The 72,089-nt window shown below is 39.6% G+C and overlaps 1 protein-coding gene across 2 annotated transcripts; it reads left to right on the top strand.

Annotated features, from left to right (window-relative positions):
* Positions 1 to 37,364: 37,364 nt before the first annotated feature.
* On the top strand, positions 37,365 to 46,163 carry AMIGO2 (adhesion molecule with Ig like domain 2). Of its 2 annotated transcripts, none has more exons than XM_030480562.1 (2): positions 37,365 to 37,982; positions 44,415 to 46,163. In XM_030480562.1, exon 2 carries the CDS (start codon positions 44,488 to 44,490, stop codon positions 46,051 to 46,053), a length of 1,566 nt encoding a protein of 521 aa, XP_030336422.1. In that variant the 5' UTR covers positions 37,365 to 37,982; positions 44,415 to 44,487; the 3' UTR covers positions 46,054 to 46,163. The 2 variants fall into 2 exon arrangements, with proteins under 2 accessions (XP_030336422.1, XP_030336423.1); XM_030480563.1 differs by lacking the exon at positions 37,365 to 37,982 and adding an exon at positions 38,748 to 38,792.
* The last annotated feature ends 25,926 nt before the right edge of the window (positions 46,164 to 72,089 follow it).

Below are 72,089 nucleotides of genomic sequence, written 5' to 3'. Positions count from 1 at the left end.
GATACCATGCACAAGATTTTGAATTCCCAGTATTTAAAATACTTACTAGTGTTTTACCTTTAATCACCAAACACCACAAAAAGAAAAGGTTAGCAGGCTAAAACACTGAGAGTATGAATGCCCAGTGCACCAGCCTGACTTTTCACAACTGTGTACAAAAGTTCTGGGCTGAGTTTAGATCAGCATTGGCAGAACTTCAGCACCAGATGCCTCTTGCCCTCAGTGTAGTCCTGCAGCCTCAGACTAAGTAGGAACAGGTTTTGAAGCGGGAGTAAGGGAGGAGGCAAGGGAGCAGAGGTGCAGGGTCTACTACCGTGCATCATAATGAGAATGCCAGTACCATCCGAAGTGCTGTACCAAAGCTCTTCAAAATCAGATCAGCCCACTCAGGCTCCACAAGAAGAAAATCACTGAAGCTATGGCATGTCAGTCCATACAGTCCTGATCTGTTAAATCCCATTTAGCTGGTTTGCTTCATGCTGTAGCCCAGGCCATCATGAAAGCATCTTTGCAGTCCTGAGGCTTCCCACTTCCCCTAGCTCATGAAAAAAAAGCTCTTTATTTTCCTTCTTGAAAATATGCATTTGATTCATTCTAAGCATAGGATGATCTGAAGTCTGGCAAGCAGTTTTTTTGGAGTTAACTACTGGAGTAAGACAGTGACTTCTAATAGGTTTAATCTCAAAAATTTTCTTTGGAAATAATAGAGGTTCAGCTTTTTCAAGGAAGCATATAAGGGGGTATAAAGCTCTTTGGCAAGGGATATTCTCCCACACACCTATTCCAGGCATTTGAAGCTGGAGTAATCAGCCATATTTTATTCCCAAAGCATCATATGCAATTTAGTGTCTTTATTTGTCAATTCTTTCTGCAGTTTAGTGCAGAATGAAGCACATGAAAACTCTGCTGAAAGCCTGTATTAAGTGACCATCTCATTATATTTGTTAAATTCAATTCAATGGGTTCAAAAGTTCATATGACTGAAGACTTGCTGCATATTTTCCTGCAGGCTGCAGATTGCACTAATTTTAAGAATAATTAGCAGATTACTGGAAGGTCAGCATGTGTACAAGAGGAGACTGGAGTTTATTTGCCAGAATCTTTAGAAGTGACTTATTCATTCTTGAATCAGATCCAAACAGATTCTGTAAGAAACATTTTATTGTAGATGTGTGTAATTTGCAATGTGGCAGTACCTAGAAATCCCAGTCAAGGACCAAGCTTTCTATAGATCATCAGAGGACAGTCCCTGCCTAAAGATCTAGATGTTTTATTTAAAAGGCAAAGAAATAAAATTATGCCCATACGCTTTCTAACAATTTTAAGAAATAAATCCATTCTTTAAGCAGTGAAAGATTGGCCACACTTATTATTATTCTTTTAGTGGAAAACACAATTTCTTCTGCATGTTAGAAATCATTCATGGCACTTTATAATTTTAACAAAGTCTTACCTTTTCCCCATTAAATTCAATAATAGTTTTTCCAGAAAACAGCAAAAGCAGGAAGGGCTTTTCTGAGTTTTCATTAGCTTAAATTGTCCAATTGCTATCTAAAACAGACACTAAATCATCTGGATACCTACAGTGCCATTTAATAACATTTGTGTTTAAGGGAGCATTAGAAGAGTAGATATTTTCTGCTAGTCATTGCATTTCTTACAGTTGTACCTTTAGTAACATATTAGACTGCATTTTGTGAAGTACTATAGTTTGCTGATGGCTGCCAGTTGTTTTCAGCCCACCGGCAGAATAATTTGGAAGATGAATTCTCAAGCTTATGTGACACATTTGTGTGGGGATACAGGCCTTGTCAACTTACATCTATTTTTCATCATACACGAATTTGAAGAAATTCTACAGGTGCTCTGTTTAAAGACAGTAGTATTAGAAATGTATGTCTTCAAGTGCATGCCTACTCAGATATTACCAAGATATTTGGAAAATAAAAGAATGGCCTGAATTATCAATTATGAAAAAATTCTATGAAAGAGTAGCTCTTAGGATCAGCTTAACCACATACCACAGTATAAATGCAGTTTCCTCATTGTACTGTCTCTAAGTTCAGATACATATCAGTTAACAGTAAAAATTGCAAAAAAATACACTTTTCCTAATGTTCTGCTTTATGAACTATCACGAAAGGGAAGGACTGATTGAAAATAGGATTTCTTCTATTTTAAATCTTCTTTATCTTTCTGGGTTTAGTACAAAGAAGCAGCCTACACAATGAACAGTAGTTATCGCCCAACACTTCATACAAATGTGCAAAATAATGAAAGCAATTTAGGATGGATATAGTGAGTCTCTCACAGACTAGTCTGGAAAAAAATCTGATGTAGGATGGATTTGAAAGTATAGGAAGGGGTGAAATTTAAAAATGGAAAAAGAGAGATGGGGATATATTGAGAGAGGTAAAATGGGGATTACATCTACAGTAATAAGGAAAGAGAAGTGGGACTGTGCGTCCTTTATAGGCAATAGTAGAAGAGTTAAAAGAAATGAGAAAACGAGTGCCTCATTGCCTTAAAGATCATGTTTCAAAATAGTATAATAGAGGCCTCCTTCCAGCAAAACACTTATTCACATATTTGGCTTGAAGGACACAAAGAGTTTCACCAAAGCCAATGAGCTAATGTCTCCAGCAGGCAGTTTTCCACGGTGCAGCTATGCATAGCCACATAGTAGCAACAGCATAGACCTCTATCCAGACTCAGCTGTATTTACGTTTCAGTTTTACTTGGGTGCCGGTTACCTCAGTTTAAAGCTTAAAAAGGGAAGTCACACACAGCACTGTCCACACAGCTCAGGGGTTTTGCTTGAAACAGGGACTAGTCCCTTTAGGCAGAAAGGGCAAGGCAAAAGAAAGTTTATAGTACAGACATGGGTTATGCGATGACACTTGTCTGCATGGCCAGAGAGCACACCTTCTCCTTTCTTATTCATAGATGTAAGCGTGACCAAAGCAGTACAGTGAGAAATACCCAAATTCATTCTAATTTGCCATCTCGGCTACTGGCCTGCTTCTGTGCTACCGTCTGAGAGAATAAATTCCAGTACTGCACTAAAAAGCTCGATATAGATATACACCATGCACTAAGTTTATACCATGAACTTTCACCATTTTGAGAAAGCAATTCCTCTTTTCCTGCATAAAGCACAGCCCCAGTGTATCTGAACCAGCCCTTTGGCCTTCTAGAATATAGAGACGTTTATAATTCTGCAGGTTTTGATCCCTGTTTGCTTTTGCTTTTGCTTTCCAACTAACCCAGTATTTATAGGGCCTCTTACATTTCTTTCACTTAGAAACTAGTTGCAGCAATTCTAAAATAGAAAGCTCTATGGCAGCATTAGTGACACTGTCTCTCACAGAGTTTATAAAAGCCTGTTTTGCTGTTTCACCATCTTCTTCAGACCTGCTGAAACAATGATTACGATCCAAACATAACCCTGACAGTTTCTTTTTAAGTTGCAATCCAGTTCTTGCACACAAAGAGCACAATTTGAGCATTTGCAGTGGTAGCAACAGCTATGCAGAAGAAAGGCTATTATCCTTGTTTTACCTAAGTCTTGGACAATATTCTGTAATTAGTTTGCAAGGAGTTTTGCCAGGTTACTAAGAGGATAAAAAACTAAATTTGACTTTGTTGTTGAAGAAAATAACCCCAATGGACTCCCAACCTACTCAAGGACTGTGTTTGATCTGTTTTATCCTGAGTTTAATATATATCCATTCTGCAAAAGCTTGTTCCACGATAGGTGGATGCATATAAGGCAAGCAGGTGTGACCATCTTCCAAGTAGATAAAAAGGTGCATGGTCATACTTGTAGGATGACAATCACACAATAGCACACCTTGCCTGTTGAGATCAGCTTCTTTGGATTTGATAGCACTTTAACAGAATCGTGAGGTTTTTCATTAGCTACTAACTCATGGGAAGAGGTCATCATGCATGTAGACACACCTTATATCACTAGCAAGTCATGTTGCCTCTTCACAAGGGTTACAGGATTGGCTCTATTGGTTTTGTGGACTGATATGTCTTAGGAAACCCTGTAAGTATGTGACCAGTAAGAATTCTTTTCACAAGTTGCTGAGGTTTTAACTGCTTTGTGGCTCTTAAACTCACTTTTGCAGCAGTCGGGGCTTGTTTTGTTATTAAACTCAGCTCAAAGAAAACGATTTTGTTTTGATTTAACATTGATATGTTTTGAGAATATCTCTTTCCTTGCATTTCTATTTAATGAGTACATTATTTTAGTTAGAAGGAAGAGATTTACTTGGACTGGCAGAAAGAAATAAATACTAAAAGTAGATAGGGACCCTTTAGACAATACGAATAAAAAAGCTCATACAGCAATTCTTCATGAATTTTTACAGGTTATCTAGTACAAATGCAAAAACAAAACCAGTAAAACAAACAAAAAAAGAATTTAAAACCTTCCCCAAAATTATTTTTTCCTCTAACATCACAAAAGATGCTGACTTTCAGTTCTTTTAAAAAAATCAAAATATATTGCCTTTTTTTGGTTTGTTTTAAAAACTCTACTTTGAATGGACTAAGAGGTTAAGGGGGAAGAAGAAATCCATTGCAGATTTCACAAAATTATGACATTTTTCATTACTTCCTTTTCCTCACGTTTCAAAACATAAACACAGGTTTTCAGCCATGTCACTGTGTTCCTTGGAGTCCAATAGCCTGATATTCCTCTTTCAGTCATCTGATCACATTTGTGTGGCAACAAGCCTAAGGGGCACTATTCCAACTCTTATCAGATCTTAAATTAACCCGAGCTCAGTGTTAATCTTCCCAAGTTAGACGGTCTTTTACTTGAAGAGGCCATTAACCTTCTGATGAGTATTAAGTGTTAGACTGTAAGTATCAAGGGCAGCAGCCCTTCTAATCATGTGTGACCTTGGTAATTGCCATGTTTGTGATAACCAATAAGAGTGATACCTTTCTGATCTTTGCTTATACAGCAGTTGCTGGGTCTTGCTCTGCAGACCCTTCCCCTTGTGAAAAATCCTCTTACCATTCCCTGGCTTCTTGGTGCAGCTTCATCTCTGCCCGATCATCAAATTAGCCTCCTTTCTTCTGCCACATGAGTCTCTTAAGAAATTGCTCAAGGAGAAGAAAAGAGACAACACAATACAATGATCAGCAAGTTAGTCACAATATTACGTACCATCATTTTTTCATTCTTATTGCCATCAATGACAGGTTAGCCATAGCCTTGTTGATCTTCAATTTGTTGAGATCTGATTGTGCCAGATCAGAAAGCCTAAGCAAGAGAGTACATTTTCACAGATCACTGAATTTTACTTCTCTCTTTTATGTCATTCAGGTTGCATAATTGTCTTCTGCCTAGTCTCTCTGCTACTTAACAGTTCACAGCTTTGCCCTGCTGCTACCAAGCAAATCCATTCATATGCAAGTCTTATTGTGTTTACACAATAGCAAAACAGCTTTCAGAATTACATAAATTTTGACAATTTATAACATAAAGCTTTCCAGTTAGATTTTAATTCTTCATTTCTGGTAAACCCTGAACTCCTGCAAAGGCCTGAATAGCATTTAAGTCCTTAGTTGCTTGCTTTACCAAGCATCTTTTCACTTCACTGCCATCAGGCACAAAATCAGTTGAGACACTTTGATGCTGTTATATTTCCAGTTATTCCTACTCATCAGTCTTCTTATGATTATTTTTCAAAGAAGTATAGAGTGATTTAGGAGACCATTTGATAAGCTGGAAGGTGATTGACTGTCTTTAAAAAGCCAAAGGGACTTACCTGGCTCTCTTTTTTTGGGCTAAATCTCCAGGCAGCCCCAACTGAGCAACCTGCATTCACTTTCCTCTAGCCTTTTCTTCTCACCCCTGCTGAAGCCACCTCCACGGTAGGTTATTCCACCATAACACATTCACAGTGTTCCTGGCGTTCATGCAGTCAGTGACCTGAACTCAGCTGGTGCACAGCTTTCCTCTCAGCCAAGGTGACCCAAGTGCCTGTAATTCTCTTAATGCTAGTAACAAATTGTGCTTGAAGTTCCCATAAAGCAGTAGTCTTCTCAGAAACATCTGGCAGAAGCTACCACACAGTAAGAGCTGGTGCACTCAGCCTAGTTGCTACAGAACAGGTTTTCACCTTAAAAGAAATATTCCAAAGCCACAGTGAAAGACCTAACTGTTTACGATGTATGACCCCCTCAACAACTAAGAAAAGACCTTTATGGCAAGATTGTGATGACATTATTTTCCTCCTAGGTACCCCATTAAAAGACTGGTTTCTCAGAAGATAAGCAGCTCCAACAGTCCTTACCCTAAACTTATGTTTGGAAGAGAGAAAGATTCATGAGACAAGATTGTTAACAATTTTTGGGTTTTGTTTCTGGCTGTTGTAGTTCCCGTATATGATCAGAGACCAACCAGCTGACAGCATAGTTCTGACTTTAGAGGGACATCAGTTATTTCTTCCTTCTAAGTTTATTGTATGTCTAAGTCATTTTGAGAATGATTATCCTGTTTAAATATCCTCCTATCTGTTATAAACTCACATGAAAATTTAGTTTAAATAAACATCTTCAAAGTGTCTCCTTACAGTCCATAAGAGACCCTTCCCAGACAAATACAGCTGGATGTTTTGAAATCCAGAATGATGAACTGTGAAAATGCAAACCAAGAATTGTTAACTGCACATTCTTACAAAGCTGCATTTTTGAGGCTTTAGTTCCATCCTCTGAAATATGAGCTGTTTATACAGCAATCACTCTGGCAAAATGTGCAGTCCTTGGTGGATGGCCAAATGCTGACCGATGATGATTGCAAGAAGAGGTTTTAGTTTTCAGCCTGCTAGAACAGAAGACCTCTGAAGGGGGAGGGGGTGAAGGATGAAAGGTAAGGCTAAGCATGCTTTATTTTAGCTGTCTACAACTTATGTCTTTATCAGAGCCAGTTCTCACCTGTTGTGTTTGTGGAGAGTTCAGTCAGCAGAGCCTGGGGAATGATTTGTCCTGCCCATAAGCAGGTGCCTACATTTGATCAGGTGGATTTCATCTTGAACGCTGGCTGACTATATGTCACCAGTAAACATGTAACATGAGTGTCCTCTTCAAATTATCGGCATTTTTACAACTGATTTAAGAAGAAGCAGGATCAATGATTTTCAAGATGTAGAAAAAATAATTATTACTATGAAATGTATTCAATTTCTTCTTAGAAAGCAGAATGTTTGAGGGCACATTAAAACCTAAAATCTGATTGTTATCTAAGTAAGGTTATTCTAGATTCACTGCATCAATAGTAGAAATCATTACTTTTAAGCATTAAGTGGGATACGCTGAACATGAACTTTTCTTTTTCCATGTTAAATAGCCAACAAATATTATCATTTATCATTCTTTGGCTTCTTTACAGTTCACAGAAGAAATTTATGGAGAAGGAATTGTTGGATTTATTTTTTTTACCTCAGCAAAGTGTATAGAATTTCTCTGAAAATTGTGGAGTAAAATGATGCATAAAAAAAAGTCATAATTAAGCAGACTGACCTAGGGAAAAGTTACATAACAGATGTTTTAACTAGAATAGCATATGTGTTATACATCTGACAAGCTTCTGTCTCTACAAATCAGTACTTGCTTGCAAAGCCAGAGAAATGATGTCTTAGTATGCAAACTGATGTACAAAGCAAAAAAAGAATAAAATAAGATCTTTAGGAAAAAATGTTAGCTACGTCATTTCAGCTTTTAGAGAACAGCTACAATTTAAAAATATATCAGATATAGATTGAAAGTAGTTTTACTTTTTGTATGCTGTTAGTATCATCAGTGAGTAAGTAAAAGAAGCACATTGCAAGCCATTGCATTGAAATTTGTATTTGCAAACAATGAGGCACTGTTTTGTGACTGTTACAGAGCATTCCTCCCAAGCAGGACGTGCTGGGCAAGTGCCTGACCTCTCACTGCATGGCAGCTAAGGCAATGTTGAAACATGTCTGTCAGTTACCAATCGATTTTTAAAAGTTACATGATCATACCTGCACGATTGCAAGGTCTGTTATGAGAGCCAAGACAAGAAATCATCACAAACACCAGCAGAACTACCAAAACAAATGAGAATGCTAGAAAGTTGTGAGCATTGTGTCTATGTCAGTTGTTGCTGACTACCTCAATTTAATTCTGTGGGGCATACTGTCTTTACCACCACACATGATTACCTTTAGATTTATCACATGGTATTTCATGAGACCTAAAGCTTCTGCATCCTCTGCAATCTTTCTAGAAATGTTAATCCCAAACATTGGAGCCATACATATCTTCAGAGTACATCTCAGCGTTAAGCAAGTTCTACGGATTGCTTTCCCCAAAGAAAGAGGAATGACCAGTGACAAGAAGTCTCCATCAAATATTGAAATAGAAAATTGTTTTTATTTTCTCTGTCTTTCAAGCTGCTACTAAGCTCCCTACCAAAGAATTCAATGGATCATGGCTGGAGTGCTGAACAAACTGTAAAATCTGGACCTAGCAAATGGAAATTGTAAACATTTACAGTTGTTATTCTATGAAGGAGTAAAAGTTATGCTGCCCAACTAGAATATGCTGGATAATAGAACCATGGCATGCCTACTTAAGTAACAGTTATTTTGATAATAAATGTTGATATTAAAAAGACATCAAAAATAATGAATTTATATAAAGTTGCTAATGCCGACTATTAGATGTTGTTAAAGTGATTGGAGCAAATGGAAGCAGATGCCTGTATGTATGTATCCAATATTCATACCCAGGATTTAATACCCGCATCTAGTTTATTAAAAAATATATCTTTGTTTCAGCAATTACAAGCTCTTTTATTGTCTGGTTTTAGCTTTCCTGAATTGCAATCAGAACAAGATCTGAGTGTGTATCTGTTTTTTCAGGGTTTTTTTGCTTTTAATGTTATTATTTAGTAATTCAGCTGAGATGGCTTGAAATTAAATTTAACTAAAATTACATTAAAGTGGAGCAACAATCACTACACATTATTTAAAAAAAAAAAAAAGTTATGCTTGTTGGTTTTGCCTGAATAAATCAATCAGAGAAGCCTGTTGAGATTAAGAGCAACTAAACAGATATCTGGCATAAATGTCGTCTCTGCTGACTTTAAATGGGGGCCATGAATTCACCTTGTTAGCATGTACTATGTGATGGTGTAATGGCGAGTAAACCAAGGAATCATAAGCCTTATAACATAGGTGACATCAGAAGAAAAACATTGTGGACCCCCTTCTCTACATATTATGGCAACCACAGTGATCAGTCCCTTTAACAAAAAATGAATTCCACCCTGTTCACTGTTAAGTTATATGTTTACAAGGAAAGCAAACTTTGACTACCTTCATTTAAAGCAAGTCACACCATCCCCCCTATTTTTAATAATTTCAACAGCAGGAAGGCACGCTCTTCTTGGTCATCAGCCACACTGGAATGTATGCTTACAGAAGATGATCCTGATAGAAGCCCTATTTTCATTGTCTTTATTACAGCATGCCAGATTTAGCCTCCATAAGCACCTTTTTTCCTTTTTAATTTCCTCATCATTTTCTTTTTAAAGAAGTGTCTTTTAAATATTGAGCAGTGTGAAGTAATTGCCATAAAACTGCAACTTATTACTGGGTAGTTGAAATTGGATGTTTCTTCATTATTTCAGTGCAGCAAATTGCCAGACTAAATCCCTGTTAGGGTGAACAACTCTCCATGACTCCCTCAGGTTTGTTAGAGTGAAGCTAGACTGCACTGGGAAAGCATTGACAGATTTTTAACTTCTTTTTGTGCAATTAAAAGAATGGAAACGAAGTGAGTGAACACCACACTATCCCCTGTGCTCTCCAGAGAGCATTGCACAGAACGTTCTGCAGATGGCTGGTGGCCCACAGAGCACAACTGCTCAAGCTTCTGCAGCTTTAAAAGTGAATTGACTGCAGCAACACTGAGAAATCTGATGCCTTATGTGAGCTTTTTCTTGCTTTCAGATATACAACATGCACATTTGGTATGCATGCTCCCTTAATGGTACCGTTCCTTGGATGCAAGACTTCTTTAATTTATCTGCACTCTCAGATAACACCAAGAAATAACAGGCAGAAGAATTACTGGAAGGTGAGGCTCTGTAATAAAATTTTCTATAAGTAACACACATACACAAAGGTCATGGGATGATTTTTAAAAGACTAAATAATAATCCAATGAATAAGCATAAGAAAAAGTAATAGTTGGCTATCAGATGCAGGTGAAAATATTTTCTCTTATAAAGTTTTCTTGATAAATTTAAACAACAGAATATGTTGGTTGCTTTTGTTCTTACACGGGTACAGTATAACTAGCATGGACATTTTTGTTTAATTTTATTGCTTGAAGTTCTTCTTCAATACTTATTATCACAGGCACTTACATTCATATGGATAAAGCCTTAATGTGAGATCAAGTTGTGAAAATTAAATGGATTTCACACGAGTGCACAATCCAAATAAAATATATATATAGCTAAATTTGTATAGCCTTATCATGATTATTTTTAGCAACATATGTTGCTAAATATGGCATGAAATCAAATTAGTCAGGCTAGTCAAGCAAATGTAATGAAACTGTTTACCTTTAGGAAGAACTGTTTTCTAATTATAAAAAAAGAAAAATCATTAAAACCAGCAACACTGAAATATTTCTTTTAGCCACAGAAAAATTAGAACTATTTACCTTCTTTCATTCAAAGTTTTTTTCCCAGCTGTATACTTAACTGTGTTTATGCCATATTTATTTTAGTAGAAGAAAGATTAATTCTTTAGTCATTAGTACAACAAACAGTTTAGATTTAAAAGACATTCCCAGGGCTTCTGTTTAAAAGAGACAGAAAGGTTCAACTATGGGACCTATGGGCATACCAAAATGGCCTGAGGGTGGTGCCCATGATGTAGGGGTTGTAAAGTTTAAACTGAATAAGCTTATAAGACATCAGATACGTATGTCTGATGTTTTATAAACTGTTTATCTGATGAATTAAAGAGCCTTTTGGCTCTTTAAATGGACAAGATCTAACCACATCTGAAAGCTGAGGTAAACTCTGTTCAGCTTTAAAATAAAGGCATTCTTAAAAGTGAGATTAATCTATTACTGAAACAAAACATTCATAATATGTTTGAAGGTTTTGCATTATTTTACTTCAGAGTGATGAGATTAAATAAGGTACTATTCTAAAAGAAAAACACAGGGACCATGACTTAATTTTCACTATTTTTTATTTTTTTATTTTTAGGACGTCTAAAAAATAGATCACCTCATTTAATTTCAGCTACCTGCAAGCTAGAAGTCTAGTCTAGCCTCCTTTCTTAGACTCCCTTTATTGTTAGCATCACCTTCAGCAGATTCATCTTCCCTTTTCTGAAGAAATCATTGTAACTTCCAACCAAAGCCACTGTGCAATCCTGGGCTATAACATAATAACTGAGGTTCTGAAACCTGTGACCCCCTGCATAAAAAGTTAAGTAAGTAGTTAACATCTTTCAAAGCCAAGTTATAATTTTCCTAGATGTTTGTCCATTTCCTCCTCACTCATCCACTTAGACTGTGGTTTCATCTCATGTCTTAAGCACCAACTGCCTCCCAGAAGTTCAACATGCAAATGACTGCAAGGAGGAGTGGCAGCATGGGGGCATTAGCCATTGCGTAGGCTTAGTTACATCAGTGAACTTCATGCTGTGAGTAGTGTTTTGGGGATGTGCTTTATACAGTATGAACTATTCCATATTCTTAAAACACAAGCCTCCTGATCTATTCTCTCAGTTCAGAAGAATACAACTGAACAAGGTAGCAAGATTTGATGCAGTGTTATAAACAATAACACACATTTAATAAGACTGTAATTGTCCTTTTTTTCTTTTAATTTACTTCTTTGAGCTTAGACCCAGTTGTCATATTTTGAGTACTAATAAGAGTGCCAATAATCTTCATCTCATCCAGTCAAAGACAATTAACGAACTCCTCTGGAAAAATAACATGATAAAATGCCAAAGTACATAAAATATCTGGCACTTTCCAACATAGTTTTCACAGTAACTTTATTTGTTCAATTCAGCTTTTTATTCATGAAGTCTTTAGGATCAAATATTGCTTCAGGAAGGCTTGTGATTGGCTGTAGAGAGGCTGAAAGATGAAGATGTTTGTAGTATCACAGACAATGAACCCACTGATCAGCATGAGCAAGAACATTTATAAAAGAGAAAAGCAATGAGCTGCAGAATATAGCATGAGGCAGCTTTTCATATACTTTTATGATCTCTAAAGGAACAGTTTAGCATGGTAGATGTTTACTGAATGACAGAGATACAATACCTTCAAAGTAATAAGGCATAAAAATTATTTCTTTGCTGTCATTTAACACAGAAAAATGAAACTAAGTGGATAAAAATTGTGTCAATGACTGTATCAAAATAATTCAGCCAGCAAGTTTTTCCTCAGGAGTGCTGAAGAGAAGAAATGATTGTCACTTAATCTATGTTAAGTGTGTATAGTGCTATACAGAAGTGGAAAAAAAGATGACTCTTGCAGCTAGTTTTCTAATTAATGACTTACAGATTACGGTATGCCACTACATAAGATAAACTAAGTATCTTCCTTGGACATGTTTATTCTTTAGAAATTTCCTGTTTCTAAATGGAAATAATCTGTAGCTCTTCCATTTTGGGAAGTCAAGGCAGAGTAGTAGCTAGATATAAACCCACACTTTGCCAGATATGCTCCAAAGCTTTGAAAACCTATAAATATCCAATTCCATCCTATTTCCAGCCTAAGGACAATGTAGATTTGCTTTCTTCAAGTGCTGGGAAGTCCAAATTTTAGGTGAAAGCTACCTTTTATAAAAACACTTCTACAAAGGGAGCTGATGTGGAGTCAGCTGATACCCTTACCACACAGTCATGTGCTGTTTTCCCTTAAGCTGACAAGCTCTCACAATAAACATTGTCTTCCTCAATGGGATCCACACAGTAAAACCATACAAAGGTACTGTGGTCTCTTAAAAAAAACATAAGGATCATATATAAATTCACTGAGGATGGATAGGTTCTTGGTATTTCATGAGGAAAGTTATTTATTTAGAGATTTCTTAATAATATTAAGATATTTTTTAAAAGAATATTAGTCAAGCTTGTTTGTTTCTTTGTTTGTTCAATTATAGATCAGACCATAAGTATTTATAGGCAGAGGCACTGAAAACAACCAGCTTCTGGCAGACAAGATGTGACTGAACATACTGCATGAAGAGTGGTAATATTAATCTTCACTGTTTAATACAGCAACCCAAAGAGGCCATCTGCCTGTCACTTGCAAGTGTTTCATAAAACCTACTGAAGCATAGATGTGGATGGCTTGTTGGAACTGTGATCAGAGCCAGGAAAAAAATTCACATGTATTAATTATACTCATTCCTAATTGCTCATCCTTTAGGAAATAAATAATACTGTTTTTACTGAACATGAAATAAATTGTTTAAAAATGCAGATGGGTGTGGGGGTACAATCAGTCGCTTACAGAATGCTTGAAAAAATTCAAGCCTGACATGTGAATCCCTTATCCAATTATTTGTTCTTCCTGCTCTTGGCTTATGGTAATTAAAAAAAAAAAAAAAAGAAAAAAATGTTACTTTATATGAATACTTCATTATTGATGAAAGACAAAACAGACAGAAAGATTTACAAAAAATTATGTTTTATTAGCAAGGCCAGCCTGATTCTTGCAGCCTGACTCATCGTTTGAGCATGATGAGGCGCAGCAGAGCTAAGCACACAATACGGGTTCACTGGGATCATTAATGAAAAAGGAAGTACTCAGAGAGAAAAACAAAATCAAGCCAACAGGAGGGCCAGTGTTCATGAGTCACATTAGCTCTTTGCTCCTCACAATTGTCTGCTGAACCAATTTTAGGCCCGTATAAACACGAGGAGAAACTATATAAAGATGCTTGCGCTCCTAATCCCAAATGTATTATTTTTCTCTTGAACTCTGAGTCTTTGTCATTTCTATTATATTACACTTATTCTGCTTTACAGGCAACTAGCTCCCTTTCAGTGAACAAGGTTGGGTAATTAGCAGTACTGTCAAATTTATATCTACCAAGGGCTTTAATTACCGTGGAGGAGGCCTACTTTCTCTAGCAGGCAACCAGGTCTGGGATACACTGTTGTGATCCAAGTCTTCTAATACTTCATTATCAGGTTCATATTATAGAAAGGAAAATGCTCCTAAATTTGTTATCTCAACGGATTTCTACTGCATTGATTTCTTTTTTTTTTTTTTTTTCCGGTACCACAGTCCCTCTTGAGCTGAATAAATGTGGTCAAAACATTGCATAACCTGTCTTTTTACTTGTTCCAGGGCCAGACAGATCTTTAGGCAACTAGTTGTGATCAGTCCACTAGAAGACATACCAGATACTAGGATGATTATAGCTTCTCCTTTGTCTCCTACTAGCATTATTCAGCACCACTTGTGCCTGACAACCCCATTCATAGCACGTCTGGCTCAATCCCCAAATCAGACATTTTTTCTCAGCTAATTGATCACTGCTCACAGTATGTTTTCTACTATTCTAGTCTCGTCTCTCATTAGCAGAAGAGGTTTTGATTAGCTTTTGATCCAGAGAAGCAGGATTTTCTTTAGTCTGTTACATTTGCAAACCCATTGTTGGAAACAGTCTTGCAGAATATTATCTGTGTGGATGATTGTATTTCACGGCAATGGCTAAAGGCTCAGACACTACAGGCAATTACAGTTCTGCAGCATTCTCAGATGGAGAAAAGCTATTTTGAAGATTATTAAGAATATCTATACATGATTACATTAAGGCACTTAGCCTGTTCCTGCTGATCAGCTGATCATTGATCCATAAATGAATATGTGTATGTTTTTAGTTGATCCAATGGCAAGGTAAAGCACATTCTTCCAACATATACTAATTCTATTATGACAAATACTTTTTAAAAATGTATGAAGTACCAAAAAGTACATTGTCTTTCCCAAGTACAAATATTCCCAAAACAAAGCAATAACCCACTTCTTCTAAGTTACTACCCACAGCATGTTGGCTAGATCCTTTCCAGTTTAATTTAAAGGTTTCCAAACACTAAGCTCATCACAGACTCATCACACTGCATAAGTCTTTTGGACAATTCCCAGAAACAGATTAAAAGAGATAGCCCAATCTAGGATTGAGCTACACTGTTGAAGTACAGGATACAATGGGTTTCAGACTGCAAGCCTTCAGGACTGGACTACGTTTTCGTGACAATGCTGGAGAACAAGAATGCAAAGGCTCCTATAACCATACAGACTTTAATGGCTACTGCTCTCCTGTTAATGGAGGTCCGTCTCTCTGACAACTCTAAAGCTTTCTAATGAGATAAATATTTCTGGAAAATCTTCTGTGAGATGAAATTATAATCTATCATTCCACCTGATTCACCTCCTGTGGCATTTTCCTAAGCAAACAGAAATGTAAGGTGTTTTAAGAGACCTTTAGGACATAGGATGATCAACTACATGAAACTTCAAGGGAAAAAAAAAGGTCCTTTTGATCACAAATGACACTCACAGAACCTGCATTAGAAGTTGAGACACTGTGCATGCAATACAGGTAGTCTAAAGCATTGGAAGATGAACAGTGTTGAAATGTGTGCTATTTTTACTTCTGGCTCATTGAAAACTTCCATTGTTGTTAATAGAATTGAGCAAAGTATTTCTAATTTATTGCCATCACCATTTGACAATGCAGCCTAAATATTTATTACATTTATTACAATGTATGTAATACATGACAGACATTGCCTAACAACTTTCCAAATTCTAAAACAAATAAATGAGAGTGTACACTAGCAGGTATGCAGAGTCTACATCAATGCAAAATTTGCATTAGTGTACAATTAAGACAAGATCTTGATTCTAAAGATTAAACTTCACCATTCCTACTCCTAACTGTGGCTCTGTTAAGTAGTAAAAATAGAAAGGTATCAGGTGACAAGCCTTGACTAATTCTCCCAGGAAAGATTATAAAACTAAGCAACCTGTTTTTCTTGTGGGAGAGGATTTGTGGTTTAGCAAAGTACCTCATTCAATTTGAACAGCTCTTCTGAAACTTCTAATTTACCTGTCTTTCCACCCTTACTAGCATTTTCTGCTGCATATGTGATAGAATTCTGTCATTAATCTCCTCCTGTTTTCCTAAAGCCTAGGCCACTGAACTCCCCCCTGAAAACAGGGGGAAGCAGCCTTTCAGCTTGCAGATGGATAAGAGTTTTCAGCTCCTACTTTTCCATATTAGGACTCTATCTGGAACAACTTTTATTTTCTCCTCAGCTCTGTATTTTCCCTCAAAATTGGCTTTACAACCCTACCTTTAATAACTACAGAGCAACAGCTACCAGCTTGCTTATATTGCATCTCATTTCCCATGCCACCCCTTCTTCCTCATTTCCTCTCTCATTCCTCATTCCCAGGCTCACAGCTTGGACTCCAGCCCAAATCATTTCACTCCAGTTCAGAGTTATCCTTCCACAGTGTACCCCTTACAGTCAGGGCAGAAGAAATCCTGCCACATTTACTGTATGCTGCAAAGTCTTGCTCAGCTTGTCACACAGCATGTGCATACGGAAAAGCCTGACTGGTGGAGGGGCTGCTTTCAGCTTCTTGTGGAAGGAACCCCTGTAGATAGCTCTGCCCAAGTTCCTTCTCCACACTTCTGCCACATGTAGATTGTTTCCAGGAGGAAAAAACAGAAGTTTTGAGAAACTCATAGGAAAAGATGCAAATATTTCAAAATCTAGTGTAATAGAGAGTTCAATTCCCAGCAGATTAATTCTCTGTTGGCATGAACATTACAGATGTTCAGACATATTGGTTTTGGCTTAATGGGCAATCTGAAATACTTTTTTGTGGATCAAAATGTTTTATTTGAAAGTTCAAATGTTTACAATTGGAAGCAAATGTAAACATTTCTTCAGAAAGGGCTAACAGACTCTTTTTAATACTTTCATTATTTTCATATAGAGCTACTGCAATTCATGCTGCAGTCAGCATATCACTTTAGCCAAGCAAAATCTGCTTACTTTTTTGGTATGTTATCTATTATTGCCCAGTTGCAAATAGCACTTTAACCACAAGTTCAGTTGAATTGTGAATGTAGTGCTGATATTTATCCATGACAAACATGCTGAACTATACAGTCTTCCCACTTTATGTTCAGTCAAGTCCCTCTGGTGCATCAACAAACTCATTCTCCCCGGTGGTTCATGAACTGCATACTGAATAACAAAAAAGAATGCCAAGGTCTTTATTCAGGAAATTATTTACAGAGATACTGCATATGCAGAGGTGGCAAGAAGTCAAGCTGTATACATATACAGTAGGATTTCCTTGTACTGCCTTTGAAGTACTCTTTTGTGCAATCTCACTTTCAAGTTCCCTGACAATTACATTCTAGCCTTGCCAGTATTTTTAACATAGAGCTGAATATGTGCTTACTCAAAAAGAAGGCTGCAATGCAGTGTTTCTCCTGATTCAGCCAAGTCCAGTCTTAGTCAACAAAACCTCTCTGTCCTGGAGCTTTAGAACTGTAGCTATCATGGTCTGAATATCTTTTCCAAATATCCCCATGTCCAAAGAGACATCTGGCCAGAACACCCCGCAGACTGGTTCCTGTCTTCTAACATATTTTAGCTTTACTTCTGGGCTTGGCTGCATAAATTAGAAGGGAAAGAAGGACTGAGAAAAAGGATCAAATATTCTCTTTCGTAGAAACACAGGTTCACCTCTGTAACTAATTCCATCAGCAAGTACTGATGAGGCACTTGCCCACAGTAGACCACATATCCCTTGCTGCAGGCTCTACTTCATGGCTCAGAGAATGAAGTTTTGTGCTATTCAAGCCAGACTCACAACCTGCTTTTACTCTGTACCTCTCCATCTTATTTTTTCTGGGGCAGTGGTGTTTGTCCAGCTCCCTAGAAATTCATTGCAGCTCACCGAAACAGCAACCTTGGAAGCAGCAGACTTTTTTTCCCTGCGTTAGTTTGCTCATGGTTTGGGAAGCTAACTCAGCTTTTAGTGGCTGGACAAGCAATAGACCCAACTAGAGGGAAGCAGTGGGGATGTACAGCCAGATAGGTGAGGAAGGAGGGATGTGACTGTCTCCATAGAAGTAGCTAGCGGAGAAGTTGTTGGTAAGAAGCCATACCTTAAGGGACTTCTTATTGTCCTCTTGCAACTTCCACCTCTCTTGGAAGTAAGGGAGAGGTTATAATAAAGGCGCCTTCCCCAGAACATTCTATATTTATATAAAAGCAATGTATGAACAAAGATTTTTCCCAGAAGAGATTGATGACCTTGCTAACTGGATGTATTACAATATTTTGTGCATAACAAGATACAAATGATCTTCTACTGGCCTTTGGGGAAAAAATCACCTTTATATGTCTTCTGTGTACTAGAATTTAATCAGGAACAGGCGTTTCTAGTCAAATGAATATATGTAGTATTTTACCAGCAACTGAATTCATTTCATAATTAAGTTTACAAAATCCATAAACCCATTTTTGGATTAATATTTGAATTTAATAATGGCCCCTCACAGAGCACATGCCAAGAGGCAAACTTTCCAAAGACTCCATGCATCCTGCAGAATGCATCAATCTTGCATTACTTGGAATAAAAACTATGCTGCCCAGCCCAAATTGCTTGACCATTATTTTGTTAGTTTTTTTAGTTTAATTACAGTTTATATTCTGTGAATATGTTTCAAATGAATTTAAAATCATTATAAGCTTTATTAAGATGCAATAAAACCTGAAATATATTAATTAATAAATAACCATATTTATAGCATCAATGAGCCATTCCCCATTTCCTGGATGGAGGATGAGTTTTAAACATGGTACAGAACCAGTGGCAAAATACCTTTAATCCTTTATGTCAACTCCAGCTTCGTAAAATGATACACTTCCATGTAACTGATTAAGGAGTTGGATAATTATGGATAAAATAATGGATAGCACACTAATATTTCTCATTTTTCCAACTGGCATCAATTTCCTGTTCTCTGCTGAGCAACCTCACATGCGCTTTCATTTCTGTTTTTTGTTTTTCAGAAGCTTTTGGCATTCCTCAGAGGAGGTTTCTATAGCACATGCAAATGTCCAAAAAGATCCCATATGGAGAATTCAGAAAGAGTTCCAGTGTAAATAGATTAAAAAAAATACAAATAACTCATGTACACTACATTCTATGGCACATGCTAATGTTCAGAAAACATTCAAGAAAATTAAATTTCATTAGAAGAATTATTCTTTTGAAAGCAATGATTAGGAAACGGTGTTGGCATAGGTGACTGAATAGAATCACCTGCTTAGTCCTTGTTCTGAAACACATTCATAGCTTTCACCTCAGCTCTTATCATAAAATATAGCACTAACCAAAATTTAATAATTGTCATGAATCTATCTTTGTGTTATTTATAAATACATTGGAAAGATTATTAATTGCATGTTCTAGTTGGAAGATATTCTCTATCAATGCTCTTATATTTTCTTTACTATAAAAAAAAATTAGATGATGTCTGCATTCAATTCTTCAATTCAATCATATGTCAGCAGCGAGAACACTGCTGAGAACACAGAAGGAACTGCTAAAGTTTGAAGTTATACAGCAGTTCCCTAAGAGGTAGATCAAGAAAGTGCTTGCCACTATTCCAAGTAAAAAGTACTGAATTAAATGCCTAAAAACAGAAGAGGAAAACATTGCTATGCCCCTAGTTACTATTCATAAGTCATACCAACCGTAACAAATTTTAGTCATTGAAGTAGTACCAGTTTGAAGGAAGTTTAAAGAAAGATGAAATATATTGGCTAATTGTCTAAAAGTGACTAAAAATTTCTTGGGTTTTTTTTTCAGGACATTGTCTTTTGCCTTGAATCACATTATTTGGTTGAAAATTAAAATTCAAGAAAGTGATAAATCTTGTATTCCTCTTCCAGTTCAGAAATAAAAATGATATAAAGAGGATCTATTAATTCAAAATCTTTGAAAGACTTGGTTATCTCCTGATTCAGTTAAACCATTAAGTACAGACAGTATTTCTTCCATGTGATAGAGCAATATAAGCATCTGATATTTTTGTTGCTTTTGTTAAAGAAATGAAGAAGGGTTTCTAATTCAATAGAAAGGAAATCTTGTTTACATGTAAGTGGATCCTAATTTCCAATCAAATGCAGCTTGCCACAACTTCTAAAAGACACATATTAGGTACTATGTAATGAAGCAGCATATTGTTTACATTTTTCTATGTTGAAAACACTTAAAAAACAATTTAAATACATATAATACTGTAAAAGTTGTTCAGCTTAAAGAGAGTTAATCTTTTGTATGTCAAGGTGAATCTTCAAATGTAAAGGTTAAATTTAACTGAAAGTCAAGATTCAAATGAGTTATAATGGGAATGCCATTATACAGAACCTTAATTGAAATGTAAATATGCAAAAAAAGGTTAAAACCAAATACATCATTTAAGATTTCCTGATCACTGATTTAAATAATGATTTACGATCAGTGAATTAAATCTGTTAGATTAAATTTCATTAACAGGCATGGGGCAGACAGACGCTGAGGTATGTATGTGAGAACTTATTGCTAGACCAGACCTGAAAGTGAAACAAGCAGACTTTTCTCTAAGAATCCAAATATTGTACTGCTGTTGTGTAAATATTAGATATGATCCTCATATTATCTTTGAATAAAAATGCTGACTTTCATAGAATCATACAATGGTTTTGTTTGGAAGGGACACTTTCCACTAGACCAGGTTGCTCAAAGCCCCATCCAACCTGGCCTTGAACACTGTCAGGGATGGAGCATCCACAATTTATCTGGGCAACCTGTTCCAGTGTCTCACCACCCTCACAGTAAAGAATTTCTTCCTAATATCTCATTATCTCATCTAAATCTACAGAAGTAATCAAGTTGAATAATTTAGAAACTGGGGTGGAGTGGGGTGGGGGGTGTGTGTTATTTCCAGTTGCAATGTTATGATAACACTATAAAAAGACAAGTCATTCTTTTAGTTGTGGATTAGCTAAAATGTCCCTTACAATCTTCTGGACTTCACTGTCAGTAGGTTATTAAATGCTCTGGTTTGTTGGAGATTAAACCAGTGACATCAGCCATAGCCTTTTTCTAATTACACAAATAAGGTAAGCAATAAAGCCCTGGATTACTCTTCTTCCTAAAAGTAAGCAATCTGCTTGCACTAAGACATAATCAAATTATACGCATGTTAGACATATCCAGGACAAATGCACAATTTCAGAATCAAAATAATTTTTCACAATTGCATGTTCCACTCTTTTTCAGAAAGACTCTATCTCAGGAATGTTTATTACTCTTAAGCAAAGATAGATCAATTTTTAATTAATTATACACCAGAAACAGCTCTTTTATTACATGCAGTAGGGCTTTTTGTTCATACTCAAATGTACTCAATCTTGAAGCTAAATTCCTAGCCAGAGATGGCTTACTGAGTCTTCTGTTGGCATGATATAGCAGAAAAGCATAATAATGGATTTTGACATGGGTTTTCATCAGGGTCACGCTGAATTCTTAGCATCTTAGAAGGCCCTCGTCTTCCATGTCTATCTGTAAAATGCATATGTCAAAGGCATAACCAGAGCCAATGACTCAAATAGAAACCATACCAAATTAAGGTAAAAAAAAAGCAGCAGTTACTATGGGTAGGATGAGTAAATATTGAAACAAAGTATCATGAGAAGTAGTGGATGCTCCATCTGTTACTACTGGTAAATCATAGCTGAATACATTGCTGGAATATACATCTTACAAGTAATTGTTGTTGTAGAGGTACCCATGTGAATCTTTCTGCCTGCCGACACAAGAAGGCATGGCAGTCCCTTCTTTACATGAAATGTCCGTAGTAAAGAAATAGTTAAGTATTGAGTGTCACAGAAATTATCCTGCTGCTGGTTCTGACTTTTTTAAGTCAAATGGGTTTAATTTCTGCCACTGTATTTCATCAGGCATTATGTGCATGTCTGTGTTCCTGGAAATTTACTACTGATTGATGATAATTTTGACAATGGTAAATATTAGTTTTAAATTTAGTAAATTAACATTTGGTTAGTAGATATTTAAAAGGACATCAAGTCTTTCTAAAAAAAAAATTTACTCTGCATTAAAGAGGAAGCCTGTTCTTTTCATTTCTGTGTAAAGCTTATTTAAAATATTTAGATAAATATTCATTTCACTCCAGAACAGAGATACCAAAGCAAAACCTACTCAGGAAGGAGATGGTACCAGGGTTTTTTCTGTAGTCAGGCTTCATTTGCTGGAATCTTTACCTCTTACTGTATTTAAAATTACTTAGCTCTCTTATTAATCTTCAAGGAAGGAACTGGCATTGTAACATAGCACTCATTGTTCAAAAGTCCTTTAGAAGTTACATTTCTTACCTCAAAGTAGAAGCAGCTACTACACAGATCTGGTGGGAAAAGGGTGAGGAAAAAGGCAATAAATATGTATACTTCCAGTTTTCCCATTTACCTGAGGTCATTTAGAAGGTCTGTCATTATCTGTGTCTGTTCCTTAAATTTTAAATCTGTGAAATTACAATAGTCATAAGACCCATCTTCGTAAAGCTCTTGCAAATCCATGCATAGATATTGATACATAAGAGCTGAGCAATATCACTATTATACTGCTTTTCAACAAACTCTTGAAAGGGACAAATGCTGAGCTACGCAAAATCAAACAGCATTTAAGAAAAATTAAATTATCAATTCTTTTCTCATCCTTTCATGCCAGAATCTTGGAAGAGTTCCAAAACTGCACTGAATGGTCCCAAGGTGTCTGGCACAAAACAGCACTTGCAAAGCATTTTGTTCTCTCTGACTGCCCATGAGAAAGTAACCCAGGTTTGTCACAAAAACAATTCCTTTGCAGTACTTTATGACTTGACTGTGAGAAGTTGAGGGCACTTCCCCAGTCAAGGGTTATCAAGTTTATTCACTTCAGCTTTCTCTGTGTTGTTTTCCTTTCCCAGGGGTAGTTGGCCCTAAAAGTCTCATTACCTGAAGGAGGATTTTTTGCCTGAGGAAAAGGTAGATCCTCCTGCCATACTTCAGACTTGCAGGACTCCAAAGGGACTTTCCTGGCTTCACATAATCCTTCTGAAGGCTGGTTGGAGAACTCTCAAAGCTAGGAGAAAAGGACTTCAAAGATGAAACAGTCTAATGTCACAACAACTATTTCACCACCAGAAATGATCCATCAGCCAATCTGCAGGTTTTTTGTGACTGTAGAAGAAAAGCCTTTTTTAGGTTATAAATGCTCATAAAGCATAAAAATGTCCTTGTGAATTAAGTGTTTCAGAACAACAATTTACTACCACACAGGATACTAAACAGTTTGGAATGAGTGTACTAATCCCAGGCCAAACACAAACTCCTTAAAAGCAGAACTGTGCATCCACAAAAAGTCCAGTGGAGCTTCAGATCAGAGTTCAGAGTTCAGAACTGCAAGAAGGCTGCTATAATTCAATTTAACCATAGGGGGTAGCTTACTATAAAACATCACCATGGCTTAAATTTGATATATGACTTTTAAATTATGAAGTATCAGTTCTTTCAACAGAGGAATTCATGAGCCTTTTTTTCTTACAGAACACCTTGCAATGCTGTATTTCCCCCTGTTGTAGTAACTCCAGCTTCTCTCCCTGTGGTGAGGCCCCTTCGCCTCAGTGTGACCCATTTTCCCCCACAATCCCTCACTATCTGTGTTCTCCAAGCCCAGTGTTGGGGCTGGTTTCCAGCTTTGCTGTGCTGAATTGCTGAGCAGCATTCATCTGGCGACGGGCTAGCAGCAGGCTAAACGAGCAGGAAACTTGCAGGTTTTCACCCAGCAAGGGTTTCTCTTACCCAGGTGCAATATGCACTAAATTTTACTAACCTAATAACAAAAAGTCTGTTCATCTGAGAAACAAGGTTAAGATTGGACAGGAGAATAAAACTTTGTTCTCATGGAATGGAGATACACAGACACATGGGCGGAATGATTGTGTAGCCCTTATTGCTTAAAGATTCTGTGTTAAGGAAACCCACACTAGGAAATCTGTATTCATCACCTTACACTTTCAAAGAGAAGCTTAGCCAAGGGGCAGGGTTGGTTTTTTTCCTAATTTGTTTTTGCCCATTTAGACTCTTAGTTGATGCATGGGAAAATAGGCAAAAATGACAAATACGAAAGACGGCTGCTATTTTGTTCAGTATCTGAAAAATGACTTTGTGCTGCTGATCCCACACACCAGATGGTATACTGCCATAACCAAAACTGGTGCCGACATAAATATTGTCCGTGCTTGCAAATTTTAATTATTTTTGGACACAAGACATGAACACATTCTTTTTTATCTTGGAGGGTTTGCCATACAACTTTGAATCAAGCAAATACTGCTAATCAAAACATTGCTCAAACATTCTTAATTAGTTTGTATAACTGGGATAGGGACAAAACTAACTTTTCCTTTTTTTTTTTTTAATGTGAGGTGATTCTGACTTTTAAAAAACCTGTGATAACTTGCTGTGTTTTGTGATATGCTTTGGGTGGATGTGAGGATAAATTGTAAAGCCGATTTCCCTGAGAACCTTGACTCCTCCTGAGTTAAATCCTCAGGCTGGGTGGGGTGACTATTAGGAGTAGGTGGTGGCTCTTTTACCTGGTGATGACATGTAGGGCCAGACTTAGCTAAATGAAAGCTTATTTTCCAGTAAGATCTTCTTCCCATTAGATTAGAAACACATTAACTGGGAGAAAGGAGGGAAGACAGAGGAAAAAGCACACTTCTGGCTGTGGCAAAAATGAGCGGAATACAGAAGAGACCTCTGTAAATCCAGAGAGATGCTGTAGTCTGCCTCTACACTTCATTTTATATAGTGACGATCTCATGGAAAATAGCTGTCAGAAAGCTCACAAAAAACCTGCCATCCACTGCCAATATCTACACTGAAATTAACAATTTTACCCAATGTTACCTAGCAGCATCGAGTGATTCAAAGGTTTTCTGCTCAGGTAAAACTTGACAATCATATCTGCCTGAGAGAGGGGATCTAAGTTTTCTCAACTTGGACAAGCTGAAGTGGGACATAGGAACAGGTTACTCAGAGAGTCTGGAACTAGGCAAAACCCTGAGAAACCTGATCTGACTTCAAAGTTGGTTCTGCTCTGAGCACAGAGGTTGGACCAGATGACCTCCAGCATTCCTTCCTACCTAAAGTATACCACGATTACCCGATTATTTTATAAATCTTGTGTTTCAAGAGTTTCTGATTCACACTGGTTGATACATAATGTCAAGAAATAAGCTTATAACCTTTCCCTGTGCATGGTTATGATAGTTATCAGTTACACTATTGTCTACTATTTTTTCCATTATCAGTTTGCTCTCACACCCACATCTAAGCACTCCTCTACTGTCATGGTAAGATCTCTCTTCTTCCAGCTGTTTGGGCCACAGGAGTGGTCACTATAAAAACAGAAGAGATCGACTCCCAGTTCAGATGTCAGGACCAAGGCCAAGTACAACCTCCGGCAACAGTTTTTTCCCCTTGCTCCATCCTAGAAGAGGGCATTCCCAATGCAGAATATTTAGGCTATTTTGTTGATAAAAAGCAAGTGATCTGTTTATCATTACGCAAAACATAATCATTCAAAGATTTATAAATTGGTTACTTCCTCACAAAACAAGGAGATGCTAGATCATTTCCAATAAAAACTCAACAGAAATGTTAACACAGGCAATACTGGTTGTTCGCTTTTCTTTTTTTTCTAGACGTGTTTCAGAACGTTTCAAAAATGTTTGACACTTCTTAATCAAACACCAGCTGAGGCAGATAGACAATGTGGGATATTTTCATTCCAGCTGTGAAATTGTCACAAGGTTTCAAGCAACCAAAACCAGGGACTTAAAATGGAAAGTATTCAGTGACCTCAACCAATTATGGTGTAACAGCCCTTCTAAAATTAATCCCTTGGTTGCTGCTTAAAAATTGATACCACAAACTAACAATCTGGAGCAGAAGTTTACATGAGAACATACTTGCTCTCTACCAGCCACCAGCCATGTACTGTCAGCCCAAACCAAACTGAAAATCAAGTCTAGCTAAAATCAGATTTTTATGCCTTCATCTAAATAAAAGCTCTGATTGGGAAGAACAGGCTTGGCTCAGGTGATGTTAGCCATTACAGAAGCTTTGCCAAACATACCTTACACTTTTATCTAACATACCAAATCATATTTCCTTCAAAAACAACTGAACTATTCCTCCACAGTTATGATAAGGTTCAGAAGAATGTGGGAGAAGTAGATGACTGCTGGAAACTCACCACCAGAGGTTAATAGGCAAAATTTGAAAATAGGGTGAGTACTGACTTTATCCTCCCAGTTTGCTACCCAAAAGATATGTAGAGATAAAAAAATTAAATTATCCTGCAGCTACCGATGGCACTAACCAAACTAATGAATAAAGAGCATAGATGACCTGATAGATTCAGTAAAACAATTCATACATACTGGGGACATGCTTTGATGTTTGGCTTGGTGCAAGCCATGGGTCACATCACAAAACTTGTAAGCAGCAAAAGCAGAAAAGAAAATGTGCTGGTACTGACTATTCAAGATGAAAAAGGTAGCAATTGCCAAAGATGAAAAAAACAAAGTTGTTCCAATACTAAAAAAAAAACAAAAAAACAACAAACAAAACCTGTGTCTTAAAATTTAGTTCTATGGGTTAGGAAAATTCTCCTCTGCATTTCAATTGCAAAAAGAAAAAAATTGAACTACTACTAAAAACAGACTCAGATTCTTTCTTTGCTTTTAATCTTACCATAATCTCCACTCACACCAGCCTTCATGACATCCTACTGAATACAAACATGAATACAGAAATCAGCACCAGCTAATCCAGAAAGAGAGGCATTAATGGATTTATGTGAGGCCAAGAATAACCAGAGAAGATGCCCAAACTGTCATCTCCTCGCAGCTTCTCACAATGTATATGATCATAATTACTGTAGCAATGCCAGAAAAACAGGAAGCTATATTTAAACTCCAAAGAAGGTATTTGGAGTTCAAAATGCTAATCATATTTATGTAGAAAGGGAAGGAAACCTCATAATAACATACGTATGAATTTCATTGGCTTTTTGTGTTCGTTAAAAGCAGATGCTCTCTGTAGCCAAAGGAACAGGAGCTTACAAGAGAAAAGCAGACTTGGCTGGTTAAAACACAGCAGTTATTTTACCTCACCATGTGTTGTTTTCCAAGCTTCTAGCAGTCAGATGGCTGCCGGAAAAACACGGTCATCTGTGAGGGCACAGGGAGTTGATCAAATAGTAAAGGCTTCGTCTGATAAAAACTGATCTAGTTCTAAGAGCAAGAGAGCAAAACTCCTTCCACAGGTTAAAATGGCATTTCATTTCAACTGCTTGGAATGCAGGCTTCCTATTTAATGCATTTTACTTACTAATACAAAAAAAACTTTGCACTGATTTTTTTTTCTGTTTACTTGAATGCAGTAGTTCACACAATAATAAACTTACCAAAAGTCAGCTGAAGGCAGATCTGACAGTCTTCTCATATCAAAATTTGCGGCGTTATAAATATGTTCACTTGGGTTACTTACTGACATGAATGATAGAGATCTGTGTGTCCTGGGGTAAAAAAAAAAAAGGTAACTTTGATACCATCATGATCTTAGGCAGCCTCAGATTTTGCATTTTTAATTTGGGGTAGATCTGAAGTCTTCTAGCCAAAAATATAGTCCAAGAAAGGAAAAAATAAGATCAGTTCAGGGAACAGTGATAATGATGGGATAAGTTTACCTGAATGAATAATGAATGGACGGACATCCATTCTGCCCTTCATTTTAAGGCTTTTTGAATTGAGGAGGTCAGAAGACTCTAAAGAGACTCTATAAGACTCTAATAAGACTCTCATTTACCAGAATTATCCAATACCTTTTGAACTTCAGTAATACCTACCAATGTAACTCTGTTTAGTCTCTTATCAACTGGATCAGCCATAAATGAGGCTATACCAGCTCTTAATTGACAGTACCTGCTGAAATTAATTATACCATATGTACATAACCATTAATGCAGCTGACTGTAGTCCTCCACACTTAAAGGCACAAATGGCAGAGACAATGCACAGGATCTCCCATTCTTCCTTCTTCAGGGAGCAGGCACTGTAATCCTATGCTCAGCTGTTCCGTTTCTAACATGGTGCCTCGAGTAAATGAGGCTTAGGCAGACAGGCTGGCTGTCTCTGTAGCTGTTTGTCTCCACAGCGACTTTGAGTTTCAGCCAAACTTACAGAGGAGGGGAAGTCTCAGACATAACGGTAGACTGACAAGCTTCATAAAAATAATCACCTGGGTAAAGGATAAGCAACAAGCAAATGCTCAGACTGTGGGAAGAACAAGAAGTGAATGTGAGCTTTCAAGCAAGGGATTCCATCTGGACAGGACACCTAGCAGATGCTTCAGTTATATTAAAATCTTCAATTAGAGCTTGTAATCAAGCACAAAACACAAAGATTAAAAAAAAGTTTTCTTGTTTGAGGATTTGAAAGAATTAATCGCTTTTTCAGGACATTGAAATGAGAATAGAAATGAACTGGGAGGCAGAAAGGATCAGTCTCTAATATACGCTTTTCCATGCTCCCAAACATTTCTGCTTTACTTAAGGTTACTGCAGGCAATGACTAAAGCAATGGCTTGTGGAAGCTTCCAATTGCAGTAGGGTTTTTTTGCATAAGATCAAAAGATGTTTCTCTATTTGCTAGGTAATAATTTTACAAAATACTCTTTTCATATACTTTAAAATTGCTCTCATGTACTAGACTTGTCAAGTTTTGTCCAGCTAAATTTGAAGTTCAAGGCACAAGCTGTTTTGAAATATTTTGAGATTATTCTGAACATGTTAATTTTTCTCAGTCCTCCATTTATCAAAACCCGAGCACTCAGATGCCATCAACCATCCAGATACCATAGGAGTATTGGCAACGAATCTTCATTAACAGAGACCATAACCTCAATTAAGTACATTGATAAGAATATATAATATATTCTTGAAATTTACCCTTAATAAAAACGTATTGATTTATGTACAGGCATTAATCACTGTATTGAAACAGAGATACCAGCATGTTCACAGTCTGATCTCATAACTCTTGCCAGATCATACGCCTCAAAACACAGTCAAACAAAAAAACCAAACATAGTTGTTTCAATGAGTCTTGCCCTTTGTACCAATAACAGGGTTTAAAGGAGACTTTCAGGCATCCCTTACTATGAAACAGCCCAGAACAGATGCTGATGCTGACTTTTACCTCAGGACAAGACACAAGACAGACCAAGAGAGCAGGACAGGGAATTCCAGTTTCCGCAAACACAAACTTCAGAGCAAACTGCGATGAACAACACTGTGATCACTTCAGTCCTGGAATCTAAGCATCAAGAGGAAGAGGAGAAAGGTTCTCTGCAAAATCTGAAATGGGTCAGAGGTATGCTTAGTGTGAGAAGCCAACCCAGCACTCCCACAAGCACCACAAACGAGAAGGCAATACATAGCCATCATGGAGACTTGCTGCTTGGGTCTGTGCTTGTTTATGGCTGTAACAGAAAGAATAAGCAGCATACTGAACACGATTATGCATGTAAACAAAATTCTACCCTTAGGGTAACCCCTGCTGATTTCAAGATGCATGGTTATAAATAATGGGCAATGTGACCTTTTATTTCCAACTCAAATATTGCCAAAAGAAATAATCATGGAAGATGCATTCATGTCCAGGATCACAGTGCCAATTCCCAACAGACTTCTTCATTATATCCTTTTTCCTTTTTTTTTTTTTTTTCAAAAGTTACTAACGATAATGGATGGTTGTGCTCATCCCTGTTATTAGTTGAAGCAAAGTCAGAGCAGTTTCAGCCTGGATTAATATGGATCATAAAAGCCTTTGCAAAGTAAATGTTGTTCACCAAAGTAATATACAATTTTCTTTCTTTCCTACATAGTTTTCCTATGTTATTCAGCAACTGCTTGTTAAATGCTACTAAAAAATCTGCTTTAAAAAGGACACCAGCTGGAAGGAAGGCATCACAGTGATTGTTAGGAGCTTCAGTTTGTTGTTTTATAAAAGGTAAAAATATAAAATTGTTTCACATCTTCTGAAGAGTGTTTCTGGTGCCAAGCAGCCGTAGGACATTATGATGAAGAGCTATATATGTGTAACCACCTTTGGCAGGAATCCATGTGCAGAAAATTGTCTGTCCTTTGCAGCCAAGTAACTACACACACACAGACACCCTGCCTGCAGAGTAAACTCAGACCAAGTATCTTCATACCAGCCTGGAGGATCCTGCAGCACCATGCTCTGGGGTTCCACACACTGGTCACAGAATGGGGGCCCACATCTGGCACCTTGAATCATATGAAGAGAAAGAGATGCAGAAGAAGACTGCAGGTAGGGACTGATCTTCTAGACTGTTTTTTTATTACTTTCATTTTTATTTCTTTTTTCTATGCAATGCACCACCTCCTTTGCTCTCTCACACTCCGTGAGTTCAGGCATGAGGCATACTCATCTGGCAGTTCACGTTTAAGAATGACCATTCATCCCCTGCCATATCCAGCATGTAGGGTCTTGGAGAGGGAGAGAATATGTGCAGAAGCTCCATGAAAAGTATGAGGGGGAGCAGAAGGTAGAAGCCAATTAAATGAGTCACGCACTCAATATGAGACACCTCACAGAACTTTCTCAAACTCCTACCAGTGCTGCATATCCATACAATTGGTTTGCACCATACCCCCTTAGAAGTATAGCCACTATAGTGCTGTATCTGTGAACAATTAAAGTCAAGAGGGTGAGATCATAGAATCACAGAATGGTTTGGGTTTGAAGGGATCTTAAAGATCATCTAGTCCTAACCCCCAGTCATGGGCAGGGACACCTTCCTCTAGACCAGGTTGCTCAAAGCCCCATCCAACCTGGCCTTGAACACTTCCAGGGATGGGGCATCCACATCGCCCATCTTCCTTTTTCTTATGCCTCATATTGCAAATCTAGAGATTATTCACAAATACTTTATATATTGCCATGGGGTAGTATCCAAGTTTTAACAGAAAATACACTTGCATGATCTCTCTTTAGCTGTTTTACAGTTACTGCAGTAACTCACTACAGTCCACTATACTACAAAATTAATCTGGTATTCTAAAAAGCTTTCCTACTTTTACTTTTACTTTTACTTTGGCTATATGAGAGGCACATGGTGTCTCAAGAAATAAGCAATACCTGACTGCATTCAAAATCACCTTTTCAAGTCCATCAGCGAGGTTTATTTGCATGAACAACTGCATTTTAAAGGTTAGGTTACCTACCTTTACCACAGAAAAGCTATCATACTGCTTTAAAAGAGACTGCTCGAGGCCATGACAAATTACTTTCCCAAATATTCCTACTATTAAAGGCTAAATTCACTGAACCAATAACTTTGTGTTAATTTGTAACATTTTCTCAAGTGCTGCCATTGGAATAGAAAATGAAAATAAATTATTCTCCAGTGCTTAACAATGCCTTCCTTGCATCTAAATGTACTCCAAAGACTTGAATACTGCTTAGCGATGTTTCTGGGTATATTTGAGATCCGCAAACTCTAAGACTTAAGGACCCTAAAAACCCACAAGGACCACAAGCCACTGACACCTCTGTTGTTTCCAAACTTTTAGATTTCAGTGGCTAATCTAGCTCAAAATAAGAATGCATCTCAGAATGTTCATTTATTGTTCATAACATATAAAACACGTTTGGATGGTGGATACCTCAGTTCAAGCTCTTTCAGTTTTTTATAAGTCATCTAGGACATAAACTGCATCTTCTGTAAGCAAGTTATACACAAACTTGATGACACCAGCACACAGCATGGAGACCCTTAAAGTAAATAAATTTGATTAACAGAGACACTTAAGATATATCTGCTGGTTTTTTTCCATCTTTGGTCTTATGAAATCCTAGAGACAGCAAAGACATCAGAGAGGACTGCAAGTGACCGCAAATTTGCCCAGCTGAGGAACTGACATTTTGGGTACTAAAGAGGCATTTGAATCGAGGAAGGACAAGAAAACAGGGCTAAATCAATAAATATAAATAGTAAAAAGCTTTTATCTTGAAGTATACTCACCCCTAATAAGAACTTCAACTTAATGCTAGCCACTCTGACTCCCTGTTCAATAGTACTTACCAGCTGGTGGCAATTCTGAGGACAGAATGGGGAAAGATGCCACTTGCAGACAGGCGATAGTCCATGTCTCTTTGAACAGCCCCTCCAGACCTTCAGATTTTTTAAACTGAAAATAAGGAGCAATAGAATACATTTTAGTGATAGAGAGGAAGAAAAGGCAGTTTTGAATGTCTAAGGATGTGGAGTGAGGAACTGCTTGCCCAGGTAGGGAGTAAATACAATCCTTCCACATCCCACACGCTGGGCTAAAGAATCACTCTCTTATTTTCTTTACCTTAGTCTAATGAATAGCGTTCATTCCTACGTGGGAGTAAAAAAGGAGTTTTTCAGAAAAAGAAGAAAAGAGTCTAAGCCCTTGGAGACTGAGCAGCCTGGTGACGAGTGTCCTAGTGGAACAGAAAAGCTGTACTCAAGGCCCAGCTTCAAATTGGTTAGTAAAGAGAGTTGAAAAGAGCAATTGCAACTCTCTGGTGACAGTCCTGCTCATCTTCTGATACACAACAAGAGCTTTGAAAACCATGCCTGCTACTGCCATCACTACCAGACCTGCCTTTTGTTCTCTTCATTCCCTGAGGTACTGAAGGATCTCTCACAAGGCGGCAGCCATGTACTACTTCAGGGCATGCCAAAAGTATTGCAGCCTTGACAGGACCAAGCATTTTTGCTTGTGGCTCACACAGAAGCCCAGGCAGGATCCATGGACCCACTGTTCTCTGCTAAGGGGCTTGGTCCACTAGATGTCAAGCTGTTTGGTGTAGACTTCAACATACAGTGTCAGCTACCACTAAAACATGACTGGGGGAAGCAGAATAACTCTTCGGGTACCCTCAAATCAGTGTTTAAGTCCTTGTGCAGCTTGCTTCCCTGCCTTCCCCTGGGCCTTCAGACTTCATGTAGATGGGACTGCAGCCCATGTCTCCCATCAGTGGAGTACTGAAGTATCCTAGTTGCCAGACTGGACTTACACTGAGACAGAGTTCATTCAGGACTGAGAAAGAGGAATCACAAAAAGGAAGATTACAGATTACTCTCTAACCCTTTCTACTGAGTGCTATCTAATGTCTATAATGTATATAACTAGGCCTTAAACTGGAGACTGGAAATCCTTCTGCCTACACAAGCATTATGGCAGAAAAGCATGCTAAGGCACATGAAAAACAATGAGGTGGTTGGTGACAGCCAACATGGCTTCACTAAGGGAAAATCCTGCCTGACCAATTTGGTGGCCTTCTACGATGGAGCCACGGAACTGATGGACAGCGGCAGAGCAGTTGACATCATCTACCTGGACTTGTGCAAAGCGTTCGACACTGTCCCGCACGACATCCTTGTCTCTAAATTGGAGAGACATCAATTTGATACATGGATCACTCAGTGGATAAAGAACTGGCTCGATGGCCACATGCAAAGAGTTGTGGTCAGTGGCTCAAAGTCCAGTTGGAAAACAGTAACAAGTGGTGTCCCTCAGGGATCGGTGCTGGGACCTGTCTTGTTCAACACCTTTGTCGGTGACATGGACAGTGGGATTGAGTGCGCCCTCAGCAAGTTTGCCGACGACACCAAGCTGTGTGGTTCGGTTGATACACTGAAGGGAAGGGATGCCATCCAGAGGGACCTGGACACGCTTGTGAGGTGGGCCAATGCCAACCTTATGAAGTTTAACCAAGCCAAGTGCAAGGTCCTACACCTGGGTCAGGGCAATCCCAGGCACTGCTACAGGTTGGGCGGAGAAGTGATTCAGAGCAGCCCTGCAGAGAAGGACTTGGGGGTGTTGGTTGATGAGAAGCTTAACATGAGCCAGCAGTGTGCACCTGCAGCTCAGAAAGCCAACCGTATCCTGGGCTGCATCAAAAGCGTGACCAGCAGGTCGAAGGAGGTGATCCTGCCCCTCTACTCTGCTCTTGTGAGACCTCACTTGGAGTACTGTGTGCAGTTCTGGTGTCCTCAACATAAAAAGGACATGGAGCTGTTGGAGTAAGTCCAGAGCAGAGCCACGAGGATGATAAGAGGGCTGGAGCACCTCCCATATGAAGACAGGCTGAGGAAGTTGGGGCTGTTCAGCCTGGAGAAGAGAAGGCTGCATGGAGACCTCATAGCAGCCTTCCAGTATCTGAAGGGTGCCTACAAGGATGTTGGGGAGGGACTCTTCCTTAGGGACTGTAGTGGTAGGACAAGGGGTAATGGCTTCAAACTTAAACAGGGGAAGTTTAGATTAGATATAAGGAAGAAGTTCTTTACAGTGAGGGTGGTGAAGCACTGGAATGGGATGCCCAGGTAGGTTGTGGATGCTCCATCCCTGGTGGTGTTCAAGGCCAGGTTGGACAGAGCCTTGGGCCACATGGTTTAGGGCAAGGTCTCCCTGCCCATGGCAGGGGGGTTGGAACTAGATGATCTTAAGGTCCTTTCCAACCCTTACTATTCTATGATTCTATGATTCTAAAACTCATGCCCTTGCCAGCAGTGTAAGACGAGAGGTGGAGGATATTTCTTTCTTTCAGTACCTCCTCTTAATTAGTCCATAGCCCAAGAGTTGCACTGCTTGATCATAAAGGGACTGTAAACTCCCTGAAGCAAAAGTGAGTAAGGATCCTGCTTTTGAAAAAAAATAAAAGTCCTTTCATGATCAATTTAATTGTAAAACTGTAATAACATTGCTGTTTTACTAAAAAGACTTCTTTTTGAAGATACTAGAGGCATTTCTGTATTTGTGGGGGCTTTCAAGAGCACAAGGGAAATATTGTTATTAAAAGCACTCCTCAAGGTCCATCAGTCTGTCAGGCACTGCACAGGACATGAAAACAAGAACTGAAAAGCTTTCACTCTAATAGATAGTTTGGTACAGGGGCAGGGAAACACAGGCAGGATCCTGATGGTTTTGGAAGAAGGAGATAGCTATCAGCAGTTCTCTGCAATAAAAATCTCTACTGGTGATGCCAACAACCTAACATTTGTACGGATTATCAAGAGAAAGGTTTCATGTTCTAATTAATGTACTGTCAGTTTCACACAGCTTGTGCCCATGTTTGATCAACAAAGATTTTGGATAGGTACTGTTTTCACATCAGTACTATTTGATAGAAGAAGGCTAATTCCCGACTGTTCCCATACAAATTAGATTTAAAAAAAATAATAATTCTTTGTAATTCAGTATGTAACAAATGAGAATTTGTAACATACTGGATTACACTTCTGTTATGAAATAGCACAATGAATTAGGTTGCATTATGCCATGAGCAGGCTTGTCAACATTCAGTGGAAACAAAGAATTGCTGGGCTTTCAACCAGCTGTTTCCAGACTTACAAGGACCCTGTGGTTCTGAACTCCTTTCAGACCTTTCGATGCATCTCTTGATCATGATTTTTCTGCAAAGACTGATGGCCTGTGTCTGTAAGATAAGCAGATCATGTAAGGATCATCACAACTCCCATCAATTTCTTGAGGATCTGGGCCCTGAGATCTCCAACATAAAAAGCAAACCCCAATCAGCATTAATGAGAAAAACAAAACTGGAAAACAAAAAATTTTATTGCCTTAAGTATTAGACACTTCACTGTGATCTGGATCCTGCCTTCCCTGAAATAATTGTCACTATATCCAGATCTCATGGCTGTAATCTAAATAACTTGGCTACAAGCAATACTGTCACTTTGCATCTACCAGTGCTCCACACTTACTGAGGTCTGAACAATCTGCAATTAAAATTGTTAGCATTTTAAAACCAGTTTAATTTAAAGAAAGTGTGCAAAATAACCACAAATGGACAGCTACTCTATATGCTATGACAGCCAGAATTTTTATGCCATAAGTAGGTCTAGGAAGAATTCAGGCTCAACATTTTCAATCTTGATAGCAGGGGAAGGAGATGAAAAAAGTTATTATCATCTTCCTCAGACTGTATTGGCAATGCGATCAACTTAAATTTCACCCATTATTTTGATACATCAACACAACCAGAAAACTTTAATGGTTTGGTCTAAATGAAGAGAACAAGCTGCTTTAAACAAATGAATATTTCAATGGAGGTTCTGAAACCAATCAATGTTGAATCAATAACTTGGAGATTAAAATTACTTCACTGGAGTATCATCCAAATGCACAGAAATGCAGAAATACAACAGAAAATAAGAATGATTAATAAAAAGCTGAATTTTTATTATAAGGTAGTGCTCAAAAAGTCTTTGAAATCAATAGCAGTATCACTCACGGCTCACCAGGCTTCAATCTATTCAATCACATTTTTAACAGATACCTTGTACTATACTAAAGTATTTTAATTTGCCTGTAGCATGATTTTTAGGACAAGAAAGAACCCTTGAGCATTATATGTAGCCACAAACCCTCATATTAAACATCACTTCACTATGTGCCCTTAGAAGAGAAGCGTGATTTACAGCAGATTTAACACACAAGCCCATTTGCTGAAAACTATTCCATAAACTGCATGTCTGGATGACAATCTGCAATCTCTGTTATTTGCTAAACTAGCCCCTGTTAAGTTTCAGTCTCTAAATGTAGGGTATTCTAAATTATGGTGGAAATGTAGTGAGAAACTTCGCTGGGGAGGTTAAAATCAGTGTGTAACCGAGGGAAAGGAGTTCTTATGCTTTCAGCTGCAGCTTTGCTTCTTCCTGACCTGGTCACGCTTCCCCATTTGCAGCAGCTCTCCCGCAGATCGCGCGGTCAAGACAAGCCGGGAACCCGGCAACTAATTTTAGATAACCCCTTGTATAATTTGATAGACTTTTGTTCTCATAAAAGCCCACCTTACTGCAGAGGTTCCGTGGGTTTTGATCACTTAATTAACTGGCGGATTGTTTTTCTGAGCTAACACAACGCCTTTTAAGTTTATTCGCCCCTTATGAACCCCCTGAGGTCCCATCTCCGCTTACGGGGAGTTTTGATGTCTTTAACGGCGACCGCAGCCGCTGCTGCGCCCTCCTGAAAACCTGTCCCACCCAGCGGCGGCTCTGGGCTGCCTGCCCCCAGCCGCGGCTCCGGGGACCTGCCGAGAGGGCGCGGGGCTGCTTTGCACCAGCGGAGCTGAGCCCACCCTGACCGGGTGGAGGGAACAGAGGGAGCTCTGCCTTCGCTTGGCGGGGGCAGCGGCGAGCTGAGGAGCAGACCGGCAGCGGCAGCGGAGCCGGGCGGTGCAGCGGACACTGCCCCGCCCGGGGCCGCGGCCCCCCGGGCGGGCGAGGGGCGGAGCGGGGCAGGCGGTGATCTCCTCCCCCGGGGTAGCTACGGCTCCGACCCGCTGCCGCGGAAACCCCCGGGAGCGCGTTGGGAGTTCGGCGCTCTGCGGCGGGGGGGGCCGCGAGGGCGGAGGCAGGAGGGGATAAAAACCCCGGCACTGCTGTGACCGGGAGTCTCCTGCCTTCCCTCCCCACTTGCCGCCGGTACCGGGCTTTGGGCTCAGCTCCATCCCCGGGGACAGCGGGCCAGCTCTGCCTTCGCCCCTGGGGGAGGGCAACGGAGCCGCTACCGCGCTCTCGGCGGCCCCCAACTTCTCCCGGAGGCAGCGGAGCATGCGGGCCCGGGGCTGGCGGCGGCGGCGGGGCCGGCACCGCGGTCCCCGGACATGAAGCGGCCGCCTGGAACTCCAGGTAACGCTGCCCGGCGGGGTGGCGGAGCAGGCATCCCCCCTGGTAGCCGGGTCTTGGCGGGCGGGCAGGGTCCAGAGCTGGGGGCGAGCGCAGCCCGGCAGCGGGCGGTGGAGACCCGGCTCCTACCTCCGCTGCGGAGCGGAGCGGCTGTGGCCGAGCCTGCTCGGGGAAGGCAGTCAGGGACCCGTCGGGGGTAGGTGGGCGAGGCGAGGGGATGGCGCGGTGCTTGTGGGTGCCCGGGTGAGACGCCGGCTCAGCCCGCGCGGCCGCCGCGCTCGACGAAACTTTGACTTCCGCCGACCCCCGGTAGGGATCGGGGAGCTGCAGCGGGCAGTTCCCATCGGGAGGCTGGCAGGAGCCCCCTTCTCCCCCCGTCATAGGCAAGGGGGGTTCTCTGAAGTTTAGCCTGTCAGAGAAGATTTCGGAGGCGGTGGGGATCCCACGCTGGGCAACTAAACTTTCGTAAGATCTGGCATTGCTTGGAGACTGGTTACTGATACTGTAACAGGCACTGCCACTTACCATTGCATTTTTTCTTAATTATTTGCTGATCTCCTTAGCAACTGAAGTAATTTGCAAGGTTTAAGCTAGGGTGCAGCTTGATTTACAAAGGAACATCGCAAAAAGGGTGCATTTGTTGTTTTACTGGTGCCTATTTCCCTTGTACTCCCTCAAGAGAGATAAGAGCTGCAGAGTATTGGCTTCATGTAGCTGGTACTGCCGTAAACAGACTGCTGATGATTAGTCCAACTCAGGCTCCGTGGTACGTCACTCAGTTGCTCATCTGTGCCTCAGTTTTCGTAAAGTCAAGTGAGTTATCATGGGTGCAAAAAAAAATAATCTTTGGGGAAATTCAGTCTCTAGTGAGGGATGAGTGAGAGAGATAGTTTTAACTGACTAAGGTTGCTAGGACAAATTAATCTCTAATTGAGCCGTATTGAGGTCTGGCCAGGTTCTGGCCACAGAGGCCACTCCATTTGCCAGACTGACCTCAGGATCAGTGTGCTGCAAAGGTAAAGCCTTTTTTTTTTTTTTTTTTTTTTTTTTTAATCACTGTTAGGTCCTGCATCAAGCACAGCTTAGCCCAGTTCAGGGTTTTAGTCCAATGTATCAAGGCATCACCCAGATGTAGCTCACCAACAGCCTTTGGTGTCCAATCTGTCATGTTGCTAAATCTTGTGGATTACGATGGTTGGGGTTAATCCAGATCTGATCAATCAGAAATGCTGAGCACAGCTGTCAGGCAGATTTGATGCAGAGAGTGCCTTTCCCACTCAGAAATGATAAAAGCAAAATAGAGCCTGGAGTGAGGTGGCCACTACAGGGATATTTCCTTTGACAGCATCCCACACACAAACACACACAAAGGAAATGGAAGTTTACACAGACCTTCCTTACAAGTGTAGCATTTGAAAGATTAATTATGTAGAATGCCACTAGTCTGTAGTTAATGACTGTGTCTTGTACTTAAACAGGACTCGTAAAGTTGGGATTAAATGCATGAATAATTGCACTTGTATAATATTATTGTTAGAAATTAATAAAACCCCATTCTAAGTGTCAGGTTTTCTTCTGAGTTCATGAGGAAAGCCTTGTCAAATGCCATGGGGAAAAAAAAAAGGGCTTTGAGGAAACACGGTTAACACCTGAGCCGTCACTGGTTCATTGCATGTATCATTATGTTTAACTCATATGGCCCCGATTCATCTGATATGTAGACTGGTAAAAAGAGGGGAGCAGCTGGGTGGTCATTGAATGTCAACAGGAAGGTGCAAAGGTGTGTGAGTGACTTATGGGCTGGCCAGGTAGGGGGACAGAGTCTTCAGAGGAGACATTCACAGGAGATGTGGCACAAGGAAAAGAAATAGGAGATATAGAAATGGTGTGGACCTTCTGGAGGGTAGACTGAGATCTTTAATGTCTTTAGTGTTTAGCTCTCTAGAGGCTCGACACTTCCTGCAGTAGTACAGCAGGGTTGTGTGCAAATACTTGAATTTTCACTGTGCAGAAAGTGAGAGCCAAATGTGGGACTGTTTGCATCACCAGTGTACAGGAAGATGTTATTCCTACTGCAAAGCATTTATCAATCCAGTTTCTTTAACGCTGGAAAAAATAACCATTTGCTAAGTATTTGCACACAGGTTTGCAATCAACCAACCAACAAGCCAAAAAAAAAAAACTCAACCAAGCAACGAAAAAATACAACCCCCGCAACAAACACACACATTAAAAAGTGCCAAGTCCTCAACTTGTCTAGGAGTTGATCTGTTGTAGTCAATTGAGCTGTTTCTGACAACAGAAGATATTCCCTATGATACAAGGATATATCCTGTATTTCTTCTCAAACAGTTAAGCATGTACACCATTACTGCACAGATGATTCATCTCAGGGTGTACTGTGTTTTTGGCAGTGAACTTAAAATATCACACTTCAACACCACAAAGAAATGATTTCTTTGAAAAGAATTGAAGTACAAAACTCCCAGCTGTGCCCTTCACTTTACTATAAATCAAAAAAGCTATTTACCCAGCTCATTCAGAAATAATGGTGAAGTACTTAGCCAGAGTCTGTTGGCACATGTTAGCTCATAGTATTTAATAGCAATATCTCTCTTGAGAAATAATGTAATATTGAAATTTGTAAAATAGTACTTTTCTAAGACCTGAAGTAACGTTACTGGGATGAAATGAAATTCCACTTTTTAATATAAGGCTGACCGTAGGCTTTGTTCTTTGTTGCCACTTAACATGTATGCATTACTAACCCAGAAATGTTTATGCAGTCATTCCGATTAAGTTCAAATGATCACATAGGTCATAAATATTCATGTTGAACATGGTTGGCTTTGTAGGCCATCCTGTATAATCTATGCAGAAGGTATGGGGATCACAGTTGAGGAGCAGGTTGCAACTCAACAGTCCTACCCTCCAAAAGGGCAAAGAACTTGTTGGAAATGTAGGCACTGTGCTATGAGGTGGGCATGGCAAGGAAGGTTTCTGCTTGTCAGGGTACTCTCCAAATAGTCTTGTTTGTCCTGTGGTATGTTTATGGTGTCTATAATTTGGATTTGCCTCACCAGGCAAGTTAAGTCATCTGAAGCAGCTTTCATTTAGCAACTTCAGTGGGCTTTGGAAATTAACAACAGAGTTTTCAGCCCTTGCAAATTGTTTTTGCTCCTCAGAACTCAAAGGTATTATGCTGATTTACACTAGCCACTGATTTGCCCTTGGAATTTGGTTGCAGACTAGCTCAGAGTTTCTGGTGAGATAGTTGTAGGTATGGACAGAAACAAATATGCAAGGCTATTTAGTGTATTAAACTTGGTAACCCTTCCAAAGTAGCATTGATCTAGTATGTCCCATTTGGAGTATCTCCAGGATCACATATTCAAGACAGGAGCTGATTTTAAAAGTGCCATTCAAAACTGCAAGTGCAGTTACATTAAAAATTAGACTGCATAGGTTGCAGAAACATGCATTTAAATATTAGTGGGAAAGGCAACCTAGGCAAACGCAGCAGTTTCTCTCCGATTTTGTGGATGCTTTATAACTCAGTCTTCATGAACATGGTTTTATGGTATAAGGTTTTCAGATACCTCGCTTAACTCAATATACTAACTAAATGAGTTATTAAATTATTTTTTCATCTGGCAGTGTGTTTCCACTGTGTGGTATGTACTGCACGCCATACAAATCCACACTGAGGTACAGAATTATTTCCTGATGGTGGTTTCTATAATGCTACATAGGTCTTACCCTTTAGGAGAACTTGTATCTATTAATTGTTGCCATAGATTAGCTACCTAGCAAAAGCAACCTAGTTAGGTGCTTAGGACTGGTTAAAAAAAACCCCATTCTTCTGGGTTCCTAACTTCCCACTGAAAACCCCGTGCAGCCATATACTTCAGTAGGATCTAAAAGCTTAGAAAACTATGAATCTTGATACTAATCTTTCATTTGAATCAATCCATTTGATTTTACAATATTTCTATAGCTAAGGTCATGTTGCTCTATCCCTTTTATAGGCAGGGAAGTAAGGAGAAGCCCTTACAGTCAGAAGTGCCAGCTAGAGTCATAGCATTTTTTACTCATCTCAGAACTTTTTCAGATTGGTCCTTTGCAAACTTAATACACAGAGGTTCCTTATTTTCCAAGTGTCAAGCTGGTGACTGTCATATGTTCATTATTTTCTCAACAGTCACCAGTTCTCATAAATCATCTGATCTCACAAGAATGCTGAGGCAGAGGTTGGGGTATGTTCCAATTCTCACGTATAGGCATTTCCTGAGCTGTTGATGCAATCACATGTTCTTTTCCCTGTTCTTCCTTCAAACCTGTGCACAGTGTGAGGAAAGGTTTTGGAGAGAAAAAAATTAAGCAATTGTGTAAGTAAGTAAGGACTGTATAGAAAATCTAAAACAGCACAGAAAACCTTAATTCTGACACTTGAATTTTTGAGCACTTCACTTGGCAGTCTCGCCATTCTCTTAATGGGAATGCAAACATTTAAAGTCAATGTGTATATAAATTCTTGTGAAAGGTGAATTCTCGTATCTGGTGCCTTCATATTTCTTCTTTCAGTGGGTCATTAGAGGGTTCAGCTCTTTAAATTCATAGCACATCCTCTACCACTTGACTTAAGAGTAGATTTGTCAGCAGACAACAGCAGCGTGCCAGATTGGCAGAGGGTTAGACAGGAGGGGAATTTGGAACTGAAGGGGAGTGGAAATTAGTGCATTTCACATATATTAATTAATTGCATATATAATCTTAGATTCATAAGTAGCCAACGCAAATTCTCCAGAGGAGTGTGTTCTAAGGTTCACCTCCTGAAACTCTTGCCTCTCTTCTGTTTAACCCTCTACTTGCCCTTTACACCATCCCCATGTGCTTTTCCAGTCTCATATGCCTTAACTGACTTCTGCATCCTCAAACTACCTCCTCCTCAGCTGCTTCATTAGTAATGATGATAATGCTCCCTTAGCATCCTCCTCTCCTAGCTTTGCCCTTCCTTCCCTGTGCATCTCTTACACTCCTTTTCCCTCTCTCCCCTTCTTTGGCTTCTTTTCTGCTCTGTTGTCCTCCACCCTTTAGGACTTGATTTTAATGTTTTCATACTCTGGACTCATCCTTTCTTCATCCATCTTGTCTCATCACAGGGTACAACTCCTCCTTTTATTCTGCTGCTTTCGACGTGAGGTTGCTTCTTTTTCCTCCTTAGTGCTGCCCACAGGCACTCTCCCAGCTTCTGGCCATAGCCACTCTTGAGCAGTGCAGAGCAGTCATTGTGGGGTTGATCCTGATCCGATACTGTAACAACAGCTGGGTGAGACTGGAGAAATAAGTCTGAGGTTAATATGTGGAAGCTGAATACCACATTTGAGCCGTGAAGGGTTGGGGATAATCAGTGCAGATGGATTCACCTGGGAATTTACTGACAAACTTTTAACAGGGAGAGCAAGAGCGAACAGAAATATTCATTACACTGCTAAGTATGTGTACATTTTCTTCACAGATGGCAAAAAACATATCCTTTGGCACAGAATCACTACCCTGCCAAATGCTACGTCCCTGCTTCAAACCATAGTGACACTAAAATATTCACAGAAAGTAGTATGGTTGGATTTGTTCTTACTATTTAAGTATGAGCAAAATATTTTTTTCCTTTACTAAGTTTTGAGAAATGGCTGACTCATTCTTACTGAAAGTTCCCAAAACTTGTGCCTGAGGTAGGCACCAGGCATGGAAGATTTCCTCGTCAACAATTATGTTGGCAAAGGTAGAAGTAGCAGAATACAAAATATTCCAATTGGACATCTTGAATAACTTTAAAAATAGACTGCTGCTACCTGAACTATCAGTTACTGCAGGGAAAAAAGAAAAGAAAAAAGGGAATTTGTATGACATTTAAAGCTAAGTAGTCTGAGAAAATTCTTTGCTGTGTGACATTTTCTGATTGGTAGGAAACACGTTGTAACTGCTCCTCACTAGACAAGAACATAGCATTTTTGGATGAGGCTTTTTCTTTCCTGTACCAGGGATTTTCTGTCTGAGTTGGTTTGGAAACAGGTAGGGGATGCCATTGCCCAGTTATGTTACACAGAGGAGCATTTCTGATTTATTTTTTCTTTTTTTAGGAACAATCAGGAATTGCATTTCTTGGTCCAAGACTGAAGAATAGTTGCATTGTTTTTGAAGAGAAAAAAATACTGCATCTGTCGTGTGAATATTTACACAAGTGCAGTATTTCATATTTACTTAAAAACCAATGTTAAGCTTACATCACCTACTAACAACTAGATTTTTATAATTAACCATCTGGAACATTAAGGATTAATTGCCTGTATTTTTCAAAAGGCATGCATAAGAAATCAGGAAGGGTATGAATTGTAAATGTTAACATGCTGTACCTCTGTATCCCTCTTTTGACAGCAATTAGCACAAAGCTAACTGCACATATGATCTGTGGCAAGAAGCACTGGGAGACAGCTCAGAGGCAGTGACAATGTCTTTAAACTGGTGGACAACTCCTACTCACCTTGGAGTTTTTAAAGTGAACTGCAGAGGACTGGCATGTCTCTTGGTCTTCACAGTGAGCGTTTGTGGCAGTGCTCCGGGGATGTGTCCAGCAGCCTGCATCTGTGCTAGTGATATCGTAAGTTGCACCAATAAGAACCTCTCTCGAGTGCCAGGAAATCTTTATAAATGTATGAAAAGGCTGGATCTGAGTTATAACAGAATTGGGTTTTTGGAGCCTGAATGGGTCCCAGCACTGTTTGAGAAACTGAACACTTTAATAATCAATCATAATAGCGTTAGCAGCATTATCACTGGAAGCTTTTCCACAACCCCAAATCTGAAGTACCTAGACTTGTCGTCCAACAGCCTGAAGACGCTGGGCAGCCCTGTGTTTCAGGAGCTAAGGGCACTGGAGGTTCTCCTGCTGTACAACAATCAGATTACACAAATAGAGCCCTCAGCCTTTGGAGGATTGTACAAATTACAGAAGCTGTACTTAAGCTATAACTTGCTCTCACATTTCCCACTGGACTTGTACACTGGAAAACATAAACTGACAGACCTTGTGTTGCTGGACATTTCCTTTAATCACATCCAGTTGATGCCTATTCAGCGCCTGAGTTCAGTGCCAGCCAAACATCTTAGTGGAATTTATCTTCATGGCAACCCATTTTATTGTGACTGTATGATGCATGCCATGCTAATCTTCTGGTATCAAAGGCACTTCAGCTCAGTGGTGGACTTCAAAGATGAGTACACCTGTTTGTTGCAGTCAGACCCAAAAGGTTATCATAAACTGCCTTTACTGCACGATAACTTCCTGAATTGCTCTGAAAGCACCGTCAACAGCTCTTTCCAAGCCTTTGGGTTTATTCACGATGCCCAGGTTGGTGACAGGCTGATTGTACACTGTGACAGCAGAATCAGTGATGCAGGCACGCACTTTGTTTGGGTTAGTCCTGACAATAGATTGCTGGAGCCAGACAGGGAGACCGACAACTTTAAGGTGTTCCGTAATGGCAGCTTGGAGATAACAGATGCCCAGCTAGAGGACTCAGGGCTGTATTCCTGCATTGCAATAAATAAGAAAAGACTATTAAATGAGACCATAGAGGTTAGAATAAATGTTAGCAATTTCACAGTGAACAGGTCCCATGCTCATGAAGCATTTAATACAGCTTTTACCACCCTTGCTGCCTGTGTAGCCAGTATTGTTTTAGTACTGCTGTATCTCTATCTGACCCCATGTCCGTGTCAATGTAAGGCAAAAGGGAGGAAGAGGAAGCTAAACCAAAGCGGTGCCCACTCATCCATACTGAATTCCACACTGCCGCAAGAGCTGCCAGCTGATGAGAAGAAGGCTAGCACTGGTAAACGGGTGGTTTTCCTGGAACCTGTGCATGAACCAAAACACAGTCAGAACGGAAAAGTAAAACTGTTTCCTAATGACAATATTATTGCTGAGAGTATCTTAAAAACTACTCGAACAAAATCTGACTCTGATTCTGTCAACTCTATGTTCTCAGATACACCTTTCATGCCGTCAACTTAGTTTGCTACCTGTGTTTGTATTGTGCAGTTATATTTCTGAATACCTCCTTTGCTTGTAGCAACCATCAGGAAAAAAAAGCAAATAAAAAGAAAGAAAATGTTTTAAAGTAAGTCTCTCTTGTCAGTCCTTGAATTGCGTCTTCTCTCTGAGTGCAGGGCCATGCAGCAGGGGAAAAGTGAACAGTATGGCATTACTGTAAATGTCTTCCATTCAAGCTTAGCCTTGACTTTTACTCTCTGGTCCATACACGGCAATTTCTCATGCATGTTTAGAGGCACTCGCAGTGCTTACAGCTGACTTTTCAGGGGCAGATGCTGACCCTTATGAAACACTCCCAGTCATGCTGAGAACTCAGTTCCTCTGCAGTAAGCAGAGAAGCAAACTCACACAGCTACTGATAAAAATGTTCAGGCTTTCTGCAATTCTTTCCTCAGGCTCATAAAATCTTTACAGTAAAATCACTAGGAGAAAAAAAGTCATGAGTTTTCTTGGACTGATCTGAACAAACTGATTAGATTTGCCACCATGATGCCTAGCAGCACTGCATAAATGTTTATGGCTTTCAACTGATATTGTGTTTGCCAATTGTCAGTTGTCTTAACCTCTGCTGCTTGCTGTACACCTGCCATCATGTGTGGTGAACAAGCCTGCCAAGATCACCAGGGCTCCTGCTTCATCTTAGGGGTGGGTGGCTTCGCTCAGAGGTAGCTTCACAAGATAGGGGAAATATTGCAATTAATCCTTTCAGTGGCACAGCAGTCTTACAAAATTTGCTTTCACAAGATTTTCCTTAAAACAGGAAATACGGTATTTGGGCAAGCTTATAAAAAGTATAGACTCATAGAATAGTTAGGGTTGGAAAGGACCTTAAGATCATCTAGTTCAAACCCCTCTGCTGTGGGCAGGGACATGTCGCACTAAACCATGTGGCCCAAGGCTCTGTCCAACCTGGCCTTGAACACCACCAGGGATGGAGCATTCACAACTTCCTTGGGCAACCCATTCTAGTGCCTCACCACCCTCACAGCAAAGAACTTCTTCCTTATATCTAATCTAAACTTCCCCTGTTTAAGTTTGACCCCGTTACCCTTTGTCTTACCACTACAGTCCCTAGTGAAGAGTCCCTCCTCAGCATCATTATAGGCCCCCTTCAGTTACTGGAAGGCTGCTATGAGGTCTCCATGCAGCCTTCTCTTCTCCAGGCTGAACAGCCCCAACTTCCTCAGCCTGTCTTCATATGGGAGGTGCTCCAGCCCCCTTATCATCCTCGTGGCCTCCTTTGGACTTGCTCCAACAGCTCCATGTCCTTTTTATGTTGAGGACACCAGAACTGCACACAATGCTCCAAGTGAAGTCTCACGAGAGCAGAGTAGAGGGGCAAGATCACCTCCTTTGACCTGCTGGTCACGCTTCTTTTGATGCAGCCCAGGATACGGTTGGCTTTCTGGGCTGCGAGCGCACACTGGGGCAGGCTCATGTTAAGTTTCTCATCAACCAACACCCCCAAGTCCTTCTCCACAGGGCTGCTCTGAATCACTTCTCCGCCCAACCTGTAGCAGTGCCTGGGATTGCCCTGACCCAGGTGTAGGACCTTACACTTGGCTTGGTTAAACTTCATAAGGTTGGCATCGGCCCACCACACAAGTGTGTCCAGGTCCCTCTGGATGGCATCCCTTCCCTCCAGCGTATCAACCAAACCACACAGCTTGGTGTCATCGGCAAACTTGCTGAGGGTGCACTCAATCCCACTGTCCATGTCACTGACAAAGGTGCTGAACAAGACAGGTCCCAACACCGATCCCTGAGGGACACCACTTGTTACTGTTTTCCAACTGGACATTGAGCCACTGACCACAACTCTTTGCATGTGGCCATCGAGCCAGTTCTTTATCCACTGAGTGATCCATGTATCAAATTGATGTCTCTAAGAACAGACTATACACTGTAAATTCAGAAAGCACAGTTTTTATTTATACTTGGCTCTTGTCTTGCAACTACTGCTTCCTTCCTTGCCTAGATGTATCATTGTCAAAGCTTATGAACCTGTAAAGACTGGCCTGGACTGGTCATGCAATAGTATTGTAATGAGCATACTGTTCTATTTGCTATTTCTTTTCCAGTTACGTTTTCCTTTTTTATTTTTTTAAGCTAACTTACATTGAGACTGGGCTGGAGTTTGCCAAACTTCCTCACATTGATTAGTACCAACTTCAAAGGAGTTTTGCAAGGAATTACAGCTTACCAAAGAGGAGTAATTGGAGCATGTCTGTCTCATTCTATCTTTGGGGAATATACTGAAAAGGTAACGAATAAACAAAATCAGAATCAAAGGGCTACATGGTATGGGAACTGTAATTTGTTTTTGAGAGGTTTACTGTAACAGCCACTTGCCATTTTTTGTGATTTCTTTTGAGAAGGATGTCATCATGCTAAAGCTTATATCTGGCTGAGCCAAAGCTATCAGCAATTGATTTGCTCCGGAGAAATCCTGATGTAGCTAATTGTTTGAAAGCAAGGTATCTGGAAACCAGATTAGATCAGGAAAGAGTGTTTCTGTGATGTGCACAAAGTATGTGGAATTAGAAAACTGCTGGAGATTTTAATTTAGATATTTAGTGAAAGAGAAGATGGAAATTCTTTTTCTAGGCAGAGAATAATAAATATTTAGAAGAGAAAGACGACCAGGGGTTTGGGTCTTTTATTTGTAAATTTATCTTTGTAAATTTAAAACCAGCTTCTGCTATCAAGCAAGTTAGTGTCCTTTCATAAAGCTTTTTCCCTCCTTTGTATACATGCATTAAGCCAAAATCCATATGTTTACATATAAAGTATGATGGAAAAACAGTGTTTGTCTTTGCTAAAATCAGTTACATAGTTGGCTCATCTGACAATGAGGCAAAGGCTTGACACCTCCTTCTCAAAGTGCTTTTTTTCACTGAAAAGATTCAACTAAGCTGCATGATGTGCTGCTGTGCCCCCTGTGTGCTCGGTGGGCACCCTCTGTGTTGTGCAAGGAAAGAATCGGTGACCTGGGACCAAAGGCCTGAAAAGGTGGTGAGGCCAAGTGGGAAATAGAGAGGCACTGCTGTGGAAAGCTGTATAGATCAGTTACAGCTCTGGGCAGATGTTACATTCTGTTGTCATACATGAGGTTAATTGACCTAGATTTCAGTCTTTACACAAGTGCACTGACGGTCAGTTCTAAATGGGGCTGAAAAAGAAAACAGGCTGTTGGTGGTGCAGCTAGGAGGCAGATGTACACATCTCCTTAGCAGCTACGGCTGAACAGGTGTATCCTGCTGTTGTTGACAGTGCAAGGTGGAGACACCATGTATCAAACTCACAGTGCATTTTAATTCTTCATGGCAGTCCTAAATAAAACAGGTAGAGATCCTGCAGCCCTCCTTCTGCAGGGCTGCTTCCTGCAGCAAGAGTGTGGGGATTTGTGGGATCGGAGTAATCCTGCCAGATGACTAGAGAAGCTGAGTGTTGATCTAAACAGCAGATATTTACTGTGACTATTAACTGGCTGCATTTTACTGACTGCTTCAAAGTGCTCACTGTTGTTACTGTGATTATGAACAAGTTGGTAAAACCAAAGTGTTTGAAGGAGCCATTGGCTTGTTTGCTGCTTCTTTACATTACCATAGCCTCATAAATTTGGTAGGTGCAGCTTTAATAAGGATTTTTAAAGTCTTTACTGAATATTTATCATAGAACACCAACACCATAAACTTACAAACCCAGCTGCCTCCCCAGAAGGCTGTGGAAAGCCAATGCAGCTCAGCTGTTCCCACCACAATACAAGTCCCCTGAGGCAATGCTGTCCAGCTCCACGGCCACACGGGTGGTTGCGTGGGCAGGAGGGGCTGCCCAGAGGCCACACCAGCAACTCCGGTGTGGTCCACCCTCTTAGCAAGTCTTGGTTGGCAGGCCTGTCCTACCACCACGTCATCCCCATTAGTCTATGTCCTGCATTTTCCATTGCTGTTCTCCAGTAATTAAAGAGCTGAATGATACAGAGTGAGCTCAGTTCTGCAAGGTGTTGAGTGCTCTGGTGCCAGTCCAGCCATGCTCTTGAAATGGGTTTGCAGTAAGGCAGAGGCACCAACCCACTGGCAAGAAGTCTCTGGTTGGGCATGAGGTCAGTCACTGCCTTTGCAAGATGCCAGGAATGCGATATTCCCCATACAGCTTTCGTAACCTTGGGTGAGTTTTGCTCTCCCTTGTCTTCTTTCCAGTTCCTGAGACTGTGCCACACAAGGTCAAAGGCAGGGCTCTAAGCTGTAGCTGAAAACTCTGTCTTTTTGTAGAGCTCCTCCACCCACCACTTTAATGGCAGCAGCCTTTCTCCTACTCAAGGGCCTATTGCATCAGTTCCAGCTGTCTCACAGATCAAAAATAAGGATAGTGCCACAGCCAGCTTTGGGAGGTCATGTCTTTGCCTCTGTGTGTTTCCATTACTGCACATGCCTGCAAGGCAGAAGGTTTTGTAGACTGCGTTGGCAACTGGTTGTGTGAGGTCAGCATGAAACCTCTCAGTCCAGTCCTGAGTGTAGGAACCACAACTGCACAACCACATTGTCCCCATATTACCCGCCTACAGTAGCAGATGAGGGGGATGGCAGGCTGCTAGTCATCTCTCTTGACCTTACTAAAGTTAAGTATCTGACTGTGACCACCTCACTGACAGCAAACACATACAATGGCTGACTGACCCTTAAATATGCTGAGCAGCTGCCATCCAAGTTGGAACCTGAGGGTATCAGGAAGAGCTTTCCTGTTACCAGCCCTTAATCTGCAGTTGGTTATGACAGCCAGTGCCATGTCCTTTTAGCCCAGATGTTCACCCCTTGCTTGTTTGTCACATAGTGCTCCAAGTTATTAATATACTTATCTCCTTAGCATTGCTTCTTCAAAAAGTCACATTTCTGAGGACTGTTACTGACGGTGTCAAAGGACTAATGGATTATATAGCTCATTCTTCTGACCAAGAAAAACCTTAGGGTCAAGTTTTAATTAAACCATAAACTTTCATGTAGGATAGCACAAGATTATTTCTGCCTACTAGAGTAAGCCAACCTCCTTCAGAGTACTTTTATACCTTGACTGTAGTATATTCCTAATAACCTCTGTGTCTCTGAACTGGGTGAGAATAAACCAGCCTTTATGGGCCAAAGCATGCTATTGTTGTCATTTCTAAAGTAATGCAGAAGTGACAGCCTCCTGTGGACTACAGCCACTGGCCATCCCACCCAGTACACACTTCTGCTCTCTTCGACGAGGCTGAGCCATCACCATTTGTCCATGGCAGGTGCAGGAATCATTTCCAGCCTCTTCCTTCATAGCTCTGTGTCAAGACTGGCTTCCTGAAGATGATTTCTGGATGTACTGTAAAGTTGCTGGAAAGGATAATTTTAATTGATTAATTAAAACAGCTGCTTCCAAATGGCTTCTAAATGATGAGAACTGGCATTGGTGGTAAGTAGTAGCTTTTGAGAAGACAGGATACACGTATCATTTACAGATTGAGCAATTTAGATTTTACTTTCTTTTGCTCTTTGTGGTAAATGTTACTTGAATCACTATATATATAAAGAGACTGCATATTTAAAGATTTTTTTTCCTGTGTTTTTTTTAATATCTTTCCATTTGTTCAATAGGTCTCAGATGTAGGTAAGAGCAGAAATTTGAGGTTGAGGGGGATAAGGGCAAGAAATCATTTTGGCCAAAGTTCACTTGATATTTTAAAAGAAAGCTAGTATCTGAGCTCTTGTCTTTAGTGAGTACATGATAAAAATAATTTTAAAACCCCACTTATTAACTAACTACAGATTTCATGGGTATTTTGGAGGGTCTGGGTGTTAACAGAGTTCTGACAATAATACAGATATGAAAGTGATCCATATGAAAGTGGAAGAGTATTAGTGTTTGTTTTTGAACAAGAGATATCCCAAACTTGCTGAAGACGTCATGTCATAGGCAAAACGAGACCATACCTCTCTTCCTTATTTAATAGAAAGCTCTAATTTTAATATTGAGGAGCTGAACAGATGCAGTGGAGAAACTAATTTTCTTGTGAATTACTGGCTTATGTTCTGCTTATGTTAGGTAGATATTTTTCCATATGTAAATCTGTTTTGTTTTCCTTTGCAGAATAACTTAACTGAAATGATATCTTCTCATGTAGTTTTCCTAATGAAGTCTACGTTTGGAAGGGGAGGAGAGGAGGGTCAAGAATGACGTAATCAGTTTGAAGACACTGAGATATCAGGAAAAGTTAGTTGTGTATTGAAGTGTTTCTTTGATCAAACATAAGATTATCTGTAGGTTCTTTTAATTTAACTGAAATTTTTAATCTTATTTGAATAATTCAGGATGGCATATTTTAAGTTTTTTATGTTTTAAAAAAGAGAAGGACTATTTGTGCAACTTCTTTCATCAACTCAACTAAATTAATTTAGAAACCATCACTAATCTGAAACAACTCTTTTAGCATATAGCAAATCTGGTATACTGAGAGACTGTCTGGTCTATATAAATATTTCTGATGACATCCAGGGCCAACTGTAAGTATTTCCTTGGCAAGCTAGAGCCAAATTGCGTCATGCAGACCTTTCCTAGACAAGCAGGAAGATGTTTTCTTCAGTCAGATAGCTGAATCAACAAACTCAATTGAAATCCTCCTTTAGGCCTTACCACAGATCACCATTTGAATTCAGTGCCTTTATTTCCACTTTTGAACTATGTGTGAAGCATCATAGGCTGCTACAGCATATATTCCTGATAAGGATGTCAAGAGAAGAGTGGTGGGGAGGGAGAGAATGTGTTTGCTCGAGAGCTGCCTGATATGGTACATTGCCTGTTTCTCTCCTCAAAGGTTAATGGCCCTAAAACCAAAATGCCCACCAGAATCAAACCAACCTTAGACACCCTCTTTAGAGGGGGTGGAAGCTCAGATATCTGCTCCTTCTGCTGAGCACAGATCTGCCTCAGCAAAGGCAAACGCTACCCTTTGCATAAGACAAAATGTCCTTTCACAGAAATGAAGAGATTTCTAGCACTTTCCCTGCTACCTGAGGTGATCTCGGCAATAATATACCACAAAACAAATTATCTCTGATTGATAAGCACTGCTGTTGCCTGGAGCAGCTCAATTAGCCTTTTGCACTTGGAGCAGAGGGTTTTATGGCACTAGGGAGCCTCAGACCAGGCTACATCTGACTTTTTCCCTCTTTGCTCTTTTCACCTGGCACCAGAATCACTGAAAACCACTGGTTCTGTTATATTTTTTACCTGAGTATTTAGAACAAACAAAATCTTGAGCCTTTTCCCAGGCAGTCTAACAGTTGAGGCACCGTTGCCTAAACATTGGTGAAAGGAAAACAAAGCTTTTCTCCTAAGTTTTAGCACCAGAACCAAGATTCTTTCTGATTTAAGGATGAGAGGAACAGTGTTGTATAGTGTTACTAGTGCTACTAACAAGCTCAGATATGTCAGTCAAGACTGGATCCTGCTGAAGGAGATGCTTTTCAAAAGAGCAGAGGGTATGCTTGCTTGTCTCACCATGGTTTTTTTTAAGCAGAGTTTAATATACTTGACCTATTGCCTGGAATAATTTTGAATGCTATTTTTCAACTAACATTCATGAGGGCAAGTGAATGACATTTGTAATTGCAATCCAGTCAGTAATTCTGTAATTTGGGGGTGGGAGAACTTTGACTTGATTTAATCTCCTCTCCTTCCCTTTTTGTCCATATACTAAAAAGATAGTTGATCTATTTTTCAAGGCATGTGCCTCCTCTCCACCATTTATTTTCAAGCACGGATAATCACTGCATACAATTTAAGCAAAATGGATCATGTTGCAGTGAATGGTCTCTATGATCCACATGTTCTGTAGAGATAAGCTGATTTGTTGAGTCTGCTGCCCTACATATTCACATTTTAAAAATATATTTAGACATGTTGCTATTATTGTTGTTACATTTGTGGTACATAATTTTCTCAAGATTTCTTTCCCATTACAGAAAATAAATACAGTAAAATGTCAGAAATCACTGCATTTACTAAAAACAGTCATTTTTGTCCTTTAGCACTGTAATGTTTTTGTCTTTTAGCAGTCCCACCTGTTCTTTCACACCCAATGCAGAGTCAGTATGGCTTTCAACAGCACCTGCTTCATGTCAATTGTGAAAACATCCTTTTTCCCTTCATGTAGCAAGGAAGATAGTTTTTTTAAGAATAACAATACTTTACCCCACGTCCACAGAATCTGTCATAAAATTTGATCTTAGGCGGAGTCAGTGTCTGGTTTAAGAAATGTTACAGGTGATGAGAAGCTACATTCTTGTCATTTGTTCTCCAAGAATTTTATTATAGGGTTAGCAATGTTGGCATTATCATTTTCTATTAAAGAAAGTGAATTCTCATTGGTGCTTCATCTGCAAAATTGCCATTGCAAAGTGCTCTTTGCTGTATTCAGAATGCTCGTGATGAATTCCCAACTCAATCATGTGCCTGTCATCTCACGTAAGTGCTTGAGAGTGATAAGAATGCACATGGTCAGCTCTTCAGCATGGCCAGAGCCCTTACCTTTTGTACTCAGCAGGGAGAAATTGTTGGAAGGCACGCCAGAAGAATCAGTGTGCTGTGTACTTGGCACTTTCACGGTGATTTATAATTGTTTCATAATAAAGAAATGTGATAGAAGGAAGCTTTGAAATTCTCATCATCTCAATGCACAAAAAGGTTATAAAGCTACTCTGTCATTACTGTGCCATTTTCATATTCTTCAAAAGTATCAGTAAATCTATCCCTACCTAGGATATACAATAGATATACAATCTAATTAGGCCTATACAAAATACCATGCTCTCTGGGAATATCTCAGAGTTATGGGTATATTTCCTGTAGCTCTGCTACAGATCTTGCTCAGTGTCCTGGTTTCAGCTGTAACAGTTAATTTTATTTGTAGTAGCTGATGCAGTGCTGTGTTTTGGCTTTAGACTGAGAACAATGCTGATAATACGATGTTTTAGTTTTTACCCTGATCAAGAGCTTTTCAGTCTCATGCTCTGCCAGTGAGAAGGGGCACAAGGAGCTGTGAGGAAGCAGAGACAGGACACCTGACCCAAACTGGCCAAAGCATACCACAGCATGTCATGCCCAGTATATAAACTGGGGGGAGTCAGCCGGAAGGCCAAGATCGGTGTTTGCGTCAGGCTGGGTGTCAGTCGGCGGGTGGTAAGCAAGTGGATTGTGCTTCACTTGTGTTCTTCTGTGCTTTCATTTCTTCTCTTGTTGTTTCCTATTGTCATTATTATTGTTATTATTGGTGTTCTTTCTATTATCACTATATTTTACTTTTAGTTACTGGACTGTTCTTATCTCAACCTGTGGGATTTACATTCTTTTGGTTCTCCTCCCCATCCCGCCCAAAGAGGGGCAAGGGGAGGGGTGAGCCAACAGCTGTGTGGTGCTTAGCTACCAGCTGAGTTTAAACCACGACACTCAGTAAGGCATAACTTGCAAAATTTATGTTCATCTACTGCAAAGAATCGTGGACTGTGCTAGTTTTCGTTATCAGTGCGGATATGTCTCCTGCGGTATTAAGCAGGGTGTATTTTATAGTGATGACATGTGGGGGGGGCCCTTTTTCTTATCAAAACTGTGTTCAGAAGGCAGAGCGAGGTCTGGGGCTCAGAGGCACTGCTGCTTTCTTGCCGCCCAAAAGTGACAAGCTTCTCTTGTGAAGAGCACAGGCTGCAGTTTGTTAAAAATAGAAATGTTGCAGAAGGAATTTTTTTCTAGGAGAAAGTCTTTGAGTTAAAGGTGAGAAAATAACATATAGGAGTCAAATGTCAAAACTGAAAAACAACTGAACCTTAGCTTTTGAAAATATATCAGATCTTCATGCTGTCTTAATGATTTCCTCCTGTGTGGAAAACTTACCTCAATAATGCACGTGCAGAGCATTCATCCCAGAAATGAGACGACCTTACCATGCGCAGAAAAGTACTTTCTTCTTATCTTTGTCATCATGTCATGAGTTCACGCCACTTTGCTCACAATAGGTAAACTGGGTAATATTAATCCAGGATCTTCCTAAGAGGCAGTGGATAAATTGGACTGATTTGTAAAGGTGGCAGAGGACTAGTGACCTGGGTAAAAAATGCCTTAAATTTTTGTGCTTTTGAGTGGATCTCTTACTATCTCTAAACCACCACTTGTAAAAATAAATTTTCAAGAGAGATCCTGAAATCCTGTCATTAAAGTAGGAATGTTCAGGATTTTTACTTTTCCTCTACAGAAAATCAAGTAACTAACTTAATTGTGTCCTAAAGACAGAATGTAACATTTTCATCTTTAAAGATGTATTCACTGAAGGTTGTGACACTGCAGCAGGGTGTGCGTGTTGCTGTCAGCTTTGCCAGTATTATTCCACCCTTGTAGTGGAAGAACAGGCACAGTAACAGTGGGAAATGTGTGTACATGTATAAAAAATGAGGATTGCTCTATATGGTTCCCTAAACAGCCAGTGTGGGAACTCATGTTCTCATGAAGGCCAGAAGAAACAAAAAACAGCTCTTCTGGCTGCTAACTGCACCCAAACAGGCCAACTGCAGCTGTCACCAGAACGGATGGATGCCACAAATTTCAGGTATTCCCATACACTGATATAAAGCAAAGCAGGATTAGCCTTTTTGTTCTGATAAGGAAAGTTTCTCTTTCATAAAGCTTGTAAGAGGAGTTTTACCAGACTTAGAGGACTTGAAAAAGGAGCATCATGTGTGTGTAGGAAGCTGCAAGCTACAATTCATGACTGTTGATAACCACTGTGGAAATACTGTGTAATGGTATTTTGGTAATGCCTACTTTAAAATCTGACTCAGCATCTTTGTGGAGCTTGATTCATCAATGGCTGCAAAACATTTTGATTTCTGGGGACAGGAAACTTTATAGGAGCCCATATTATTTTAGGATCTTCCCACACCATGGATGGTTTTTGGATGTCTTTCTGCAGCACAGTAGGTGTGCAGTACTTCAAAGACAAAATACTTTCACAAATAGGTACTTATCAATATACAATGTCTGTGTTTTCAAATATATGATGACATTACTTGCTATGACCATAATTTTCACACAAATATTCCCAGACTGTAGTCTGCTGCCATCTGCTTAGGTTGAAGAGAAATATTTTCCTCCAGAGGATTGTTTAGAGCTTCAGAAAGCCTTTCTTTCATTGGCCAGACAGGAAAACTAGGGAGACTAATGTCATTGAAGGTACATTAGCCTTTGGGAATGCTGCCATAATGGACCATTTGAGTCTAACTCTGAATCCTTTCAAAAGGCCATGCTTTCAGCAGTGGCAAGTGCTTTTCTGTAACATCCACACTGAAAGATTCTCCAAAACCTGACATACAAAGACAATCCTTGAAGTCAAGTTGCATGCTGTAGTAGCCAGAAAGGAGCCCCGCTGATCAGTGAAGATTAGATGCCAGCTGACCTTTCCAAGCTGCCAGAAGTGCTGATTTTGGCTCCAAGGATTCAAAGCCTTTCATTGCTGAGAAATAGTTGTCATCACTGACTGCCCCATGGAGTAGCACTGGCATATTACTGGCACTGATCTGCCGACACAACTCAAGTTCAGACTTTGCTTCCTGCCAAATCTACTTCCTTCTGTGAATAATAGCAGAAAGTGGAAGTTTTTGTGATTTGTTTAGGTTTGGGATTTGGTTTTGGGGTTTTTTCTACATGCTGTTTTTATTTATTTTCTACATGAATTCATGAACATAAGGCAGACTTAACTGCACTGCCGCTGTGCAACCTCTTTCCTTTATCTTTTCTTCTATGTATCTCATGGGTATTGCTCATGGCCAGGCTGAGCGTGTGATGTACACCCAGCAAGAGGTCCAAGGAGGATCCAAGAGGTCTAAGGAGGTTTTTTTTACCCCTGAGGAGTCCCTGCAAAGGTGAAGAGTTTAGAAATATCTGGGTAAGGTCTGACAGCATAAGACACCTCACTCTCAATCTATGCTACTCTAAAATTATCTTTTGATATTCAAAGCAGGGTTTCTTGAATGTTTCAAAAATCCTCTGAGACTGTCAGTAATCTTTACATGAACAAGATATACATAAATATACTGTGTCTGTGAGCAATCTTAATTTTGGCATCTGAAGCACAAAACCACTGCAGTTTTCTATCATTGTTTCCAATTTAAGAATATCAGTAACAAAACCCTCCAATTTAGTCACCCACAAACCAGCAATCGCAAAACCAGTGAGACTGTTAAAGCTGGATGAGACTAGAGCTAAATTCTAGAAGGGACGATGAGAGAAGCCTAGGTATCGGTAAAAAGAAATGTGACTTGAGTGTCTGAAGCAGGTTATATAAGGGATAGAGTATATCAGAAAAGGTGGGAATTGATGGTAGGAACTACATCAAATGCACAATGATAAACTTACAGGAGATAACTTGAAAAATTGGGAGCAAAGTGCATTACAACTGCATCATGACCTTCCTAAGAACCTAAAATCAAAAGGAGTCACACAAAAGTAGAAATAAGGAACATAATTAGATATGAGTTTAAAAGGAATTGATAAAGTTTGGCTGGTTAAGGTGTTAACATTTTCTTTTTCCAAATAAAGGTAGAAAAAATATGCAAGGTATAATAAGTACATGAGAAGCAAAGGAAGGGCAAAGTAAAGGTTCATAGCTTAACAGGCAATGCATAGAGTACTGAAGTGTTCACTGTCTTCACACAAGAAGATTAATTTCTCATCAGACACTTGACCGCATTAATGTAAAAATAGGAGCATAGCAGAATAGGGAAAAATTAAGTCTGGATAAGCTAAGTGTAATTGAAGCCATCAGAGCCTGATGACATTCAACTTTGCTTGTTTAAAGGAGTATGAAGAAATCTCTGAAATCATCACTGTTATCTTGAAAACTCACAGAACATGGGCAGGTCCCAGATAATGCAAGAAAAGCAAATACAATGCCTACCTTTGAAAAAAACCAAACAGGGAATTACAGATTATTCAGTGCAACACCAATTCCTGGAATGATTCTGGAACAAGTGGTTAGATAACCAGTTTATAAGTGCCTGGAGCATAATAAAATGGTGAAAACAGCTGACAGATTTGACAAGAACAAATTGTATTGACCCTGTTCGCTGCTGACAAGTTAACCGGCCTTGGCTGGATAATAGAAACAGCTTTTTGGCCACATGGACAGTGAAACAATGGAAGCAACTATTGACTGATATTGTTGCATCTTTTGGTTTTGCTAGGGGATTTTTAAAAACAAGTTAGGCACACACTTCGTGGGAATGGTGTTGGCATCTTTGATCTTTCTTCAGTGTAGGGTGTTGGACTAGAGGAGCTGCAGGATCTGTACTAGTCCTATAGTAGGCAATGTTTGTTTAGGCCCCACTTGCCCCATGACTTGTGTAGCATGTTTCCTGCCATGGATGCAGGTCACTGACGATTGTCTGGGGTTAAATATAAACTCTTTTATTCAAATTGACCTGAAATTGCAATGGTACATGTGCACTTCATTTTCTTTTAGAAATTTTAGCAGAAAACAATCAGTCTTTTTCCCCATAAGTTTTTTTTGGTTTTGTTCCTGAGGTTCATATAAATGATACTTACGAAGTCTGCCCCATCTCAAGAGTACCTCTGAAATAGATATCATGCACAGGATGACAAATAAATTAGGGGATAAATTGTGGTCACTTCATTGTAGAAGTGAATGTAATTTTGTCCTGAAACTTTCTCACACTGAACACTAGCATGTTGAGAAAATCTTGGGCCATGCTATTACTTGTGAAGCAGCTCCACAAACGGTGTCATTTGGGTTCACTTTTCAGTTATTTCCAAATCACTGGACTAAGATATTGCCTTAGCTGTGAATGCTAATCAGAGAATGCATTCTGCATTCATTTGAGAATGCGGATCTCAAATGATCTGATTCATTCAAGATGAATCTTCCTCTGTTTCATCTTTTCTATCAGTGCAGACAGGTTTAACTTGGCCTTGGAGTACAGAGATGGAAAAACTTCTCGAACACACTTGGGACCTCTAGTAAGGCTGAAGTTTGCTTTGCAGTAAATGCAGCCTAGCATGAAAGAGTGCAAGGCACAGCCAGTGTGATTGCTGGCACGATTTTCTATTATTCAGCAGGAAGAAATTGTAGAGGCTGGGCTGGACTTCTGAAAATGAGACGAGTCTGTTCCCCCACTCAAAACATGGGTCTGTCACCACAGAGTACCCCAAAATGGAACCGAATTATTCCTTCCTTTGGTTTTCAAAGCCAGTGTTGTCTTTGAAAGGCAGGATTGCCTTCACTGTGTATAATACATCTCGTGTGACTGCTTACTATTTAATCGTGTGACTGGCACGTATTTTTTCAGGCACTAAAGTACTTCATCCCCAGATGGTAGGCAATCCTTTCACATTTCCAATAGCACTTCCATTAAAAGGGAACATTAATCTGCCGGGTAAGCAAGGCAGAGATGTTTCACTGCTCACTGCAGTTATCTCCTTACCACTTTTTCTGCCTGGACTTTTTTGGGATTCAGCCTCTTTAGTGAAAATGGAAGATACTAAAATATTCTTCATAAGTGCCATATATAAGCACTCAGACCTATTGAAAGTATGTTTTGCTGGTTATCACTTAACAAAAACAGAATTAGAGTCTGAAAAAGCTTGTGATGCTAAACAGATCTTAAAACTCAATCTGTCTATAGTCTCTGTATTAAAATAATGAGACCATGTTAAAAGCTAATTGTCACATTTTTAAATGGGAGCTTTTAAAGAATACAAGATATATGTTAGCCTCATACAGATTTAGGGCTTGATTGTTCTCTTTCAGATGGTTGCATCAGAAGAAACTATTGAACATGATAAAATGACAATAAACTATGTTTGAGAGCAGAATTAGGGCCTACAGTGCTGTCGGGATTTAAAAAGACCACAAGCAACAATGAGATGCAGCTTTGTAAAACTAGTAACATACTTCTAAACTTTTACCCCAAGTATGAACTTTGACTGAGACATTTTGGACTTCCCTCATTATTTGTATTCTATTATACCGAAGTACTGAGACACATTCAATCATCAGAAGCATGAGACTTGGCTCCAAAATAATTTATGTATTTGATGAAATAAAAAGAAAATCTATAGAATTATCAGCATTCAGCTGATCAATATCTTTTTCTGTAACATGATGTTTTCCATCCTTTAAATTATGTACACTTTGTGTTTGTGACACTCTGATATACTTTTGCAGAAAGCTGTATGGGAAAATTGTGGATGATAAGGTCAACTCTCAATAGCACAAAATGGTGCCAACTAAATGGACTGTATTTTGACGTAGGCTTCTTTTTTGTCCTGTATTAGAATTGCAACTGTATTTTAAACAAGGAATGAGCCTCTATCCTGAGACTATCTTGTATCTTGAGAATATCTGTGCATCTTCAGGCAAAATTACCAAGTTCATCTGTGCCTTGATTTCTCACAGATAAAAGGCGGAGAATGTAAATGAGCTGATTTACAGCAGCACTATGAGTATAAAAAATTAATCAGGACTGTCAGGAGTCTGGGAACTGTGGCTGGTCTGGGACTATCAGCTTTGAAAGTGTACACATTCCCTCAGCTTGATCCATCATGACTCATCCAGGGCCAAAGTGGGACGCAGCCTCAGTGTTTTGTGCCGGCCCCTGGAAGTGTGTACCCCATGCTGCAGTCTTGCTAATCCAGATGCAAAAACAGAGATCCAGAAGAGCTGTTTCCCGGTGTCAGGCAGATGGCTGGAAGCTTTTGCCCTAGACAAATTTTGTATTTTCTGTGCATTTTGTAAAAAAGTAGTTTTTTAAAAAATACTCAGTTTTACGAATTTCTCTTGAGAATATGTTGCAGAAAAGGGTAAATATAATGCCAGACTGAGATCCCATTTGCATACTAAAGCAAAATCAGCTCATTTCAGGGCACGCAGGTGTAACTGAGATCAGACTCCAGCCTTTCGTAAGTAATCCATGTTCCCATGGCTGAAAGTCACCTATGTTTATGCACATTGGATGCATCTTTCAGGCAGAGAACTCCTCCTGTAAGAGATGTTTCCGTTCACTGGGCAGCATTTCACAAAATATTACAACTGCCTCTCATATTTTGCAGATGCAATTTCCATTCTATTATCTTTTCTCTTACACATTAATCTGAAAGAGTTACACAAGGAGAATAATCTCATCACAACAAAAAACTACCTGTGATCAATGTAATGCGTGCATTGATTAATCTCCCTGTGGAGTGCTCAATTCCACGCCGTCTTCTGGAACACTAGATTTTGCCTTTACATCTCTGATGTAGCCAAAATGTGTAAAAACTGATGTAACCTGACAACTTCTTATTAGTTGCACATCTGAAGAGTCTCAAGTGGATAAGCTGTGCCTCCCAAATCACTTGTGACTTAGGCTTGCTAATTGACTTGAATCTGCCTGGTTTATGTACTAGCATATTAAGGGCAAATGGTGGCTAGAACTAGGGCTTTTGAGTCATATCACGCCAAAACAATTTTCATTAAAGCCACCTCCTATCATTGTATTTCCTGAAGCCCAAATCCTTGTATAATAAGAAAACGTATTTCAGAGCCAGCCGCAATATTCTGCTCTGTCAAGTTACTGTCAGAGCTCTTGCTGTGAGCTGGAAGGTGGGATTGCCGGCTTCCTGAGTGAGAAACATGGCAGCCCACAGCTCTTCAGTGCCCAGAAAGAGACTGAGCATGTCACTATCCTGACAGCCATCAGAGCAGACATGGAGAAGGGACCAGGAGGAGGAAGATAAACAAGTTGGAAAAAAGAAGTAGGAAAGGGAAAAGGAATGAGAGCAACAAATGAAGAAATCAAGAATAAAGTTACCAATGAGACAAGGAGATGTATAAACATAAATCTGCGAGGTCAGAAATGATGCTCAGTGAGAGCATTGCTCAGATCTGAGTTAGACTGTCTCTGAGCCACAGGAAACCACACAGAAGCTGTTTGAGATGCCTGAAAGCCTGCTGGAATTTGGGTGTTGTTCTGCTGCACTGGGGAGCTTACCATGGCAGTGTCCAAATGGAGCCATTTTTGTGTTGTCTGGATGTACTTTGCATGAATTTGAAGTTATTATCATTTATTTTAAGATCTCTTTATTGTGCTAATTTCAAGATAGTTTTGAAAATATATAATGCTACATAGTAGGAAATACAGATTTCATGCTACGTTGTTATACATATATATACACACATATATGTGTATAGCTTTGACCACACAGTAAATTGAAATGAAAATAAATAAACTCCCAAATCAGTATTTCTGCATAGCCAGCAGAAAACATTTTTATACTATCATGACAGTTTCAATGTTGGGTAGTTTTTTTCCTGTTACAATTTATTCACTTTTTGATACATTTTTGGTAAAGAACTGTTCTGTGGAGCATTTCCAAAAGAGCATTATTTCTGTGAGCATTTTCAAAAGAAAATTGTTCTCTAGAAAATTCTTCAGCCACCTTTATTAAAGTTTGCCTTCAGGAGTAACTACAGTCAAAACCTAATGTCTAAAGTAAAATATATTCTCAAAGGAGTAAGTCTGAAGCTATGAAGGATATGAATTAGAAATGAAGGACTTTTACTTACTTAATAATGATTTCATCTCTAACTGATGTGTCTCCTTGGTGGGAGAAAAAGCTGAATAAAAGACCCATGTATGGAATATATATTATATATATATAAGGTATATAATACGTTATATAAAGAAGGTATTAGAACTGCCATATTGAATTACATGAACATTTTTCTTGCTTATAGTCAGAAGGTTTTAGTGAATACAATACAGGACATGACATAAAAAGAAAAGGTCTCCAAGAGCACTAGTATGGAACAGAAATGGGAGCAGGTGTCCAGAGTTTGTATATGCAATTTGATGTGTAAGACAGTTTAGTTTTGAGGACTTATGTTAGCTATATATTTCCATATGAATGCTTGCACCTGTGACATCTGAATATTTGAGGCCTCCTTAAAAAAAATATGGTTTTAAAACATTGAAATCTCTTTCTCTCACCATGGGCTGCTTATTCCTATACCCCATTCCAGATAATAAAAATATTTGGCAAGACCTGGTATTTCGAGCACAAGCAACAGTAATGGACAATTGGCTTCTGGCCTGGAGCTGAATAACAGCAAGGTTTCATCTGCCACCAGGTACATAGGCATTCCCCTGCAATATCCATGAACCTTTAGTAAGACAGTCTGGGGTAAAGCATGCCAAATTAGTCTCTGTATCCTTTCTTTAAAAGCACTTCACATTTTTCTAAGATTCTGAGAACATCCCCAAAATGGAGAAACTCCAAATATGTTCTCTTCATATTTTCTCTCTTGCAGACAAACAATACACTCAGTTCATGAAGATACAAACTGACTGAGACTTCAGGACAGGCTGAGTTACAAGTGTGTGTAAACCTAGAGTAACAGCTGCACAGACAGAGATGTTGCTTTAGATCCAGGCTAGTTCAGCTGAGATCAGATTGCAGCCAAATTGATGTCTATGTGCACAGCAAATGTAGGTCTCCTTCCAAAAAGCTGCCATTGCACATTTAAGGAATGTGTGAATGTGAGGTTAATTCTGCAGGATTCCTCTGCAGCACAGATTGCCAGGCATTCAAACAGTTAATTTATTACTATTTTCTGTGTCTGCATGGTGGCTTTTAAGGCAAAAATCAATTATTTTCTTTGAAAATCCAGAGGGGAAAAAAACACGTGAGAGATGAGAGGAGATTACACGATTTACAAAATACTGTCTCCTCTCTGAGCCGCATCTCTGTGATTTCAGCTAAGGTCAAATTTTACAGATGAAGTATTACCCTTCTGAAAAGTGTCTGCCTTATGTGTCTTGAGATCTGGAATTTAAAAAGAAATTAGCTTAGCTTAGTCCCTCAATAGATTTATCTTTTCAAAGAATGTAGGCTATGTGGAAAGGATGGAGAACCATGCTCTGGGATGTGGCTGTTTGGAAAGGATTTGAGGGGCATGGGAGAAAACTACTCATGCCAAGGTCCCAAAAAATGTGCTAACGTGGTCCTTATAATTTCAAATGATAATCCCAAGTAGGAGCAAGAATATGTTGCTTTGAGGGAAGAGTGTCCACTTCTGGTGTCCGCTCATTGAGAGGAGTGTTAAGAAGCTCAGGGGAGTTAAGTGCAGAATAACAGGCTAGGGAAGAAGGGGAGGAAGGGAAAAAAATCTTTAAAGGCTGATTCCAGCAGCTTAGTGTGTTTAATTTAATGAAGCAAAGGCCAGGAATGTCATGAGTACATCTCAGAGAAGAATTTATTCTGCCTGATCTTATCTGATCTAGTGTAAGCCACCTTTTCCAGGCCCCCTCTGTAACTGATGGAAAGAGAAAGTGTCATCACCCCAGGGTGCTTTTCCTCCAACATAAGCCAAATGTCCTAAACAGCTTGGATAAATCATTATCTGTCTCCATGGGCTACTAGGGGAAACTAAATGATTTGTTCAGACTAGGCACCTGATTCTGAAACAAGTGGATTAAGAAGAGATAAATCCCCATGTGCCCTGCACAGGAACAAAGCTATGCAGTAGCTACTGGAGCAGACCAAGGTTTAATGATATCTGTCAGCTAAAAGTTGAAGCTAGACTAATTCGGACTATAAATAAAGAGCTTTAAAAACTGTATACACGTAATTAACACAATTCATTTCAGAGAAGTTCTACATTAGTAGTGGGATTCAACTGTCCTACATTAGATATAAAAATATATCATTTACAGCTAGACTCAGCACCTCAGGCTGAGGTGCTTTCCTTACTCACAAAAAAAAAACCAAACAAAAGCAACTCCAGAAGGAGTTTTAATCCCAACAAAAGGGCAGAGAAATTGTTTACTGGAGGCACCGGTCTTTTTCCATTTTTCTAAAGGGAGCACTGGGCAATTCACATTGACATAGGACATTTAACTTCTATCCAAGTGAGACAATTCTCACACTAGATGTTTTCTCTTACAAGGGCATGTAGTGATAGGACAAGGTGGAGTGGTTTTAAACTGAAAGATGGTAGATTTAGATTAGATATTGGGAAGAAATTCATTACTGTGAGGGTGGTGAGACACTGGACCAGGTTGCCCAAAGAAGTTGTGGCTGCTCCATCCCTGGCAGTGTTCAAGGCCAGGTTGGATGGGGCTTTGAGCAACCTGGTCTAGTGGAAGGTGTCCCTGTCGATGGCAGGGGGGGTGGAACTAGGTGATCTTTAATGTACCTTCCAACCCAAACCGTTCTGTGATTCCATTCTATGATTCTCCTGGCCTGACAGCTCAGGAAGCTCTGACCAAAGTGATGGGCAGTGCTTTTGCATGCCGTCGAAGATTGTAAATGTTTCTTCTCACTTATTCGGATCTTGACATAAAGCACCAAATAATTCCCTCTGTTTCCCCTAGGCATATCACTGTTTTCCAGTGTTTTTATATTTACATGCTGACTATTAAAATACAATTCTGTTCAGTTACATGACCATGTAGGAAAAGCAGTGTTTTATTCATTGATTTGATTTCAATGTCCTTTCTAAGCAACATTAGCTTATTTCCACTTATTTTTATGGAAAACAGAAAAACTAAGCTATTTCCAATTTTCTACTCTAGAAAGTCCAGCAAATCAGGATAAGCAGAACATTTTTATTAATGTATTCTCAGCTGAGGGAGTTCATCTGAAGAATCATTAAGCCTCGGTCATAATAGCATGAGGACAAAATAATAGTTATATATTCCCAAGCCACCATTAGAAAAGCATTTGTTCCACTTCTACCCTGAATAATTTGAGGAGAAAGACACTTAGAGATAATGCTGTCCCTGAACTAGGCCTTGTCCTCTATTGTTCAGCCCTTTGTTCGGAGGGAATCTGAAATGCCATTGCTCAGTTATATCTCATGTTGGTGCATTCAGACAAATTTCCCTCTCTACTCTCCATGCGTTTAAAGGTATGTTTCACAGACATGTTTTTAGAGGCATGTTTTCTCCAACTCTTGACTAATAACAATATGACTCTTTTCGTAGTCTCCGGATGGCCCTTCATCTTCATTAAATGCAAAAGTGGTTTCAGAGTTCTCCTTACAGGCTTTGGGCTCATACAATGAATCAGTCCAAAAGGTGAATGAGAAAACCTGCAAATTCCCCACCACCATCAGCACCAGTCTGTCTTTGCTACAGAGATCCTCAGAGAGAAGGATTGGATTTTGCAGAGAGAAGCAGCACAGTCTGTGCAGCAGAATCACATTTATCCCTCTGCCAAAGTGCTTTATGCATCTGCAGTGCTGGGGCCTGATATGCCTCTGCATGACAATTTTTCAAAAGAAAAGCCTCAGCTTTCTGTCTGGACTGGGCATGGGCATAAATCTTAAAAATATCCCATTTCACAAAAACTTTTGGGACAAATTACAACATCTATCTATCCACCATGACATAAGAAACCCTAAATATGGAGAGAAATGTGGAAGAGCTGCTCTGTTATGATCACTGTTGAAGTGCCTCTGACACACAGAGCTCCTTACAGAGAAACTTTCACTGTAAGTACATAGACAAATGTACTGTGAGCAAATCACCAGAGAAGTCTGTCTGTGAACAGATCAAGATAAGAGCCAAGGGCACCACATCTTCAGGGCCATGGGGTGCTTGGGCTTTATGGGACAACTGACAGCAACAAGACCATAGAAAGTGACCTTGCTGGCCCCAGTCCTGATGTGGCACGTGGAAGGTTCCAAAATGCAGAAGCCAAGGAATAAAGAAGCAGGGCAGCATACCCACTGTGAGTTTCAGCAGATAATCATAGCCACCTCTTTGTTTGATGTCTGCATCTGAGCTGGTTATCTAGATTTCCTTTCTAGCTGGTGAAGAGACGCACTTGACCAATACAGGTCATATGTTACGTGCCCTACATGGCTCTGCTGACTACAAAGTGCATCACTATGACTAGCCCGGATGTAAACATCTGCACTACAGAGATCTACGCTTCTGTGAAACCTGTCCCAGAGAAATGTCTGACAGTGCAAAGACAGCAGGGGACAAAACTAACTGTGGAAAAGCATCAGCCACCTCTTCTACTCTGGGCACAAGATTGTGGCTAAATCAGGTTGTGTGGCCTCTTCACAGATGGAAGACAAGGTTTTAATCCTGCTGCAACAGGCATAGCTCCTCAATTTGAGGCTTGTCCACAGGATCAGACTTTGGCACTGAACTTTTATGGGGCATATTCACTTATTATTGTATAATATTAGAGGGAAGCATTCACGCTAAAAACCACAGATGTTCATCATAAAATAGTTTTACCGATCACAACATATTACAGAAATACACAAAGTCTTTAGATTGCAGAGAAGACTCAGTATCCCAGAGCTGCTGAAGGGCAGAGTATCTTCTAAACTGCAGAGCCCTGGAAGCCTCATTTGCTTCCTAAACTTGACATTTCTGCTACTTCTCTTTGCATTCTTTTTGCTCAAAGCAGGCAGCTGACAAAAATGTCAGTTCCTTTCAGTTGTTGCCAGAGTCTGGGGAGATATGTGCTGTGTGGAAATGCTTTACTGGTCTCTAAACTACAACAGTAACAATTATAATATTTTTTTTAATTTGTGGAGAAAAAAAAATAAGAGGAAAACTTGTTTTATTCCATATCCATCAAAAGCAAGATCTGAAGGGACCAAACTTCCTAGAAACAAGAAATCCCAAGTTTGGGATTTCCAAGACAAATATATCTGAAACAATCCTCCATAGAATAGAATCCAGTGAAGAGGAATAAAGGGTTATTGCTGCAAGAAGTGATTTCCATAAGAAATAGGTAACTTGCTCTTAAACAAGTACTATAAAATTTGTGGTGTCTTTTTTTCAAGGAAACTAACAGTCAGAAAACTATTTAATGCTTTTAAGTGAAATTTACATGGTAGGCAATTCTTTATTAGCTTTCTGGAACAATAGTCTTGATTTTAATTTGACTTCTAGTCTTTATTCTAGCTTCAAATAATAAGACTCATTTTTCACTGTAAACTATTGATATTGGCTAAATTAGCATAATATGTACTATAGCTCTGGCTGGCCTCTGTATAAAGTGTCATACATGTGTTCCCTGCCAGCACTGGATTTGTCAGAGAAGCAGAATAGGTAAAGAATGAAGCGGGCAAGTACTGGAAGTCTGCCACTCTGTCGGTATTCCCAAATCCCATCCACTTGCATAGATGACCCTCTTGGGATTAAATCCAACTTTAGGAGCACAGAGTTCCTAGAACCCAGCTTCTTGGTATTCTATTAATTTAAAAAAGAAAAAGTTCCTTGAAAACAGGAAAGTTAACAAAGTTGACCAGGAATTTCTATAGGTAAACAGCAGCAGAAAGGTGAGAAACGTAGTGGGTATCTTCATTACCTGCAAGACCCCCACCCTCAGGGCACCGTACCAAAGCAGTATGGAGGGCTCAGAACACCCACTGAAGAAAGTCAGTGTACCTTCCTTTCTGAAATAGTACAGGTCCCTCTGATTTCAGGAGGAACCCTCCTAATTGCTGGAGAGAAGTAGTCACCTCATCCATCCTCATCTACTGCTCTGGAGGAAACAGCAGTTGCATCTCCAGCTCTCTCAAAGACTGGCAGAAAAGCAGCTGGGAGCACAGCTCATGGCATGCTGAGCTGCCCAGCAGTATCCTAACATGCTCTCCAGGAGAATTCTCTTACCAATGGTTGGGGTTGCCCTCTAGATGGACCACAAATCTGGATTTAAATATGGCCACAGATTAGCACCTGGGAGGAAACATGGACTTCTACTCTGTGTTTATTCTGGGGAGAAGATTATTTTCTTCTCTAGCTATTTCTGTATCTCACACTCCTCATGGCCTCTATAGGAATGTTTTCCGGCTATGCAATACCTCAGTAGGCAGGGTTACCCCACTCATTATACATGCTTTATCGGTTAGTTCTAGCACAGATGGAAAATCAGCAATGTCACAGGATTTGCATAAGGCTTGCTCTTCAAGTTTAGCCTCTAATAGAATAACAAAATGACTGACATACAGGAACTGATTAGAGGGAACATGAAAATATAGCCACCAAATGCACAGGCACGCACTGCAGTTTGATAGAGGCCAAAAGTCACAGTGCAGTGCAGTGCCAATTTTGTATGATTCACATCTAATTCAATGACATCTCTTACCCATAGGCGAGTTAGAATCGTGCCACAAGAATTTCCTGTCATTTCTTTCTTTTCCCTCAATAACCTCTAAATTCTGTTTAATACTCCAGTTAACATTGGGGATCATGATTTTAAATAGCTTTTAAATAGCCTCCCCATTCTCAAAGCAAAGATTTTCAGCCTTTCTATGCCATAAACTGAAGTCATAGAAATGTCACCTTTCTCATAATCTCAGCACCTCTTCTTGTCCAGCTACAAAGACAGGAAGGAACATTGTGGTCTCATTAATTATTATTCCAACTGTCAACGGAAAAAACAGTCACTGAGCAAAAGTAACCAGCAACAAACCTTCCAGATGCACAGAGCATATTGCTGATCTAGTGCTGGTGAAATGTTGTTTCCTAGGAGCTGAGCAACCCTGTTGTTACACCAGAATTTTCAAGGTGACATTTTTTAATACCACTTGAATGACTCTTATCACAAATATTCACTCAATCAAGTTATCAATAAACTAGAAAATGGAAAAATTATTATTTTATATATGTAATACTAAATTTTATGTTGACAGAAGGTTTTTAAACAAGCATTTCTAAGCTCACTGCAGCTAGGAATATCTGCCATTGTGTCATGGCCAGTAATATGCTTTGACTACCGTGCCTCATTTGCAGAAACCTAATATTCAGAATTGAAATAAAAAGCAGGAAAAGAGCAAATATTTTAAAGTCTTCTTGGATTACACGTCAGCATTTTCATGTTTCCTACAGTCATGGCTAATTGACCATTCCTCAGTTTTCAAGAAGAGCCCATGTCTTTTTTTTTACATTAATCCCCCCTTTTCACATTAAATGTTTCAGATATAACTCTGTCAATTTAGACACCTTGGCCATATTCAAATAACCTAATTTCCACACTTCTCAAACCTGTGCCTGCTGTATTCTACTGACCAGACAAGAAAGGCAAAGAACAATATGTGTGCAGAGGGACAGAAGAGAAGTTTGGGTTTTGTTACTGTGAAACCCCAAATATTGATGCATGATGAGAGACTGTAAATAGGTAAGTTAATGACACACTTGTGCTGATTCCTCAGGCTTTATCCCTTCATTATTTAATATTATTGTTATCTCAATGATTCAAAAGTCATTACTACTAGCAATGGCTATTACTAACTTGCCACTGTCTTACCAAATGATCTGTTTTGCTACAGTACTGAGACAACGGTTTGCCACATCTAATTTAAATAAATTGGATTTAAATCATCCAGTTTGTAGGCTTATCCATAACCAGTAAAGTATATTTAAAATACATATCCAAGTATCTTTGAAAAACTTGCTCTGTGCAGTTGCCTGTTTCTCTCCCCTTATATGAAAGAAGCTAAATTACTATCTTTGATAGTCTAGTTCCTCTGTGTGTTCCTAATTTAGCTTTGACAGCTAGAGTTAGGCAAAAAAGATTCCATACAAAAACTTTAAATTGCCTTTTAGTCTTATGTTCAGTGACCTGTTATAATTAACATATGTAATATAAGCCCTTCCCGATATTCTTCTAAAACTATTTATTCTAAGTCATGAGTTGCTTGGGTAACTCATACCTCAGCATTGATCTTTCAGAGCTGTGACACCTTAGTGAAGCAACGCAAATGAAGAATCATGTGTCAGGTCCAGAGGCATATTCTGTGATTCTAAAACATGGACAGCAAAAATACAACTAAACCAGCTTTTCACAGGAAGGCCATACAAAGCAAACACCTGTTAAGAAAAATGGCTCCAAAACATGGGACCACCATCAGCCTAATTAGTCACATTCTTCCTCATTCAGCACCTCTCACCAAT

Source organism: Strigops habroptila, chromosome 3 (genome assembly GCF_004027225.2).
Source record: "Strigops habroptila isolate Jane chromosome 3, bStrHab1.2.pri, whole genome shotgun sequence".
Taxonomy (NCBI): Eukaryota; Metazoa; Chordata; class Aves; order Psittaciformes; family Psittacidae; genus Strigops; species Strigops habroptila.
The sequence above is the reverse complement of the archived record's forward strand: the minus strand, read 5'-3'. Positions and strand labels throughout refer to the sequence as shown.

Bases quoted from the DNA above. Each gene is read 5' to 3' on its own strand.
- AMIGO2 (XM_030480562.1), top strand. From the start codon at position 44,488: ATGTCTTTAAACTGGTGGACAACTCCTACTCACCTTGGAGTTTTTAAA.